At 36.5% G+C, this 72089-nt stretch overlaps 4 protein-coding genes across 7 annotated transcripts in view; 2 read left to right on the top strand and 2 right to left on the bottom strand.

Moving 5' to 3' along the window:
• Positions 1-167, top strand: part of LOC129258998 (c-Myc-binding protein-like) — a gene marked incomplete at its 5' end in the record, with an annotated part of 3725 nt that extends 3558 nt beyond the window's left edge. The window contains one exon of the mRNA XM_064098407.1: positions 1-167. This exon is cut by the window's left edge and continues 1584 nt beyond it.
• A 2359-nt stretch (positions 168-2526) lies between these two features.
• Positions 2527-14225, bottom strand: LOC129259004 (UDP-glucuronosyltransferase 2B13-like). Of its 2 annotated transcripts, XM_064098406.1 has the most exons (5): positions 13631-14225; positions 7080-7896; positions 6371-6602; positions 4429-4648; positions 2527-3614 (listed from the first exon to the last, which is right to left on the bottom strand). In XM_064098406.1, the coding sequence occupies exons 2-5, from the start codon at positions 7875-7877 to the stop codon at positions 3341-3343; spliced, it is 1524 nt and encodes a 507-aa protein (XP_063954476.1). In that variant the 5' UTR covers positions 7878-7896; positions 13631-14225; the 3' UTR covers positions 2527-3340. The 2 variants fall into 2 exon arrangements, with proteins under 2 accessions (XP_063954476.1, XP_054753245.2); XM_054897270.2 differs by lacking the exon at positions 13631-14225 and having other exon boundaries at positions 7080-8208.
• A 22060-nt stretch (positions 14226-36285) lies between these two features.
• Positions 36286-63314, top strand: LOC129259005 (sialin-like). Of its 3 annotated transcripts, none has more exons than XM_064098403.1 (11): positions 36286-37073; positions 43823-43908; positions 44386-44630; positions 46686-46934; positions 48310-48397; positions 49184-49270; positions 50524-50645; positions 55369-55524; positions 57018-57150; positions 57599-57843; positions 59451-63314. In XM_064098403.1, the coding sequence occupies exons 2-11, from the start codon at positions 43902-43904 to the stop codon at positions 59667-59669; spliced, it is 1551 nt and encodes a 516-aa protein (XP_063954473.1). In that variant the 5' UTR covers positions 36286-37073; positions 43823-43901; the 3' UTR covers positions 59670-63314. The 3 variants fall into 3 exon arrangements, with proteins under 3 accessions (XP_063954473.1, XP_063954475.1, XP_063954474.1); XM_064098405.1 differs by having other exon boundaries at positions 36408-36526; XM_064098404.1 differs by lacking the exon at positions 36286-37073 and adding an exon at positions 42960-43553.
• A 658-nt stretch (positions 63315-63972) lies between these two features.
• LOC129258428 (uncharacterized) lies at positions 63973-70867 on the bottom strand. The gene is made up of 3 exons (XM_054896702.2): positions 70641-70867; positions 68424-68782; positions 63973-65837 (listed from the first exon to the last, which is right to left on the bottom strand). The coding sequence occupies exons 1-3, from the start codon at positions 70649-70651 to the stop codon at positions 64741-64743; spliced, it is 1467 nt and encodes a 488-aa protein (XP_054752677.2). The 5' UTR covers positions 70652-70867; the 3' UTR covers positions 63973-64740.
• Between the last annotated feature and the right edge of the window lie 1222 nt (positions 70868-72089).

Raw genomic sequence — 72089 nt, 5'->3', positions numbered from 1 at the left:
TTGCGGGTTGAATATTTCATGTAAATGTGTACTATTTATTGTATCAAGATATAGCAAAGTAGAGTTGCTTAAATGTACATTTGGACATATCAACAAAGATTTGCACTATTGATTTTTGTAATTGCCCTGTTTTTAGGAAAATACAAACCTTGTATTTAAGCGTAAAACTGATTTGATTGTCATTAGTTTTGTGTTGTATTATTGGCGAAAATGAGTAAATGTAGATAAGATATTAATTTACAGGAAATCTCAAAAGGCATAGGCTACCATTACAAAGGTCTTGCAGACCTGCTAACCTGTACGTTTTTAATAGCCGTATTTAGTACGTTTTTGCAACCAAAATACGGCAGTACGTTTTTTCTTTAAAAAATACGTTTTTTGTTTAAAAAAAAAAAAAAATCGTAATTTATTGAGAAAAGTCATCTCTATATATCTATATTTCATAAAACGTACACAAATATGGTTATTAGATCAATGTAATTTCAGGTAACTTGTTTTTTTTTTCAATCATTTTGTAAAAACCAGTTTCAATGGTTTTTTTTTTCATCTGCAAGAGCAGTGCGCATTTTAGCTTTCATGCAGCTTGAGCGTCGTGATGGGCGAGTGCGCCAAGCATTTTATTATGAAATACACTTTTTGGGGGTAAAATACAAAATATTTATCTCACACGGTAAAAATACTGATTTTTTTGTCAAAATACTGATTTTGGGGGATAAGAATACTGAAAATGCCCACCCCCCGGACAATTACCCCCGGACAACTACCCCCCCCCCCGGACAATTACCCCCCGGACAACAAAGTTGTCAGGGGGGTAATTGTCCTCGGGGGGTAGTTGTCCTCAGGGGGTAATTGTCCGGGGGGGGGGGGTAATTGTCCGGGGGGTGATTGTCCAGGGGGTAGTTGTCCTGATACCTCTATAAGGTACTATATCCGTGATTGTTCCCTTCTGAGAAAAAGACATCTCTGCATGATTTTGTGTAATAGCTTATGGAAGATCAATATTGATAAATTTTCCATATTTTCCAGGTTGACATTTCCCAAAGACAGGTAGAGGAGTCAACTAATGTCAAACAGTCAATTTCCAACAAAAGTGGAATTAGCACCTTATATGACAGAATCCACTGCACCCACCTTCTCATGTTAAAGAGATGTTCCGCAGGCTGAAGATATTTATATCTAAATAAATAGAGTAAAATTCACAAAGCAAAATGCTGAAAATTTCATCAAAATTGGATAACAAATAAATTTATTGAAATTTAAAGTTTAGCAATATTGTGTAAAAACAGCTAATACATATGCACATCGTCATGAATATTCATTATGATATGATGATATTGCATCCCCACTCTCCTTTTTCTTATTGGTATTGGTGGTATTGGTGGTGATTTTTTACCTGATTGCTAAGAAAGCATGAATGCTTGTGAGCAAGCAACCAGAGGACCAACGGCTTAAGGTCCTCTCGAAGGACCTGGTACATAGGATTAATGCCTTACCAAAGGGCACTAGCGCACCAAGTGGGAATCGAACCTGGGTCACCGGAATACGAGTCCCCCGGTATTGTATGCTGATGATATATCATTGTTTGTAAAAATACACAGTCACTCTTTAGAACGTCTTCAATACCTTTTTGAAGAATTCGAGAAAATTGGTGGTCTAAAGATAAACAAAGGAAAAACTAATATTTTGTGGGTGGGTCGGGATAATTACAGACCTCAGACACAGTTGTTTGGGAATTTGTTCAGCATATTAAAATTTTAGGTGTTTACTTTTCTCTTAATGTTATAATAAAAGAGGACATGAATTTCAAAGAAATACTTAGTAAAATAAAAATACTCTTTGGATGGATGGAAACAAAGAGATCTCACACTTATGGGGAAAATTCATTTGTTAAAAGCATATGCATTGTCAAGGTTAAACTTTGTTTCGTCACTTAGTGGTTCCTCAGTGGTTGTATGCCGAGGCTGAAAGATCACATTTGATTTTTTATGGTCAGGAAAAGATCGGATAAAGAGAATTATGTACCAGGATTACTCACAAGGAGGTTTAAAAATGATGAATTTAAGTTGCTTATAAAGTCTCAACGTTTGATGTGGCTTAACGATTACTTTACGGAGAACGGGATGCAGGATGGAAGCTGTATTTTGATGTTTGTTTTTGATCAGTGGGGGGGGGGGGATTTCTGTTTCTATGTAACTTTGACACTTCATTAAATTTAAAAATGCCGCCATTTTATTCAGAAATGATGAAGGCTTGGCAAGATTTAAAGAAATATCGTTATTAAGAAGAGGAGGTTAACCCTATCATATTCAATAATACAAATATTTGTATAAGAGGTATAACGATTTTTGACAATGATTTTCCAACAAATAGGCAATATACAACATGATATAGACAAGGGCAGGGGGGGGGGGGGGGTGACTTCGCCACCCCCACCCCCATGAGAGGGTTAGGCCTTGATGTGCCAACATCTCTTTATGTAGCAGATAGAGAAAATCCATAGAGATATATACTAATTAACTCTCCAAGTGGTTAAGAAGCGGAGGTAATTGCATTTAATTTTTAACTATACATTACACATATTATACGTATTAGTCTATGAAAATGCATACAAAAAGCGACATTTCTGAAATTTGAGTATTCAAGTTTGATACCTTATATATGTGCTAAAAAGAATGATACAGAGTTGGAATTTCATCCACATGATAATAGTATATCAATAAAGTTTTCTGGAACATTTCAAGGTAATTGATTCATTTTTCATTGAATTATATAAAATCATGTATTTGGAAAATTTTCAATTTTGGGGAAAAAATGACAAAAAAATGCAGTTTTCTACTTAAAATCTCAGCCAAATGACTTACTTATCCCTTATAAATAGCACCAAATTGTAGGAAATTTATTTGTCTTTCGTATGACACTAATTTTGTGGCAATGACATGATAAAATCTATGTACGAAAAATAAAATGTTCTGAAAAATTTGGCGGCCATTTTGAAAAAGCTCCCTCACAGGTTAATTTTCAGGATACAGCCTGGTTACCTCATATATTCATATTCAGAGTAAAAAACTGGTCTAGAAGCACTATATGAAAATGTCTCCTTTTCTGTGTGGCAACATATGGTGGCACTATAATATAACTATCTCTGGTGCACCAAAATCTATAGCGCCATCTACGTTTAATGCATTATATCCAAAACCGTTGCGGACTGGTTCGCTACAGTATTATAATGAGTTTATGTAAAAAAACATTGAATGAAATCCTTAATAAAAACATGTTGAAAAAAAGTGGTGCTGCCCCCGTAACAACACTGTGTATGCATTGTAATACTATAGTTATTATGTCAGTCTAATTTTGTTTTCCTTGTCCCGCAGACCACCCTCCAATATAATCTAACTCCAAATACAACCACAAACACAATCACTGCCACTATCAGCAGAAGAAACGCCATCACATCCAGCATAAAATACTCTATTACAGAGAGTTCCATTGCAGATGATTTGAGATACTGCCCGCCATATTTGATCACGTGCTCTATCCAGAATGCAGCTCGTTCTCTTGCCTGCATTGGCCTCTCTTTAATGATGGCAGAAACCGTTTTAGCCACTTCCGTGTACCTTTATGATAAAAAAGGGAGGAAAATATTTTGCAGATTATTTCTTGTTTCGTAATATATAAAAACAAAGAACCATAAGCCACACACCTGCTTTCCTGACTTTAACCAAGATTTTTCACCGGGATTTTTTAACTCTTCTTAGATGGATCACTGAAAACGTATTTTCTCTTTTGCCATCCATGAAATCCTGCCTCGCAAGTGAAAGCTTCATCAAAACAGTTAAAATTCAGTCTTTGTGAAAACAAAACGGAACATTTTCTCTTATTTGGGGGGTGGATTTTATTCAGAACACTATCCAGGGTCTAGTTTCTTATGAATGTCAAAATATACGTAATGTCATTTGATTCGGCAAGACAGATATGTAAAAAAATGATAGCATTTGCTGCTGATGACAAGCTTGAGGAAATCGGGGAAAAACAAGCTTGAGGAAACTGATCCAGTCCTCCAGCTAGAGAAGAGTGGTCATTTTGTATTTATCCACCATCCAGTGAGGGGTACTCCGACCTGAAAATAATCATATCTAAATGAATAGAGTAAAAATCATCAGAAGCTAAATTCTGAAAAGTAATTGTATTTTAAAGTTTAGCAATATTTTGTGAAAACAGTTATACATGTTATATGCACGTTGTCATGAATATTCACTGGATGTGCTGCTGATGTCACACCCCCACTTTCCCCTTTACATGATTTTTATTTATGTGTTCAAATCATATTATTTCAGCCTGCATGGAGTACCCCTTTAAAATAGTAGTGTATTCCTGATCTTTGCTAAATTAAAAAAATATCATTATTTTATAATTTGAATATGAACTTACTTTGGATTGCTGATGACGTCATGTAAGGCATTGTAGATTACGTCCGCACTGGCAGCCATTTTGTCTATCTTCCTGCCCATCCCCCGCGCCTCGACTCTGGCTGCGACGTCGAACTGATCCCCATGAAGCGGGACAACGACCACGGGGACGCCATGGTAACAGGCTTCTTGGAAGCCGTTGTTGCCTCCTTGATAGAGAAACACTCGTGTCTTAGGATGGCCTGTGACGACAAGAAGAGATATAATAAGATGATAAGAGATGATACTCATTATCTGCTTAAATTGATTGTACTAGTGCTTGAAGGTTAAGTCCACCCCAGAAAAATATGTTGATTCTTATAAATAGAGAAAAATCAAACTAGCATAACGCTGAAAATTTCATCAAAATCGGATGTAAAATAAGAAATTTTTGACATTTTTAAATTTCGCTTATTTTTCACAAAACACTCAGTGACATGCAAATAAGACAATTGATGATGTCCCCCACTCACTATTTCTTTTGTTTTTATTGTTTGAATTATACAATAATTCATTTTTTTTTTTACAGATTTGACAATGAGGATCAACCTGAATGAACCAACAATACTAATTCCACATGTTCAGGGAGGAATTAAATCGTTGTTTCACTTGACAATGAGGAGAAAATTAGAATATTTCATATACAAAATAAATAGTGAGTGGATGACGTCATCTGTCTCCTCATTTGCATACCGACCAGAATGTGCGTGGTTTGTGAATTTAAACTAAACTTTAAATACAATTTTGATTAAATTTTCAGTGTTATGCTTGTTGGATTTTTCTTTTTTTTTATTCAAATGAACTTTTTGTTGGGGTGGACTTTAAACATGACTAAAGAGTGCTTAAAGGAGAATGAAACTCTTGGAGCAAGTTAGCTTTTGTGAAAGCAGAAAAATCAAAGAATAAGATAAAAAAAAGTTTGAGTAAAATAGGACTAGCAATAGAAGAGTTATGAGCATTTGAATGTTGAGATCACTAATGCTATGGTGATCCTCTCATTGGCAATGCGACCAAGATCTATGTTGTCACAGATGAACAACTCTCCCCATTTGGACACTGAAAATATACCCCAAAACATATCTTTTTGCTCATTCTAATCATATGACAAACGATTCATCAATGATATAATGTTGTGAAACCTCTGTACTCGTCCTCTCATAAAATGAACACCTCACCTTGTGATAGACTCTATAAAAGTGAGAATATAAGTGAAATAAGTACTAAAGTAATGAGGGAGTTGTACGTGTGTGACATCACAGATCTTGGTCGCATTGCTAATGGGAGGATCTACATGGCATTAGTGATCTCAATATTCAAATGCTCATAACTTTCTTATTATTCATTCAATCTTCCTCAAACTTTCAACAATATGTTTCTTTGATTGTTCTCTTTGATATGGATTCAGCTGGTTTCAAGGGTTTCATTCTCCTTTAAGTCTTAAGTACTTCAGTCCCATTAGTTCATGAAAGGTTCAGGCCTATGGAATAAAATTTGATTTTCGTCCTATTTTCTAGAGTGGAACGTGATTCATTGATTCTGTTCTCAACGTGAACAGAAAGTTTGGTCAATATTTAGGGCTCGTTTTGTTTCGTTGGTTTGTTTTGTTGGTGTTTTTTTTTCAAATGAGAGTTGCCAGGGACAGCATTTAGAGTTCAATTAATCCAAAAACAAAAGGTTAAAAGCAAAAAAAAACAAAAAAAAAAAAACGAAGCGATTCACCTGGTGACTTACTTCGTCGGGGGAAAAAAAAATCAAAATCTGCATAATTGGCAATAATATAGCGTTTATTCTTGTCCAAACATTTACGTCAATGATTCCAAATATTGGTATTAATAAATCATTATATTGAGCACATGTGTAATATGCGCCAACATCAAGCAACAGCCGTCAACATTAAACACGACAGACTACCCTTACACACCCACCAAGAAGATCATTCTGAGGAACCCATGGCATGACCTTCACATTGGAAGGAACTTTGAGTTCACCGATCGGATCCTTCATTTGCCATATCACCTTCTGCGGCAATCTTCGGAAAGCTTCGGCAAACTCTTCGGCAAATCCCGGTTGAACGATCGTGATCTCTCCGAAGTACGTGCCGAGAGTGAACAAAATAACACCATGGTCGCCTGAGCTCTCCATGAAATCTTCCAGCTCCTGAAGATGAAAAATCGGTAATGATAAAGGGATAAGAATTATCAGAAGAAGCTTTCAAGAAATATATCAATCATTGAAACCGCGTATACAGGTCGATTTTGAGAGATGAAAACCATATAGATATGCAAACTTAACTCAATGGATTTGGTTGCATCATAATTTATTGCTGGGGTGAATTTAAGTCTCCACGCGATACCTTTTTAAGTAGGCCTACTGTCGCATAATAAATGCAACCAATGTGAGCCGAAATGAATTTGATTATCTCCTACTACCAGAATTATGTATATAATTTTCCATTCTTAATACATCACTTGCTCTATACTGCTTCAGCAAGATTTACTGTAGAAAAAGATCATATTCGTTTGTAAATATTAAAATTTACACGATAAAAAACAATTACGCTAGAGGCATGCCTGGATGAACAAAACCCTACTACCAGGAGGTCCAAATCCCTGGCATACCCAATACTATACACACCTCGTCAAGTTCTGCGGGTGGCCATGCTGTCAGCCCACCGCCGACAGGAATCACGTTTGGCACAATCGGGAAAGGGAACTCCATGACGAAGTCAAAGTTCTGGAGATGCAAATCAGCAAGTTCATGATAAAGAGACATCTTGTAGTTAATGACATTCTCAAGCCCCGTATTTTTCCCCACGCGTATATAGGCTGGTATGGCCACTCCCCCACCAAGCAAAGCGTAGACAACGGATTGTAGAAGATTGGCCATCCGCTGGAAGAAACTCATCCTGTTGGTGAAGCCTGTGTTGAGTTCTGGCTGATATGCCGGGTTGTACGGCGAACCGTAAGAGAACAGCGCCATGGCCTGAGGGGTGATTGGTGTCAGGGTCACAAGGGCTATCTTCTTGGTGTAGTTCAGGTTGCGTTCCAGCGCCGCCCGGATCATCACACCACACAACCAAGTCATATCAACGACGACGGCGTCTACGACTTCCAGACGCTTCATGAGCTCGACGTCGAGGAGGATATCTTCACAGTCGTCTGCCATCGACTCAATCAAGAAGAAGACGGACTTGATGAGACCGTCATTGCTTTGCCCCAACGAAAGGGCTCCGAAGTCCTTCCAGAAATCTCGTATCTCTTGGACGGACCGTTTTTGATGATCAAAGACTTCGAAAGACAGATTAGAGTACTTGGGGTTCCTTGTATGGTGTTCGAATGCCCTGCTGATGAGGAGTGTTGCGTTGTGACCTCGCTGGACGAGACCTTCACCGACGGCTGCCCCGAGGAAGAAGTGACTCCCTTCTCCGTACATGGAAGATATCAAGACATTGCTACCATAAGTGCAGCGTGATGATAGAAATAAGACAAGATAGATTCCAGATAGGGTTGTATCAATAACGCGAGATATATTCACATCCATCTTAATAAGAGACTCGGCCAATATCCCAATTTTTTTTATTTTGTTCTTGTGATGACTTATATGAAAACTGCTGAAATCTTGAATGACGAGCCTATCGATCGAACCTCACACAATTACAACGCCTCCTTATTACATGTATTATACAAATGAATACATAGAAACTGATTTACGCTCACAGAACGTACAGTATATAATTCGGCAGCAGTGTTCTAAGATTGCATGTGGTTCTATTATTTACATAGTACACTGTTTGATTAATGAGCTTACGTAATTCCAATCGCTAAACGTATAATGTTGGCTAACGATTTAACAAAAATCGAAGGGGGGGGGGGAGAATAATGAGGATTTGATAACATCTTGATACATGCACATAATTGGGAAAATATCAGACTGAATTGCCCAAATAAAATTAAATCGTTTTCAAAGATTCTAAGGTTCTAGGGTCTGTTTCGTAATTAAAAAAAAGAGAGAAAAAAATGATGAAAATAAAAATCCATATCGAACGCATGGTAATACCAATTGGTAGCTGTAAACAGATTTGAACCAAAGACATTTAACACTCTTATATTAATTGAATAACCCTTTTCTAAAATCGTGAACATACATACTAAAAAACGCCTCTTTAGTCTTAACGAGAAATCTGAACATTATAGGCCTATTACGTCGATATCGGGACTTGATCGATCTCATAGATTATGTTAAAAGAATAGCACCATATTTTTTAAATTATGAGGCGATATATCCCTTTTTTAATTGTTTGCCGTGACAAAAGCTCTTATGATTTAGAAAATGTGGTTGCAAATTGCCTTTTCTTTATATTTCGTTGAAAAATAAGCATTGTTATTTTATTATCCACAATAACTATTATTATGTATACATTAGAACAAGAGAGACATAAAACGAGAGAGAGGGAGCGCGCTTGTGTCACCGATGCAATAATTGGAGAGGGATAGAAACAGGGGGGAGGGGGGTGGAGGGTGATGAAGAAAGGGGAGGAGAATGTCGCCTTACTCAGGCACCTTTTTTATTTCTTAAAGTTGAAGAAACGTTTAACAAAGAAGAGAAAAATTCAAAGTCCACCGTCAACTCGCATCTCGGTGAGAGGAAAATTAGCAATGTGTGGCGCTATTAGACCAGTTCGTAGTTACTCATGGACAATTTTCGGTCAAATGACCTTTCGTTTCTTTCATTATGATAGGCAGATTTCAAAGCAAAATATTACGTAAGCTTGCCTTACATAACAGGATGAAGAAATTGAATAGACCAGGTGACTAGAATAGCACACCAATGAACACTTCATGAAGGTATTTGTTGCATTCCAACTTTGAATGCATATCATCGCATCTATCACAATGTACTTGGCAAACTGTGAAAACCAGTCGTTCGTGGACGCGTTTTTTTGTGTGGATGTAAATGAAACCACAATTCAAAAGAATATATGAATAATCAAGACATCAAAGTTGGTGCTTATCTCATTAGATTTTAAACCACCATGTCACTTTAGTACAAATGACCTTCCTCTGATCATGCGTAGAATCTTTTGATCATGCGCAGAAAGGAACTACGAACTGGCATTTTTGTGACGGCCGCTGTTAACGCCTCTGCACACCTTGGTCTGCGACCCGATTTGGAACAAAACGAATAATATTTGATGCGAATAATGAGACATGGAATATCTCACTGTGTATGTTTTTTTGTCCAACATTTGGAAAGAAAAACATGAACGTACAGGCAGAGGCGTCGATCCTGGGGGGGCAGGGGGGGGGGGGGATATTGGGGGGGCAAACATATCATTTTGCCCCCCCAATAATTCCGGATATGCATTAAAAAAAAACAAGATTGTAATGTTCAGCAAGCGAGATTGAGATACACAACTCGTTCTTTATTTAAAATCGTGCTCAAAATGTCCGCTTTTCAGATTGGAATATAAAAATTTTCAGCTCGCGCTTCGCGCTCGCATCATTTCTGTAGCAAAAACCCATACTTTTCATGATTAAATTGGTGAATGTAAATGTCCCATTTTCAGTTCTAAGCCTCAAAAGAACTGCTTCAATTTGCAATCATCTTTTCTTGGATATATAGCTTGTTCTTTATCAAAAACGTCCAGTAAACTGTCATTTTTTCAGATCGAAATATCAAAATTTTCAGCTCGCGCTTCGCGCTCGCATCTATTCTCTTTTAGATACAAATCTTAATCATTGGTTCCAAAAATGCTTAGAATATCAAGTTTTCAGCTCAGAATATAAAGAAATTTGAGCTCACTCTCGGCACTCGTACTATCTGTGTAGTGAGATACGTGTCTGTGTCTCATGAGTCATACATATATATAGATATATACATACATATATATATATATATATTATATATGTATGTGTGTGTGTGTGTGTGTGGGTGGGTGTTTTGTACGATCGAGCGCCTTTGGAACGTTAATGATTTCGCCCCCCCAATCTGAAAAATGGATCGACGCCCCTGCGTACAGGACATCCAAAACATGCAAAATGCATCGTATACCAAACACCAGTGAATTCCGAAAAAAATATAGAATATGGAATTATAAAAACGATTTCGAAGGCGACTCAGGACGGCAAACACCGGGAAACAACATTAAACTTGAAACACAGAAAAAATTTCAGACGACTCTTTTATGAGCTTTGTCTGTATTGCCAATCCTGGAATACGGGGTCCCGTCATGGTATGTTTTATACATAGCCCTGCATGGAACGAGTTCAGCGAAGGGCAACGCGAGTAGTCTTGAAACAAACAGACAAAGGCAACTGGAAATGCCTTACCCACAATGCTTACAAACCCTTTGGTGTTTACTCTTGAATCCAGAAGGGAGTATCTAATGATGTCATTTGTAATAAAAAACCTGTATAACATTGTATCATGTGAGGCAGTCAAGGTCCAGTCAAGCATGGGCGGAAATCCCAGGGGGGGCGTGTCCCCCCTACTCAAAATAGTAGGGGGGGGGGGACACAATATCAAATGTCCCCCCTACTATTTTTTGTCTTTTATGATGGTAAGAAATACATCATTCTAAATCGAAATAAAACATGTATTTTGGGACGAGTTGGGACGAGATGACCGTACTTTTGGGATGATAATATTTTTTTTGCTTGTCAAATTTTCCCGCCCCTTGTCCCCATAGGCGGATCCAGGGGGCCGAGCCCCCCCCCCCTATTGGCGGAGCAAAAAAAGAAAAAAAGGGAAAGAAAGAAGGAAGAAGGAAAAAAGGAGGGAAAAAGAGAGGAGAAAAAGAAGAGAAGGACGACCAGTGCATAAAATAAGATGAGGGGAAAACTTGGAAAATAAAAAGAATCTTCCGTGCCACTATATGAAATTTTCGCTCGCGCTTCGCGCTCGCATTGCCTGTTAGGTGATTTACATATCTTGTTCAATATGGAGCTCAAATATCAAGTGTAGAAGTCAATATACAAAACATATTTCACCTCGGAGATCGAACTTTCATTATTTTGTGTGATTTACAAATTGATTTTTTAAAAGTGCTCTGTAAAATTATTTTCGGGTATTCCATAAAGTTTTCGAAATATCCCTTTTCAGGTCTGATTGTCAAGACGTATCAGCTAGCGCTGCACGCTGGCATTTTGATTGGCGAGTTATGTATGTTTTAATATTGATTATACAACAAACTACTTAAAATCCCCTTTTCATGACGGTTTATCAAACATTTTAGCTCGCGCAAAATTAATTTTTAAAAATATATTAATTGATGCATCCTATTCATAATTACAAAAGTGAAATGTCCAGTTTTTATGCCATAATATTATCAGATTTCGCACCCTCATTAGGCGTTAATAAATATGATATTAATCTAATAATTAAATTGTCCCATTTGTTTCATCTCGCGCTTAGCAAGAGGAATAGGAAGATAGTCCTCATTTTCATGACATGTCGTAAGGATGTCCCGCTCCTATGTCAAAACTCGAAGTAATAATAATGACAATTTTAGCTCTTTTTTTTAAGTGCAATCCATATCCACCTTACAATTTTCCTACAAAGTGCTTGAAATATAAAGCTGTAATTGACTCTTTTTTCAGATCGGAATATCAAAGTTTCATGATTTTCATGATTAAAGATGTATTTAGAATGCCTAGATTCTAGGTCTAAATATGAAACACGCGCGCGCATGTTTATTAAAATACTCAACTTGTTCTCTATTTAAATAATTATCCAGTTTCAGATCACAATATCAAAATTTTTCTGCTCGCGCTTTGTGCTCGCATTTTTAATGTAGGAAGACTCCCTATTACTCATCCTTTTCATGATTTACAAAACATTGATTTTGAGTGATTTATTTTATTTAAACACGGTAAAAAGCCCTCGATCAGCCTATGGCTGTTTACAAAAAATGAACAGGGTGGCCCATTTTTAGGTCTAAATCTTGATTTTTTTCTGCTCGCGCTTCGCGCTCGCATCAATTGTTGAATTATATAGCTATCCTGTTCACGATTACAAAAAATGATTAAAATTTTCCATTCTTTAGAAATTTTCAAAAGTTTCAGCTCGCGCTTCGCGCTCGCATTTTTTGATTGCTGAAATATGTAACGCCTTCATGGCTAAGTGCAAGTAGTCCTTAACAGGTACCTTTTCAACAGGTACGTATATACAAATTTTCTGCTCGCGCTTTGCGCTCGCATGACTAATACTCATCCTTTTCATGATTTACAAAACATGAATAGAGTGTCTCGTTCAGTAAATATTAAAGGACTAAATCTCGAAATTTTCCGCTCGCGCTTCGCGCTCGCATCAATTGTCTTCTTATATACCTATTGTGCTTGAGTTACAAAAAGTGCTTAGAATTTCCATTCTTTAGGTGAAAATGTCAAAAAAAATCAGCTCGCGCTCGCATTATTTGATTGTTAAATGCTAACTGCACGCAGTCTTTAACAGGTATCTTTTCCATCAGTTCATTTCTGCTCGCGCTTTGCGTTCGTAGTAATTATTAAGTTGCATACAGATTTTTTTCAGAATAACAAACATTGCCAAGAATGTTCAAATTTTAAGAAAAAATACATGAAAATTTCCAAAATATTAGCTCGCGCTTCGCGCTCGCATTCTATAATTAAGGATTATGATATTATATATGAATTTATAAGAATAAAGCTTAGAAGTGACTGATGAGGACTACCCCTTCAAAGAAACAAACACAAATCATCTTCGAGCTGCCGATCGGGGAAAATATGGCTGAAACAAATTTCCGCCCCCCCCCTATTGGCGAAGGCTGGATCCGCCCCTGTGTCCCCCCTACCTTTTGGGAGAGATTTCCGCCCCTGGAGTCAAGGACAATGTAATGGTACGATCACGCCAGAGTGAACACACACTCTTATTCCAACATAGTCATGAAAGTCAGAACCGAACGTTTGCACCAAACTGCAATACATAGATTTCCGATTATCATGGGAAAGTATGCCCTCACATAATAGATGAAATTGTATCTGGAAACATCTCAAAAGTTCTGAACCTCCTTCGTCGTGAAATTCTTTTCTGTATTTTGAATGATTAGATGTGTTACGATACTGCAACAAATAACAATGAAAATTTAGTTTTAAATTTAAATTTCCTTTTCTTTTATTACAGGAAATAGATCAATCATACACTAAACAAAACAAAACCGAACATCTTACATGTCTTGAAGAGTTAGATGTGCAATCCAAAGTTATGCTAGTCCTATATTAAATCCAGATAAAATCCAAGTTGGTTGGCGAAGATTCTGTATATTAAAGTTTACAATGATTGCGATGATGAAATTGATGTTGAAACACGATGAATAATAAGAGCCACTGTAACGAGTAGAAATGTCTGTGAAGACGATGTTGATGATGATTAATAGTCAATTTCAGTAGTCCATGGGTTGAAAAGCGTTCATTAAAGCAGGTTGATGATCTCGATGAGAACTGAGATTTCCTCTCTCAAAGTAACTGCAAACAGTTCATTGATGGCGTGCAAATAATTCCACAGAAGATAAATGTTATATTCCAGTTGGAAATAAACTATGCTCTGACATAAAGTCTGGTGTGAAACTCTGAGTTCAGATCTGATATAATGAAGAAACTGCCAGCTTATATTTATAAATTTACATTATTCTGGAAGCTTCTAGTATTGTCTTTAAAAAGAAGATTATCCTTCTTTTTAGAATAGTCCACTTCTAGAAGACTCTCGAATGACCTCAGTGAAATTAACAATGTAAACAACATAGCTAATCCTATCGTCCTTTTCACTGCCACTATAGGAGTCTCTATTGTGTAGCAGTCTCTATTGTGTATCTTTGTACATTCCAGAAATAACAAAAATTACTTTCTCATTAAATAGGCATGCCTAACAAAGCTTTACTGAGACATTCTGGAATATTCTTAATCATTATATGCTATGAATATCCTTAAAGAGGAAATAACTAAATAAATGAATGTAATTGCTCTTACAATTCTACTTATATATTCAATTCAATTCAATTCAATTTCATTAAATAACACCTTTTCATTATATAACACCTCCCACACCGGGGAAAAAAAGCTTTACCGTATAGTAAAGGTTTCTTTAAGATTACTTGTTTCTTTAATTTTCAAAGTTATCTTGATAAATCATTTACATTTATCGTGTACAAAGGTATAGTACTAAAAAAAAACATCCTCAAACAAATGAACATCAAAGACATCCCCCTCAAATGACACAATTGGTCAAAAAACATGAATAATTTCACTTTTTATACTCTTGAAAGCGCATTAGCAATTGCATTTCTTTCCTTTTATGTGTACAATTTTGAGTGGGAATGGTTGGAGCATAAGGCTCCATCTATACAGTCGTTGATTCTTTGTTTTGGTTTTGAATGTCTCCAAAAACACAAGAGGATTGTGGTCTGTAGAGACTGTAATCTCTCCATTGGTTAGATACACCTCAAACTGCTGAAGGGCTGGTACGAGACTCATGCTCAGTGCCTCTTTTTCAACAGTCGAGTACTTCTTCTGAAACCGATTAAGTTTCTCAATACACTGGTTTTTCGATGCCTTCTTCATCTTCTTGGAGCAATACTGCTCCTACTCCAACATCACATGCATTACTTTGAATGGCTTTGTGAAGTTGGAGCTGCCAAAACAGGCTCACTCACCAAAATGGCCTTTAATTTCTCAAATGATCGGACATTCGTCAGACAAAACATACTTCACTTTTGCCTTGCCAGAGCAGGTTTGTCAGAGGGCTAACCACTTTACTGTAATTTGGAACAAATTTCCTGTAGAACCCACTCGTTTAGGCCTATACCTAAGAATCTAAGCAATTTTTTCTTAGTTGTGGGAATTGGGAAGTCTAAGATAGCTTGTATCTTAGCTTATAGCACGTGCCCCTGACCAACCACATGACCAAGATATGTGACCTTTGCCTTGGCTAATTCACTCGTCATCAGATGCACTACTAGGTTCATATCCAACCTGTTGTAGTGACTTGACTATATCTCTTTATATATATATACATCTATATATTCTTTCCTTGTATATATTTTCATGTATATATCAATATTCTGTACATGTATATATAATTCTTTCTTTTATTTCCAATTTCATGTCTATATTCTAACTTGTTTCTGCCATTTGCAATGTACTACAGTAACTATACTTGACTTGCACAGAACAAGGCCACTCATTTCCTGCCCAAATCTACTTGGCAAACACATTCTTATATTGAGAAACACCTTTCTTTTGTTCCTAGACTTGGAGCAAACATCCTTTCATTGTCCCTTATATTTTTTTGCAGGAGTTTCTGCATTTATTGTAAAGTCAAAATAAATTTACTATACATAAACATAATCGTAGTATGACATGAAAGTACATTGTAATGTGACAAATTTATAGTAGTGTCATAACAAAATTTAGACATGAATAAAATTTAAGGATAAGACAAAGTAGTGAAAAACAAATGCATTGGCAAACTATATAAGCAAAATAAATGCTTGAGTTATAGCAGCCAAAGGGGAAAGGGGCTACATGGAAACCAATTATTCTATAGGTCTAGGTCTGGAAGAAAATCTTACGTCACAAATCATCAGAAAAGGAGAAAGAAGAAAAATGAAGAAATGAAGTGTGCGTGTGTGTGCAAGTGGGTGAACGTGCAGGTGTGATTTGTTTAGCTATAGATGTTTTCGGCCCCGAGTACCCCCTTTAATTTTTGTACGAATCTATTCGTTTGCTTTTCAAAAGCACATATATATATATAAGTGATTTTTTAACACCATTTTTTGATATACAGACAGTATATGTGGCTATTAAGTTACAATTAAAATGGAGTTAAGAATCATGAATTGATTGCATAATAATGCACACCGCCCATGTATTTTAGTTTCGTATATACGCCATTCATTTTATTTTACATCGTATATACAGTCAAGAATGAGAATAGCATTTGTGTCGCTTTCTTGAACAGTGTTTTGGATCCTTATGCAAATTGCGGAGGTCTCTTTATCGAACTGTTGATATGTGGTTTGTTTTCTGTGTAATTAAAAGGGGTGCTCCATGCCGGTTTGGACGAATCTATTTGTTTTCGTTTCAAAAGCACAAATAAGTGGAATTTTGACGCCATTCCTGATATACCACCAGTATATTATGTTATAACTAAAATGGAGCTAAGAATCATGAATTGACTACATAATAATGATACACCCCGTCCATTTTTTTTTTTTTTTTTTTTTTTTTTTACTTTCGTATATACAGTCAAGAATGAAAATAGCATTTTTGTCGCTTTCTTGAACAGTGTTTTGGATACTTAATATGCAAATTTCGGAGGTCTCTTTATCGAACTGTTGATATGTAATTTGTATGTGCAATTAGAGGGGTCCTCCGGGCTGGAAATAATGATTTGAACAGATAGAGTGGGGAATGTTTGATCTATTTTGTTTAGCTTCAGATGTTTTCGGCCCCGAGTACCCCTTTAACTTCTGTACGAATCTATTCTTTGTTTCAAAGCACAAATAAGTTGAATTTTGACGCCACCCCTGATATACAGACAGTATATAGGACTATTATGTCATGATTAAAATGGAGTTAAGAATCATGAATTGACTGCATCATAATGATACACGCCGTCCATGAATTTTAGTTTCGTATATACAGTCAAGAATGAGAATAGCATTTTCGTCGTTTTTCTTAATCGTTTTTATTATATACTTATGCAAATTGCTGAGGTCTCTTTATCGAACTGTTGAATTGGATCAGGTGTCATCCAGGTTAATTGTTCAATGTACGGTCTGGAATCCTTTTTAACGTTTTATAAACTCAGCAGAGGTGTTGTATATCTAAAGGGAGTTTAAAGTTTGGGGGTGCTCCGGGCTGGAAATAATATGGTTTGAACGGGTTGATCTTTTTGTTTAGCTATTGATGTTTTCAGCCCCGAGTACCCCTTTAAACTTTGTATGAATATCTTGTTTTACTTTTCAAATGCACAAATAAGTGGAATTTTAATTTGGCGCCATTCCTAATATACAGGCGGCATGTGGGGCTATTATGTTGTGGTTAAATGGAGTTACGAATCATGAACTGACTGCATAATACGTGCCGTCTATGTATTTTAGTTCGTACAATCACAGTCAAGAGTGAGAATAGCTATATTGTCGCTTTTCTTGAACCATTTTTGTTATATATATACTTATGCAAATTGCTGAGGTCTCTTTATCGAATTCGTTCAGCGAATATTTTAGTTCGTATATACAGTCAAGAATGAGAATAGCATTTTTGTCGCTTTCTTGAACAGTGTTTTGGATACTTATGCAAATTGCTGAGGTCTCTTTATCAAACTGTTGAATTGGATATGGTGTCATCCAGGTTAATTGTTCAATGTACGGTCTGGAATCCTTTTTAACGTTTTATAAACTGAACAGAGGTGTTGTATCTATAGGGAGTTTAAGGTTTGAGGGGGTGCTCCTGGCTGGAAATAGTATGGTTTGAACAGATTGATCTATATGTTTTGGCTATAGATGTTTTCAGCCCCGAGCACCCCTTTAACCTTTATCGAATTCGTTCAGCGAATGTACGCCATTCATTTATTATTATTTCATTTTTTTTTCGTATATACAGTCAAGAATGAGAATAGCATTTTTTGTCGTTTTCTTGAACAGTGTTTTGGATCCTTAAAATTGCTGAGGTCTCTTTATCGAACTTTTGATATGTGGGTTGTTTTCTGTGTAATTAAAAGGGGTGCTCCAGGCTGGTTTGTACGAATTTGTTTGCGTTTCAAAAGCACAATTGAGTGGAATTTTGACGCCATTCCTGATATACCACCAGTATATGGGGCTATTATGTTATAATTAAAATGGAGCTAAGAATCATGAATTGACTGCATAATAATGATACACGCGGTCCATGTCTTTTTTAGTTTCGTATATACAGTCCAGAATGAGAATAGGATTTTTTGTCGCTTTCTTGAACAGTGTTTTGGATACTTAATATGCAAATTGCTGAGGGCTTTTTATCGAACTGTTGAATTGGATCAGGTGTCATCCAGGCTAATTGTTCAATGTACGGTCTGGAATCCTTTTTAACGTTTTATAAACTCAACAGAGGTGTTGTATCTATAGGGAGTTTAAAGTTTGGGGGTGCTCCGGGCTGAAAATAATATGGTTTGAACAGATTGATCTTTTTGTTTAGCTATTTATGTTTTCAGCCCCGAGTACCCCTTTAACCTTTGTATGAATATGTTGTTTTACTTTTCAAATGCACAAATAAGTGGAATTTCAATTTGGCGCCATTCCTAATATACAGGTGGTATGTGGGGCTATATGTTGTGGTTAAATGGAGTTAGGAATCATGAATTGACTCCATGTATTTTAGTTTCGTACATTCACAGTCAAGAGTGAGAATAGCTATATTGTCGATCTTCTTGAATAGTTTTTTTGATACTTATGCAAATTGCTGAGGTGTCTTTATCGAATTCGTTCAGCGAATATACGCTATTCATTTATTTTAGTTCGTATATACAGTCAAGAATGAGAAAAGCTTTTTTGTCGCTTTCTTGAATAGTGTTTTTGGATACTTATGCAAATTGCTGAGGTCTCTTTATCGAACTGTTGAATAGGATCTGGTGTCATCCAGGTTAATTGTTCAATGTACGGTCTGGAATCCTTTTAACGTTTTATAAATTGAACAGAGGTGTTGTATCAATAGGGAGGTGCTGACTTTGTTTAAGTGGTTCGCTGAACGAATTTTGATATTACTCCTGGTATAAAGGCAGTGTATGGGGCTATTCTGTTATAATTCAAACGGAGTTAACAGGTTATTAAGAGTCATGAATTAACTGCGTGATGTGACACACGTGATCCATGCATTGTGTTTCTTATACAGCCAAGGGGAAAATAGCATTGTGTTATTCTATCATCATGGGTGCTTAACTAGATAATACAGAATTTATATGCATGAGTAGCTTATGATCAGTCAAGGTTGAGATTTCACAATTTTTTCCATTATGGGTTTGTTTGTTGGTTTTTTTTTTTTTTTTTTTTTAAATTGTTATTAATATTGTCATTCGTCATGACTTAATTACGATAAGGACTTTTTGCTATGCAGAATGAAATACCGGTATGCATGTTTATACGAGATTAGTTATATCGTATTGGTTCGGTGCACTATATTCAAACTCTTTTGAAGTTGCACAGTTTTCGTGTAGGTGGTATACGAGACTGACTAGACTTGGCGAATCTGTTTAAATCGGTCTGTTATCTAACTGAAAATGTTTATATAGGTTATACAAACGTCAACCTTTTACCTTGACACATCTATAAATCCTTTTCCTTTCCTCTAAAAAAAGGAAGAAAAGGAAAAAGAAAAAACCTGTTTTTGAAAAAGATCGAAAACAACTCTGTTACTTAGAAAAAAAAAATTTATTGGTTACGGGAGGGCCTTTCACGCGTGGTCCTGTTGTACATAAAGATGGTTTACGGTACTTATGTGTGCGATTGTATCCCTCACACTCTTTTTCTTTTATTTGAAAAGGGGTATACAATGTTATTTGGATGTAGTGTGGGGTGTTTTGGGTTTGGGGTCTGCTCGCAGTCTGGAAGAGGTATTTATTTCAGTTTTTGTTTGGTGATAAAATGGATATATGGTATACGAGCTCACGGGAGACACGAATGTATTACTTGGTTTCATTTGTTTAGTACAATAAGACGTTTGGTTACTTACAGGGGTTTGTAATGCCAAATTCTTCCTGGATTACTTTAAATGTTAGAGGGTTAAGGGATAAGGTTAAAAGAACACGCATTTGGGAGTGGTGTAAAAGAAAAGGGAGTGATGTGACGTTTTTACAGGAAACATATAGTACTATAGAAGTAGAAGAACAGTGGAAAAAAGAATGGGGTGGGCCAATGTTCTTTTGTCATGGGTCAAACCACAGTAGGGGTGTTCTTATATTGCTCTCCCCCAACTTAGATTTTAAAAGGGATGTTGTTGTTACAGGTAAAGAAGGAAGATACATTATACTTAAAGCAGAAATCCAAGGGGTTAAATTTTTGTTGGGAAATGTGTATTTTCCTACAAGAGACAAAGTAGCACTGCAATGTGACCTTTTAAATGAGCTAGATAAAAGTATTCATAAAGTTTTTGATTCGGATTATTCGATAATATTAGGAGGAGATTTTAACACTGTAATGGACGGGAGTATGGATTATGAAGGGCCAAACATATCAAAATCTAGGTTTAGTGCAGTTTTGAAAGAATTTTTGAATAAGTATGATTTAGAAGATATATGGAGAAAAAGGAATCCTAATGCTCGACAATTTACTTTTAGACAAAGGTCGCCTTTAGTCCAAAGTCGTTTAGATTATTGGTTTATATCATGCAGTTTAGAGAAATTAGTGAATAAGTGTGAAATCTTAGTATCAGTAACACCGGATCATTCGGGCATTATTCTACAATTTCAGAATTTGAAAGAAAATTATGTTTACGGAAATTCATACTGGAAATTTAATAATAGTCTTTGTATGGATAAAGATTTTATTAAAGAGATGTATGATATTATATCTGAATTGAAAAATGAATGGGCACCTAGGTTTTCGAATAAATTAGTCTTTTGGGATTTTTTAAAAATGAAAATGAGGGAATTTGCTATGAAATATTCTCGGGAAAAAGCAAAATTACGAAAACGCGAAATAGAAACAGTAGAGGCTGAAATCAAGACTTTAGAAAAGCAGATACTCGAAGATTCATCGAGATCTGTGATTGATAGAATTAAATTGAAAAAAGATAAGTTAAATGAATTATATAATTTTTCTCGGCAAGGAATTAAAGTTCGCTCTAGAGCAGATTGGTTTGAGGAGGGGGAAAATAATATGAAGTACTTCGAACAACTGTTAAAAATAAATAAGAGGAAAAGTGTTATTAAAGAATTAGTCAATGAAAATGGAGAAATTATTAGGGACAAAAATAATATTTTAAAAGAAATAAAGATTTTCTATGAAAAATTATATTCTTTGAAAAATGAAAGTTGTTATAATAACAGTTTATTTTTTAACGACGTCTTAAAGTTAAGTGAACAGAACAGAAAACTATGTGAAGGTAAAATAACAAAAGAAGAATGCTTTAAGGTGTTAAAAGAAATGAAATGGAATAAGTCACCTGGAAATGACGGTTTTACCGTAGAATTTTATGATACACTTTGGCCAGTGTTAGGGGATTTGTTGGTAGAAGTATTAAACGAAACATATATAAGAGGGGAATTAACAATTTCTCAAAAACAAGGGACTATCACATTGATAGAGAAGGAAGGAAAAGATGCTTTATATATTAAAAATTACAGACCTATTACGTTATTAAATGTTGATTACAAAATATTATCTAAGGTTTTGGCAGCAAGGATCAAACAGGTTTTAAACGAAATAATTCATTATGATCAGGTGGGATACATAAAAGATAGAAATATTGGGGAAGCAGTTCGACTAATAGAAGATATATTATTTTACTCTAGACATTACTTGGAGCAAGGACAAGGATTTTTGATTGCGGTAGATTTTGAAAAAGCTTTTGACTCTATATCTCATCAATACTTATTGAAAGCACTCAATTTTTTTGGTTTTGGGGAGTCATTTTGTTCTTGGGTGAAAATACTATATAAAAATATAAGTAGTTGTGTTATGAATGGAGGGTATTCCACCGGTTACTTTAATGTAGAAAGGGGGGTCAGACAAGGTGACCCACTGTCGCCCTATTTGTTTTTGATTGCAATAGAATTACTGGCGCATGAAATAAGAAGAGACAAAATTATTAAAGGGATAAGTTTGGGGGAGCATGAAATAAGACAGGTATTGTATGCCGATGATATGACAATCTTTTTGAAAGACATGGATTCAATAAAAAGGTTGCATTATATTTTTGAAGAATTTGAAAAAGTCAGTGGCTTAAAGGTAAATATGGACAAGACACATTTTATGTACATGGGTAAGGAAAATGGAAAAACAAATGACCCTGTATATGTATTTGGAAAATATGTTAGGGAAGTTAAAATTTTAGGAGTAATATTTTCAGTTGATTTTAGATTAAAAGATGATCTGAACTATAAAGAAATATTAAGTAAAATAAAAAAGCTTTTAGGTTGGTGGAAACAACGAGACTTGACTATTATGGGAAAAATACATTTATTGAAAACATATGCATTGACAAAGATAAATTATGTTTCATCCATCCTTGTTGTCCCCTCATGGGTGTATATAGAAATCGAGAAATTATCATTTGATTTTATATGGGGAGGGAAAGATCGTATTAAAAGAAAAATTATGTATCAGAACTATAATTGTGGTGGGGTTAAAATGATAAATTTTAAAATATTTGTTAGAACGCAGCGTATAATGTGGGTAAAAAGACTTTTGTATGGAGAAAAAAATCTGGGGTGGAAGTTATTTTTTGATTATTCCCTAAGTTCAGTTGGAGGAAGGTTAATTTTTCTATGTGATTATGAAATGAAAAAGATAAAAAGTAAGTTGAATATTCCATCTTATTATTTGGAAATGCTAGATGCTTGGCAAGAGATTGATAATTTAAGGCATTTCAATGGTTCTAAAAATCCAATCATTTTCAATAATAAGAATATTTGTATAAAAAATAAGATGATATTTGATAAAGATTTATTAGAACGAGGGTTAATTAAGGTTGAACATATCATTGACAATGGACATGTTAAACCGGTCGCATACTTTTTGAATCTTGGTATGGGAAGTGATCTTTTGTTTACCATAGGTGAAATATATCATGCAATTCCAAGTGATTGGAGAAATGATTTAGGTTCGATACAGTTTTGTGAGATAGACTTAATTAATTTTAATATAAACTTGCTTCTGTTCGGGAGGGAAATTAGCTTTAAGGAGGTACCATCAAGAAAAATATATGAATATTTTATTAAAGAACTGCAAAAGTCATATGATTTACAGATAAGAGATGGAGAAAATAATTATAATTATACAGAGAAAGAAATTGGTGAATGTTTTTTTAGACCAAGAATAACATTATTAATTGGAAGACATAGGGAATTTCAATTTAAGCTTCTGCATGGGGCAATTTACACTAGAGTTAATTTGTTTAGATTTGGATTTGTTGAAGATAATCTCTGTTCGTACTGTAAACGGGAAACAGAAACATATTCACATATATTTTTGTCTTGCTTAAAGGTCAAACTGATATGGGAAACTTTGATACAGCGATTTGAATTAGATGAAATAAAGGACTTGAAATGGCGGGATATATTTGTTGGTTTGTCAGGCAATACAAATAGAATAAAAAGTTGTAATACTATTATCTTTATGGTAAAATATATATTATTTATATTTAGAAAGGAGGGGGTATTACCAACCATTGACGATATACATAAACTTATTTTAGAATATAAGGATCAAGAAAAGAAAATAGCTATTAAAATGGGGAAATTAGGGCGGCACGTGCAAAAATGGGAAACAGTAAAATTGTGTTAAGGTTAAGTTGTAAGTCTTTATTTACTTTCAATATATGTAATGCTTCTCCCGTGAGCTTGTTATATTTAAAATTGTTTATCGAATTGTTTTGTACTTTTAAACATGATTTATTTATGATGAGTGTGGGCAGATCTTCTGGACAGTGGTGTGTTGTGTGTGTGTGTGGTGTGTATGTGTGTGTGTTTGTGTGTGTGTTGAGGCGGGGGGAGGGAGGGGGAGGGGGAAGTTTTGGTCTTTAAGATTTTTTTATAATAACTGATTTCATTGTTTTCTTTAAGATATATATGATTCATGATTTTATTAAGTTATGTCAAGTATTATATGTGATTTGAAATGTTAATTTGAAATGTTATGTATTTTTTTTTTTGTTCATGAAATCAGAATAAAAACATTATTCAAAAAAAAAAAAAAAAAAGTGATGTAATTAAGAATACTTCGATAAAATAATTTTTTTCAATGAAGCTTTAAAAGAAAAGATAGATGCAGTGAATTTAATATCATTGGGCAAATCATTCCAGATGTCTGGGCCATGATGTCTGATCGTTTTATGGGCTAATATTGTTATCGGATTTGTGAGGTGGATGTTGGATGAGTGGCGTGTAGGATATGAATGAATGTTGCTGTTGTAAACAAAAATATCTTGAAAGGGTGTAGGTATAGATTTAGTTGAGAACTTGTACATGAAAATGGCAGTTTGGAAAGTATGAATGTCATGAATTTTTAATGTTTTCAGATTCCGAAAAATAGGATCAGTATGGTCTAAGTTCAGATATATTGGTATATTTGGAGTAAAAAACATTGAAAATGAAATCATTTGGAATAACAGCAATATTACTTTTAATAAACGTATGTTGGTATTTGAGAAATGGAAGCATGCAGGTATAATTAGGGTAAAAGATGTTATAAGAAATCGTCAGTGGTTAGCACCAAATATTTTAAATAAATCTGTCTATTCTTCTCAGCTTTTATTTGATTTAGAATATGCTAAATTAAAAAAGTCTTTTCCTGTTTATTGGTTGAATAAGTTGTTTAAGGAAAATTATCCACTCAAATTAAAAAAAAGTGAACGAATCGTAATTTCATTAAAAAGTGGAGAGCAAATAACTCTAGATTATTTACCAACAAGAAAGATTTATTCTTTATTATGTTCGGAGGTATCGGAAAAACCAGGCATTGTTTCTTTTTGGTCTAATCTTTTTTCATTACCAGTTTCCTTTAGTTGGAACCATGTATTTTATTTTAAGTTGCATTTAATTGTGGATAATAGAATTAGACAATTTAGTTTTAAATTTTTGAACAAGATTTTACCCTCAAGAGACAATTTATTTAAGTGGCATGTAGTAGAAAACAACTCATGTAACATTTGCGGAGAAGTTGATACCACTTTTCATTTCATACTGTATTGTAAATATGTTCGATTTTTTTGGAAAATTATAGAAAGGTTGGTATTTTATATTTTCAAGATTACTATTTCTATAGATGAAAAAACATTAATCATAGGTTATGATCTGCAAAGTTCCAGCAATTTTATGTGTAATTTATTTTGTGTTATTGCTCAATTTGTTATTTATCGAAATTACATAAAAAGCATATTTAAAGGAAAAAGATATGATGCGAATTCTTTATGGATTGAATTCAAGCTTACTATGATTATTTATTTAGAAAGTTTATGTAAACAAAAAAGCAAGTTCGGAATTTTGAAAAAATGTGATATCAAAAAAATTATTGCATTATTGAAGTGAATTAACTTTTTTTAATGTTTGTATATATATATGTACATGTTATTGTGAATAAATACCTCGATTAAGAGGATAAAAGAAAAAAAAATACTTCGATAAAATAATTTTTTTCAATGAAGCTTTAAAAGAAAAGATAGATGCAGTGAATTTAATATCATTGGGCAAATCATTCCAGATGTCTGGGCCATGATGTCTGATCGTTTTATGGGCTAATATTGTTATCGGATTTGTGAGGTGGATGTTGGATGAGTGGCGTGTAGGATATGAATGAATGTTGCTGTTGTAAACAAAAATATCTTGAAAGGGTGTAGGTATAGATTTAGTTGAGAACTTGTACATGAAAATGGCAGTTTGGAAAGTATGAATGTCATGAATTTTTAATGTTTTCAGATTCCGAAAAATAGGATCAGTATGTGCTAAAAATTGCGAGTGGGAGCAAATGCGTAGTGCTTTCTTTTGGAGGCGTAGAATTGAGTCTATTTTTGTTTTGTTGCAATTACCCCACAATATGTTGCAATATGATATATGTGACAAAATAAAAGAATTGTAAAGCATAAATAGTGATCTTTGGGAAAGACAATATTTCAGTTTGAATAGTATGCCAATACCTCTGGCAACAAGTGTGCTAATATAACGAATGTGGCTATTCCAAGTTAAATTAGAGTCAATTAATACGCCTAAGAATTTCGTTTCTTGTTTTTCAGCAAGATGGATGTTATCAATGTTAATGGAGCCACGAAATATATGCTTAGAATTGATGTGTTTAAAGTACATGAAAATAGTTGTGTTAATGTTTAAGGAGAGTTTATTTGATTTAAACCACATGGACAATTTATTTAATTCATTATTGAGTTCTGCTACAAGCGTGTCTAAGTTACTGTGTGAAAAAAATACAGTGGTATCATCTGCGATAAGAACATAAGTAAGTAAGGGTGAAGCATTGATTATATCATTCATATAAATTAAAAATAACAAAGGGCCTAAGATATTGCAATGAAGATATTGCAATGAACTTGCAGGTATACAACATCACTACAGATATGCTTGCATGTTTGCTTTTCTCACAGTCTGCTTCTCTCTTCTTTGTTCTTATCAACTGTGTTTTGCCACCCTTTTTGGCGCTTATTATTTCTTTATCTCACCTTTTCTGATGTTGGTAAAAACAACTTGTTTTCTCCACCACATCATCACTCTACTCTCTGCCTCCGTCCTGACCACTCATGCTGACCATCTCATCCAGCTGCTATATAGTGAGGATCGACTCAAATCTTGTGGAGGATCAACTTAACCTATTTCTGTACATTTTCCATTTTTACTTCTTACCGTCACTTCCACTCCTTCGAAGCCTATATTCTCTGCAGTATTTAGTGAGCTCATTACTTCGCGAGACATTTTGTGACACCTATCCCTTTTTCTACTATATTTGAAATTTTCAAGAGTAAATATTTCTTATCACGGGATTTGTGCAATTAATCTGAGCTCGCTGGATCCCATTCCACTCTGTTAAGGTAGGACACAACTTTTTCTATAAATATTAGGAGATAAGTAATACCGATTTCCTAAACTGTCAAACAGTGCTCTCAAATGATCCAGATGATCATTCCAATTATCACTATACGCTAGGATGTCGTCTATATATGTATACGACACAATTGTCAAGCCCAGCAATCACTTGATTTGTTAAAGGTCAAGTCCACCCCAGGAAAATGCTGACTTGAATAAATATAGAAAATCAAACTAGCATAGTGCTGAAAATTTCATCAAAATCGGATGTAAAATAAGAAAGTTATGAAATTTTAAAGTTTCGCTTATTTTTCACAAAACAGTGATATGCACAACTAGGTGAGTCAGTCGATGATGACCATCACTCACTATTTCTTTTGTTTTTTATTGTTTGAATTATACAATATTTCATTTTTTATAGATTTGACAATAAGGATCAACTTGACTGAGCCATATATAGTATTAAACAATGCTAATTCCACATGTTCAGGGAGGAATTAATCATTGTATCACTTGACAATGAGGAGAAAATTAGAATATTTCATATAATAAAATACAAAAGAAATAGTGAGTGGATGACGTCATTTGCATACCAGCCAGGATGTGCATATAACTGTTTTGTGAAATTAAGCAAAACTTTAAAATGCCATAACATTCTTATTTTACATCCGATTTTGATGAAATTTTCAGTGTTATGCTTGTTGGATTTTTCTCTTTTTATTCAAATCAACTTTTTGTTGGGGTGAACTTGTCCTTTAACCTTTGGAAGGTTGCTGGTGCACTTTTCATTCCAAAGGGCATGACTTTGCATTGAAATAAGCCTTGCAGGTGTGACAAATGCTGATATCTCTTTGGCTCGGTCAGTCAGTGGCACTTGCCAATATCCTTTAAGCAAGTCTATCTTTGTGATATAGGCAGAATTTCCAACTCTATCAATACAATCTTCTAACCTAGGAATTTGATACGAGTCAGTGTTACTTACTGCATTTACCTTTCGGTAATCATTGCAAAATCTATGAGAGCCTATTACAATAGGGGAACTCCAACTACTCTGACTTGGTTCGATTCTGTCATTATCGAACATAAACTGTATCCTTATTCACCATTTCCAACTTGCTTGGATTGAGCCTATAACTTTTGTTTGATAGGTCTTACATCACCTACGTCTACATTATGCAGGCGCGGATCCAGGAGGGGGCCGAGCCGGCCCCGGCAACCCCTATTTTTTTACAACTTGCAGAAAAAGCGTACTCTTTAACTTGATAGAAACTACGAAAAACAGACAGAAAAGTAGGAAAGAGGTATTATACCCATGATGTGTAATTTACAGTCTCTTAACGGCCGGCCCGACCCCGAAAGGAAACAAGAAAAAGGTGAGGGGAAGAATTAAAAAATAGACTTTATATCAAAATTTTCGCTCGCACTTCGCGTTTGCATTGCCTGTGTAATGAATCCCATTCAAGAGGATTAAATGACACTTAATATATCCAGTTCTGAAATCGATTTGCACACAATATTTTAGCTCGTACATCAAGCTTTCATTATTTTGTTTGATTTTCACAAATTGTTATATCAAAGTTTTCAGCTCGCGCTGCGCGTTCGCATTGTTGAATTTGTGAGATACCTAACCTCTTTGGAAATTCTTTCCAAAATTTGTCAAAATGCTCCTTTATCATGTGAGTATATCAAAAAATTAAGCTCGTGCTTCGCGCTCGCATTTAATTGTTGAGACACACAGCTTGTTCTTTAAATAAAAACCCGCTTAGACTGTCCAGTTTTCAGGTCGGAATATCAAAAATTTTGAACTCGCGCTTCGCACTCTCATTATTTAATTGGTGATACTTATATCCTCTTCATTAATCACTAAAAACAGTACTAATTGAGTCCCTTTTCACGTTACTATAATAAAATTTCGGCTCGCGCTTCGCGCTCGCATTGTTTAGTTGGATACTTATCTTTGTTCATGATTATAAAAAATGCTCAGAATCTTCAGTTCTAAGGACATAAAATATCAAAGAATTTTAGCTAACACATCGCGCTCGCATTATATATTAAGACCACATGAGATACCTTATCTTGTTTATAACAATAAAAACTAACATAAACTTAAAACTTCAGACTATTGTTAGGACTACCCCCTGAAAAACCAACAAAAAAATCAGATTATAGCGGCCAATCGGGAAAAATGTTGATGAAAATATTTTCCGGCCCCCCCTATTGGCGAAAGCTGGATCCGCCCCTATTATGTACAGTTAAAGGCGTACGACCTGGTTTGTCTTTACACATATTCTCATAGTCTTTTAAATGGTCAGATATGTAATTTCTATGATCTTCAGGCAGGTGTTTTAACGCCTCATCCATATTTTCTAACATCTCTGAGTTAGACAACGTTACACCACATGCTAGGCATGTCTTCATGAATATTTCATTAGGTGGGCTATTGATGTCACATCCCCACTTTTATTTTCTTATGGTATTACATGAAGTCATAATTGCTTCTTTTTTCATAAATGTGTCAATGATGTGTCTCCATTATGATGAAGTAATTTGCAGCAAGAAATAACTAATGCACTTAATCAGTTGTCAATTTAGTTGATTTGGTTCTTGGTAGTAGTCAGGTCCAGATTTGAGAAAAGTAGATTGCCTTAGGCAAATCGTGTTAATGCTGAGTTGAGAAGTGTTTTAGCATAATTTGAGGGCGCTGAGTCCAAATTTGCTGTTTGCCAACCTTGATTTTGAGGTTGAAATCCTCAAATTGGCAAAAACAATATGGCCGCCATTCTACACCTAGTTTTGCTCTATTTTGAACCCCAAAACTTGTAACAAAAATGTTTGTCAACGGTTTTTGGTACTATTTGATCTCAGGAATAACATACTAAAAATCTACCAAAATCAGGATCGGTAAAAGTTGTTATTTTCAAGATAGCGTCTAAGATGGTCGCCGTTAAATGAAAATTAAAATAACCGACACTTTATCTACCCTTGACATCTTTTTCGGTGCACACATGTATTCAATGGTGTAGGGGGTAAAAGGAAAGAGTGAGCATTAGCACTCCAGGGTGCCTGAAAATCCAAGATTGCGTAAAAATGGCTGCCATGGCCTAAAAAGTCACAATTCATTTATTACCTATTTTAGAGTCTTTTATTTGGGTTTTATTCATTGGTGATTTCAAGGGTCAAGAAGTAATATAGGACAAGTTACAAGGACAGTCAACGGTCCACTATGACCAAAAATCCAAGATGGCTTTCAAAATTGGAGTCTAAAATAGCTATTGTTATCTAAAAAACCCTAAAACCCGACATAGTTTGTTTTAATATCTGCCTTGGGGATATGATGTTGGTGTCTAACCCATGGTTTAATGGGTCAAGAAATGCATTGGGACAAGTAACAAAGACAGTCTATGGACCTCAATGTCCAAAAATCCAAGATGGCTTGCAAAAATGGAGTGTAAAATATCTGTCGTCAATTACAAACCGATACGGTTTGTTTAATAACCGCCTGGAGAATATTATTTTTTTGTATAACCCTTGGTGTATATGCATGTATTTATGTTTTAAAGGACCCCATGGAAGAACAGCGGTATTTTATTAATACCGCTGAAATGGGCCTCCATGAAATCCTCCATATGATCTGTATGTTATGTTAAATTGAGCAAGTATATATTTTATCTTTTTATGGAAATAAATACAAACAAACAAACAACAAAGTGTAACATTGGGACAAGTCACAAGTACATTTAGTGGTTCCAGTATGTCCAAAAATCCATAATGGCTTCCAAGAATGGAGTCTATATATTGGCCGTTCTTACCGAAAAACTGACATAGTTTGTTTAATATCAGCCTGGGGTATATGATTTTGGTGTTTAACCCAATTAAGGGTCAAGTAATACATTAGGACAAGTTACAAGGACAGTCAGAGGTCCAGCATGTCTAAGAATCCAAAAAGGCTTCCAAAATTGGAGTCTAAAATGGCTATTGTTACCTAAAAACTGACATGGTTTGTTTAATATCCGCCAGGGGTATATGATTATGTTGTCTAACCCTTGGTTTAAATGGTCAAGTAATACATTAAGATAAGTTACGAGGGCAATCAATGGTCCTGTATGTCTAAACTTTGAAATCCAAGATGGAATACAATAAAGGAGTCTAAAATGGCTGCTGATACTTAAAAATTTATCTTAATTCATTTAGAATCCATCTGGGAGATATGATTTTGGTGTCTACACTATGGTTTTAAGGGTTAAATAATACTTTTGGATTAGTTACAATGGTATCAAGCTGTCAATTTTGCCTATTATTCAAAGATGGCTTTCAAAATAAGTTTAAAAAGACTTACATAACCTTAACATAGTCATAATTAGGTGAACAAAATCTACACTATTGTGGTTTGAAGGCTAAAATAATAAATCGGGACAAATAACAAGGATGGTCAGTTTTCCTTTTCGTCGTAAAAAGTCCAAAGCGACTTCTAAAATTGCGTAAAATTGACTGCTGTCCCCTAATTATGAAACCATAGGGCAGTCCTAAGCACTTAAATGACGTGTCTTGAAATACTTATCAGTGAATTATGGAACTTTTTTGGTGAAAGTGTACCGTATTTTTTAAAGTCAGAATTTCGGATGTTTACTTATTGTTGCACCACCATCTAATTATGTCACTAACTCTTGCAAAACATATTTTTATGAGTCTTAAAAACAGAGACACCAAAATAGTGGCGCTAGATGGTATATGAAGTATTGTCATTTTTGTATCAATGGTGGCCAATTCGAATGTAATTTTTGGAGCGTTTTTCTATTTTTTACAAAATGGACAACAGCGTATCCCTGTAATTCGTCTTCACCTATATTATTTGACCCTTGAAATCATGAGAAAGACACAAAAATGTCTCTAGGTAGATAGTATCTGCACTTTGCAGCCACATTTTTAAGAAATAGCAATTATTTTTAAGCCATCATATTTTTTTTGCAAAACAGCCCCACTAATAAACCTTGAAATTTTCCAATGTAATTTTCCCCTTTGGAATCATGAATTTTTATGCTTGTTTTTTTTCTCGGTAGACCCCAAAGTTATTTCTACCAGGTGGATATTATATGAAATTGGACCATTTCAAAGTTACAACGTCCATTACATAGTAAAAACGCTGTTTAAGATTTTATACAACGCTGTTTACTATAAGAACCATACAGTATTTGTTTAACCGTTTAAACAATCATGTTTAATTTATTGAAGATTAGATATTGAAAATTAAACTATGTTGCTTAAGATTTAAACACTTGTTTAAACTGTTTAAACGATTACTGTAAGGTTCATATAGTAAACAGCGTTGTATAATTTTTTTTAATGTGTATAGACGCCATTTTGGAAGGTCATCTTGGATTCTCTGACACACTCACTATCCTGTAAACGTGCCCTGATTTATTATTTGTCTTGAAAGGTTTTTGATGATTTTGATGATTTACTTTAATTTTTGGAGTTGATGGTACAACGACTGCCGTTTTGGAAGCTATGTTGGATTTCCAGGTACCCTTGACAATCTTTTGTAACTATAACTGTCTTAATAGACTTTGTTTAATCCTGAGTTTCATGAAATAGACATCTAAACCCTAAAAGTTATGACATTTCAACAACTTAACCTCGGTTAAGATTTGATGTTGACTTCGCCGCCACCATGGTCATCGCCGACGTCGGAAAAGGCGACGTCCATGTCTTGCTTCTGCTATGCAGGCGAGGAAAAATGGCTGACACGTTAAAGATATCACAATTTGATTATGCCAGCATCGCCCCAAAATTATCAAATATTTGGCCGTATTATTTATCAATCAGCAGCTGTGAATCATGGCAGCCATCTTGGAATTAAAGATGGCTGACATATCAATCGGACACATTATGTTTTCCACCCTGGGTATCAAAAATAATGCATAGACCCCAATTTCTGAAATATAATTACCCATAAAAATCGTTTGATATGGGAAACTGCATTCAAATTGCCGCCATTTAGTTTTTTGCCAATTTGAGGATGAATACGTCGGAATCAAGCTTGGCAAATAGAATTTTTGGATTCAGCACCCCTGAATTACCTTAAAACAATTGATAAATCAGCATTAACACAAAATGCCCAAAGCACTTTTTCTGAGCACATTTTTTGAAATCTGGACCTGACTATAGAACAATTTTGAATAAACGCAATTTCATATAATAAAATACAAAAGAACAAGTGGGGATATGACATTATCAGCCCATCTAATGAATATCCATGAAGACAGGCCTAGAACTGTTTCACAGGAATAATGCAAATCTTAAAAATTCAATAACTTTGTTATTTGTTATCAGATTTGGGTCAAATTTTCAGCATTTTGCTTTGTGAATTTTACTCTATTTATTGATATATAATATTTTCAGCCTGGAGCATCCCTTTAACAAACATCGGAAACAAAACTGAAGTACCCCGTGACAAGTATTCCCTTATATTAATGTGACCCCCTATAAACAAGTACAGCGATCATCATGATCATGGACGGGGTAACGGACGTCAGCTTTTACCGCCCCACCTCCGTCACCTCGCTGAAATAGGACACTAAACACGTATAGTGTTGGGGGCAATATACTAGTCTTTTCTATACTTCCGCAAATTTAACCATGAACACGTAGTTTTTCTGGGGAAATATATACCCCTTTTCAGTATTTTAGTGATTTTGACACCCTTAATTATTACGTTTATACGTACATAACGTGCCTAATCTTGAAAAAGAGATCCCTTTACGTGTTTCTTTAGACACGCTATCCACTCATCAATGGAATTGCCCCCCCCCCGGGGGGGGGGGGGAGGGGGTGGGGGCGATGTCACATATAATTATCCTTTCTGCTCGAATGATTAGAGAGGGTCAGTCTTTTTGAAGTTCGAATACTGCAAGGGAATAGACCAGTTCGTAGTTACTAATGGACAATTTTCGGTCAAATGACCTTTCACTTCTTTCATTATGATAGGCAGATTTCAAAGCAAGATATTACATAAGCTTGCCTTATATAGCAGGATGAAGAAATTGAATAGACTAGATGACTAAAATAGCACACCAATGAACACTTTATGAAGGTATTTGTTGCATTCCTACTTTGAATGCATATCATAGCATGTTGCACAATGTACTTGGCAAACTGTGAAAACCAGTCGTTCGTGGACGCGTTGTTGTTTTTTGTGGATGTAAATGAAAACCACAATTCAAAAGAATATATGAATAATCAAGACAATCATGCGTAGAATCTTTTGATCATGCGCAGAAAGGAACTACGAACTGGCTTGATATATCATCTGTTCACGAAGAAAGACATCTGACGGGTCAGGTCATCTACAGTGCGTCCCAAAAAAAACTATACACATTTGAAATGGCTGCCAAATAGAAAATATATCACTTTGGGGGAAAACACTTACATATATGGAAGCCAATAAAGTCAACTTTCAAATGACACCAACAAGTTGGAAAATTATTCATGCTTGAGCGATCACTGCCCACTGAAACAAAGGGTATGAAAATTAGGGTGGGCAGGAATTAGCCTTCCAATTTCTTTCAGTTTTTGAGATGCGAGTCCCTTGGAACTTGCAAAGTTGAGGGCGTTTTGATAAATCAATGATCAAGCATTATCAATTTAGGTTCTTAGAGCAAATTTCAATAATTATTAAATTAAAATTTAATGCATGAGTGAACATGAAATACAATTTTTCACTTTTTCAAGTGGATCTCAGCAATGTGTTCATGGAAGTCAGAATAGGGATAGGACTTAGGTGGGGGAAGTAGGTTGACGGATATGGGCCAACAGAACACTGCCAAATAAAAAATATATCTTCCCCTTTCACCCCTCCTGAGAGACTAGCCTTTGCTAGGGTGAGCAGGAATTGCTAAAATACTGATGAATTGAGATCAGTTTTGGTTTCTTAAGCAAATTTCATGAGTTACTGAATTGAAATGTAATGCCTGAGTAAACAGGAATTGGAATTTTAGTGTAGCATTTTTAGCTTATTATGTGGGTCTTAGCAATTGTGCTTGTGAGAGTCAGAGTAATGTGATGGTACCTGTTACATGCAAGGGGGTGAGATAGGGTAAGACTGGGTTAAAGGGGCATTCTTCTTTGTGTTCTCTTACAAATTACATGTCATGTACTCATCCCCACCCTCCACCCCCTTTCTTTCTCCTGGATGGTATTTAAAACTTAAATGCCAAGTGACTCATAACCATCAACCATAAGTTACGGTTGATGGGTCTCTCTTTTCCATCGAATGATTATTTAGAACTTGACTAATTATGATGATTTATGAAATAATTTATTGAAAAAGCTGAATGTTTGATTGATAATTTATTGAAAAATGTGAATATCTGATTGATCACATTGATTGAGTTGATTTACTAACAGATTGTTGATTGAATGATTAATAGGTAAAAGTTAAAGACCTAATTTTCAGAATTTATTATCAACTTGACAGTCCGCTCTGCACTTAATGAGTACAAGTAATAGCAATCAGTCTCAATCTCAACAGGAGGCTGGGGGAGGGACGGACCTGTAGGAGGGAGGCTAAACGTTCTGTTGGCCCTTTTCCCATCAGCTATACTTCACCCACTGAAGTCGTTTCTTATCCCTATTCTCCTGACTCCAATGAACACACTGCTGAGACCCACATTGTAAAGTTAAAATGCTGCACTAAAGATTGCAATTCACGCTCACTCATGCATGGAATTTCAATTTGATAATTCATGAAATTAGCCTTAACAATTTAAATTGATAATGAATGACCATTAATTCATCACAATTAACACCCTCAAGTTTGCAAGTTCCAAGGGACTCGCCTCTCAAAAACTGAAAGAAACAGAAAGGCTAATTCCTGCCCACTCTAATTAGTGCTCACTCAAGCATGAATAGTTTTCCAACATTTTGGTGTCATTTGAAAGTTGACTTTATTGGCTTTCCATATATATATAAGTCTTTCCCCCCAAAGTGATATACTTTTTTATTTGGCAGCCATTTCAAAAGTGTATAGTTTTTTGGGACGCACTGTTTAGGCATGAGAGGTCACTATTGGAACAGATTTAATTGGCGGTATACGTAGGCCCTCTATATTTTTGGATTTGATTATTATAAAAATAAGAGAGAAAATATCCATCGATTGGTTTCAAAGATAGTGAAGTCAATTCATCCTACAAAAGCTGCGGTTGTATATAAATTGATGTGCCACTGAAACTGGAAAAACAGAAGCAGGTATTCGCGGGGACCGGCGGGTAAAAAGAGTGTTAGAGCTAGAGCTCCCTTTAAACAGAGGTTCGTGCACTGCGTTCATCGTCATTATACACATTCACTGAACACCGGTAAGGAACATAAGCAATGCAGTGCAGTTGAACTTGATTTTGTAAAATATTCATCGGACATTATATCACGGTTTATCACACTTCGCTGTGGCAACTCAGCTTTTATTTCTTAAATTCGAAATGCATTATGATAATACATGAAGACGGGAGCAATGTGTGCTGTATAAGACCTACTTTATGCTTTATGAGCTTCTTGAATTCGATCTCGAGGATAGACTGAGATGCATGCATATTCGCACGCAAGAGTGTTTATATCGATTCTCGAAACATACATAGACCAAAACAAACGTAAATCGCATTTGTAAAAGCTATTTATGCACACAAGTCAAGATATATCTATTATATAGGCTATAGGCCTGCATAGTAAATTGAAATTGAATGCAAGAAGCTGCATATAACAGTTGCTGCGAGATCATTGCATCTATATATTCCATCTTGGGAGTCGCACGTCGTTGAATGGAGGAAAATAGGCATGCACGCAAGACAACAACGCCATCACCCACAAAATCCTATAGGATTTGGAATTTTTTGTGGACTGAAATTTAAGGTAAGCTTTTGCTATGATATGAAAGGATATTCCTTTTCAATTTTCGTTCGGAATGTATGCAGACCTTTTGTTTAAAGCTAGGCCAATATTTTCTAGCAGGCACGTTCCTTACTCGGGGGGGGGGGGGGGAGGGCACTCACTTACATACGGGGATGTGCGACCCTTTCTCGCCGATGTCAGTTGTAGTTCCCAAGCATATAATTTCACCCTTTTTTCATTGACCAACCCGTCCTTCCTAAGCCCCTCATATCTGGTATCAGTTCAATTTGTATTCCAGTTCCCATGCAAGCACCCCCATTTGTAGAGGGTCGATAATCTACTTCTTAAGCCCGTCATGTCATGGTTCCACGTGTGATATTTGCTCCGGCGACTGTTGCTCCGATGGAAAATTTGCACGTTAAAACCAAGTATAAACCCAGCCTCCAAAACTAAATAAACCCCAATCCTATTTTAACAAAAAACTCTATTACTATACATTCCTGACTCTAACCCAATGCATGCCCTCTGAGCTATTAAGACCAGAGCAAATGTCGCTGGAGCATATGTCGTGACACCCACGTCATAGCAAATGATCTCTTTATGGTTTCAGAATATGGGGCCGCCCCCGGCACACCCCTACCCTTTGCAGCTAGGGCGAGTGTCCCCCTGTTCATTCTCGGCTCATTCCTACACGAAAACAGATTTAAAAAGGCACATATCCTAGGGCAATGCCAACGTGAGGGGGGGGGGGCATGGGGGTATAGGGCGCACCCCAAATCGGCTGACAAATAAAAAACGACTCTGAACGATGGAGAACATTTCTTTGTACCTGTGTAAATACGTTCTACTAAACAATTGAATAAAACTCGACTACTACATTATAATAGGCCCCACATATCAGTATTATTCCCGTTGAAACTGATTCGCTGGTGTATTGTGTCTGACAACTGATCCATTAATCCTATAGGCCTAGCTCTTGTTGGGTATGGATGTTGGTTTGGAGTTCAAAGGGTTCATGTCGTTCGAGTTGTCGTTCATGAACTTAATACATACTCTAGACTTTCGTCCGGCTTAAAGTTCAATTCTACCACATGCATCATAATTATTATTGTTGGTTGAATGAAACGAGAATTATAAAAAACCTTTATGCCCTATAGAGCAAGGTATTTTATCATTCTGCATGGTTATTTTTATGCATTACTGTTCAAAATGTCTTTATTAAAAATATCATCCATAAACTATAATGTGAAATAAGCGAAAATTTAAAATGTCATTTTAATATCATTTTACATCCGATTTTGATGAAATATTCAGCACCATGCTTAATTTAGTTTTTTCTTTAGATTTTGATCATATTTTTTGCCAGCATGGACTTGACATTTAAAGGTCAAGTCCATCCGAGAAAAATGTTGATTTGAATATATAGAGAAAAATCAAACCAGCATAATGCTGAAAATTTCATTAAAATCGGATGTAAAATAAGAAAGTTATGGCATTTTAAAGTTTCGCTTATTTTTCACAAAACAGTGATATGCACAACTCAGTGTCATGCGAATGAGTCAGTCGATGATGTCCATCACTCACTATTTCTTTTGTTTTTTTTTTGTTTGAATTATACAATATTTCATTTTATTGCAGATTTGACAATAAGGACCAAGTTGACCGAACCATATAGTATTAAACAATGCTAATTCCACATGTTCAGGGAGGAATTAACCGTTGTTTCACTTGACAATGAGGAGAAAAATAGAATATTTCATATTTCATATGATAAAATACAAAAGAAATAATGAGTGGATGACGTCATCAGTCTCCTCTATTGCATACCGACCAGGATGTGCATATAACTGTTTTGTGAAATTAAGCGAAACTTTACAATGTCGTAACTTTCTTATTTTACATCCGATTTTGATGAAATTTTCAGTGTTATGCTTGTTGGATTTTTCTCTTTTTATTCAAATCAACTTTTTGTTGGGGGTGTACTTGTCCTTTAAGTACTACTAAATATACTCTATGTGCCACGCGCAGTATGATGTGAATGTAGATACATGTATGATTTGACAAACATGCCAAGCAAGGGGAATAAGGGGAATTTCATTGGAGTCTTAAGTGCTCGTTTGTTTACTTGTCCCTTGGATGAACGTTCCAAAGGTCTTTCAAGGTGACGACGAACTAGCACATACTTAAAGGGATGGTCCGGGTTGAAAATATTTAATGCATAGAGTAGAATTCACTGAGCAAAATGCCGAAAATTTAATCAAAATCGGATAACAAATAAGAAAGTTATTGAAGTTTTAAGTTTAGCAATATTTTGCTATAAACAGTCGTCATGAATATTCATTAGGTGGGCTGATGATGTCACATCTCCACTTTCCGTTTTCTTATGTTATTACATAAAATCATAATTTTTTCATTATTTCATACTTGTGTGAATAATATGTCTCCCCTATAATGAAATAAGTTGCAACAATAAATATCTAATGCACTAAATCAGTTGTCAATCCAATTTTTCTAGTTCTTGGAGGAAAAAAATTGAATTAACCTAATTTCATATAATAAAATACAAAAGAACAAGTGCGGATGTGACATCATCAGCCCACCTAATGAATATTCATAACGACTGTTTTCACAAAATATTGCTAAGCTTTAAAATTCAGTAACTTTGTTATTTGCTATCCGATTTTGATGAAATTTTCGGCATTTTGCTCAGTGATTTCTACTCTATTTATTAAGCTATAATACTTTCAGCCCAGACCATCCCTTTAATGAAAACATGTTCAAGTTTAATTGTATCTTGAATGGTATCTTGACGCGATATTATATATTTCAACTATAGCTAAGGTGTTTTCCGCCAAATTTCTGAAAATGTCCTGAGCGAGCCCAGATTTTTGAGCTTTTTAAAATGAAAACTAACTGTGTGGTATAAATTGACATCAGTAGCATCAGGCGCGTAGCCAGGGGGGGGGGGGGCGGTGGGGGCGGTCGCCCCCAAAAAAAAACGTCCCCAAAAAAGAAAAAAAAAGAAGGGAAAAAAGAGAGGAGAAAAGGAAAAGGGAAGGGAGGAAAGGGAAGAAAGGTAGCTTTGTGTTTTTTTTTCTTTTTATTCTTTATTTTTTTTTCTCAAAGAGAAACTCCTCCACTCTTGCTCTAAATTTATATATGAATTTTGCTTCCGCGCTGCGCGCGGTTAAATGAAAATACTGAAGTTCTCCATTGTTTCCCAACACTGTTTTTCCACCTCAGCTATATGTGTTTCTTGCCAGTTAAAGTTCAAATGTATACATTAGGGCATGGAATTAGGGTAAGGTTAGGCCGAAGTATATGAAGTTATCTTTTTTTTAATTGATCGCCCAACTTCTGTTCGGGTCGGCTCCGGGTGTGTAAAATCTTTATATCAATTTCTGCCGTCACCTCCATAAAGTCAACTTCTCCCGCTTTTCAGCTCATTACTAAACAACCATAATTTCGGGGCAAACAGGTTCCTAATTCTAAAAGAGGAAGGTATAAAATTCGTGTCGTATTGAATAAAAAAGTACAATATTTTTTATCAAATTCTATTAAACTTCATGTCATTTCCCTGCACATTCATCTCCTGTCCTGTTTTGCGCCCTCAGTTTGAAATTTGGAATGACACTTAAGTTTCTTTATAATTCAAAATGAAGCGCTTCAGGATAAGTCAAAGAAATTAGGCATCCTTTTTTTATGTAATTTCAATATAAATCACAGAAGTTTCAACTTTTGGCGCACTATTTTCCTTGTAATGAAGTTCAATCATCTTAGAAAATCAATTGAATTAGAGGCGATGGGGTATTAGAGATATCTGCATTTGATGAAACGTCCGCTCTTTGAAATTCCAGAGTTTCATTGCTCTGCGCGGGGAGGAATATCTTCCTCCCGGCATATACACAAGTTTCTTCTCCTCTGTTTTGCGAGTTAAATATGTGCACTGTCGCTAAATTGTTTGTAATCAAATCTGATCTTTCTAAGGGAAGTATTCAATATATCATTGAGAATACCCTTTTCTCTGGACCCTTTTCATGGCAAAAAAATTGATAAAACGCTTCAGCTTCCGCGCTTCGCGCGGGATTATTATTATATTAATTTCCTCCATTGTATTCCTTTTGTGTGCGTTCACAATCACTTTTAAAAACAAGGTTCATGAAAACAAGGTTCAAAATCACAATATAGTCAACTTAATTGGAGCTAATATAGCTACTAGAGACAAGGCTCCTTTTCATTTTAATTTATGAAACACAAAAAGCTTCGCGCTTCGCGCGGGAGGGGGAAACTCCCCCTCCCTAGGGAGCGCGCTTCGCGCGCTCTGTAAGTGTTGGCACGCTTCGCGTGCATTTACCGCCCCCTCCAAAATGAAATCCTGGCTACGCGGTTGAGTAGCATACCTTACTATTCTTTATTTCCCTTTTTTCCCTCTCATTATTCCCTTTTCTTGGTTGTGGAACTTGTTTTTTTTTTTTTTTTTTTTTTTGGGGGGGGGGCCATTTTACCATGCAAACACTCAAATTTCCGTACCTCAGTGTTTTGTGTATACGTATATATCAAGGGCAATCAAACGTGGACTATTTAAGCCCCTTTCACAATTGGTGGTGCGACTGCTTACAACCGTTGCGATTGTGTGCAACATATATTGTGACCAAATTATCGCAAACAATCGCAAGAGCAATTGTGAAAGCCCCTTTAGGTGGTGGTTAACTGTTGCCTCCGAAATGGCAACTTTCAAGAAGATCTTTTATAGCTTGGTAAAGTTTAATGAATCCGCTTTCAGTGTGTTAGCAATGTCTGTTGAATAAGCCAGTTCACGGTTAGCTCATGATCAACTTTTTTCAAATGACCTTTGTGATTTTTCATTAGGATAAGCACTATCATTTTCAAATGTAGATGTTGCGTATAAGCTTTACCGGTAGAGTATTAAAATTCTAAGAACAAAAGGCATTGTATAGACCAGGTGACTATATAGAATAGTACATCAGGGATACAGTTTGGAAATCTGGTTTCTTGTCTGCCTTTGGCACATTTGACTATTGTTTAGGCTACTGTTAAATACCAGTGATTATGAAGGCTCTATTTATTACTCTTCAGCTTAGATGTGATAAAATGAATATTTTGAAAGGAAACATGAATAATCATCAAATCACAAATGCCTATGTCCGTGAATTTGAAAGCCACCTTCATGGTTTATCTCAAATGACCTTTTTCTGCTCGTGCGCAGTTTACAACCGTGAATTTAGTGGTACGAATTAGCATAGTTTTTGCACACCAATATTAACAATACTACAATCAGAATCAAATCAGCTTACTCAGTGGATCGGGCACTAGAAAATATCATGAGGTCAAGGGAAACAGAATTTTTAAATTATACGACCTAATTAATTTGATTATCGTTTGCAAAATTACAACTGCATTTCGATTTACCATGATGGATTTTAATTTCTGTGCGCAAAGATAAAATCATTATTTCGACTCCGGTCCCGGATAATGGAGGCATGCAGACTCCATAAATAAGATCAAACTAAATATAAAACGAAACCTTTTCATGATAAGTATGGACATAGGGGGGGGGGGGGCAAGCCTCTTCAGCCCCTCCAATCCAGCTGGATCCGGCCCTGCATAGGGTAGGTGCAGTCATGCACATCTAGTTTGTTATTAGGCCTATATCTCGACAGTTTCGCCTTTCAATTTTAATATGTGTGTGTTTTTTATTTTTTGTTTCGGGAGACCGGGTATCCAAGAAGAAACTACAGTAGATAAATGAATAATATAGGCCTATATATTTAGATAATAATCCGTATACAATAAATGTCCCTTCCTCCAAATCTCTTGTAAACAAGATGCAATGTGTATCTTGTTTACGAGAGATTATACATTTTGTAGAAAGCTTTCCCTCAGACCACTCGCGGATGATAAAGGATTCAGTGAGGTATATAAGGTATATATTCTTCAAAAGAATGTTGGAATAACAAGGGCGCAGGCTGGTTTGAGCACGGGGGCCGGAGGTGGAACTAAAACGTGGTATGGGGCATGGGCGGAAATCCCAGGGGGGCAGGGGAGACGCGTCCCCCTACCCAAGATAGTATGGGGGGACACAAATGTCCCCCGGCTATTTTTGTTCTTTATGTATTTTTGACGAGATAACCATTTTTTTTGTTGCTTGTCAATTGTATTTAGGTCGAACTGACCTGACATTTCGGGTGATAACCTTTTTTTGCTTGTCAAATTTTCCAGTCCCTGGTCCCCCTACCTTTGGGGAGAGATTTCCGCCCTTGGTATGGGGGGGACATATCTTGGGAAGGTGAACCTATAGTTTGGAAAGTCAGCTGTTGAAAGCAGAAGAAAGGATGCAGAAGTTTTGCTTGCCAGTATCGGAACTCCTCTGCTTCAGCGGAAGGGTGCACGTGCACCCCCATGCAGCCTACGTGCTATACTCAGCATTTCAGTGGTGCCAGGATCGAGGTTTGATTGTGCACTGTTTTGGTACATCTACGAGTGAGTCGAATATTAGATAATTCGTAAATTGATAATCAATTCGGGGAAAAAAAATTGACATCTGTAGAAGGTCGTATTGTCTTGATTTGTTGAAGGTTAAGGAAAATTTATGATGCCGAAAAATACAATGCAATACCAAGTCATGTTTTTTTCCTTTCGACGGCAGTATACAGCCCGCCACCAGCATGATTAGTTAGCGCATTTCTATCACATATAGGCCAACAGAGGTATATAATGAAGGGAAATATTGGTTTATGCATTTCTTACAGATATCCATCGCAGGCACAACAGACGTAGCATTATATTCTACAACAGTGAGCATTTGTTTAAGTTGATCTACCAAGCAAAATGAAAGGTAAGCGAATGTCAGTTAAAAACGTAATACTCTTATCCGCCCTCCCCCTCTGCCTGGCGGCTTACCCCTTTCATAAACCCAATAAAACCTATCCTCCAATTAGCCGCCTAAGAGTAATGCGGATAATTCAATAAAAATTGCGTTCACAAACTCCGAAAATTATCCGCATTATTTTTACGAGCGCCCGTCCTGAAAAAGGCGGATAATCGTCATGACAACTGGACACGCCCCCTCCGATGCGGTTGTGTTGGAAAAGGGTGACCTTGTGACCACACCATGGCAATTATCCGCATTATTTGGAAATACGTTCATAAACTCAAAATCTTGTATGCGGATAATAGCAGCATCAGAATAATGCGGATAACTCTTGTCCTCCTCTGATTTTACGACCAAATTATGCTGCTATTAGCCGCATAATTGGGTTTTATTGGGTTTATGAAAGGGCAATCTATAATATTTTTCCCCCGTTTTTCCAAGGTATACCCTCAATTCGATGGTTGTTTGCCTGTATGGCGTTCCTGGGGATCTCTGTCGTTCTAATGATGCGACTCAACATCAGCGTTGCCATGGCAATAATGGCGGGGAGTGGTAGTCATCACAACTCATCGAGCCCGCCATTTCAGATGACGATGAACGGAACCTATACTAATACTGTGGGCTTTTACCCTGCGCCCCCAAGTGACATATCGAATGTCAACATCAGTGGAAGCAGTGCTTCAAAGGTAACGATCAAACGATACCTCCCTTATCTCTGCCTAACAGAAAGATTTAAAACGCATACACCCCCTCCCAACAGAATTAAAAAATGAAATTAATTACTTATTAACTAATCGTTCATGAATCTTGAACCTCTATTGTATTCATATAAAATAGACCGGAGGGGACTGCTAAAAGATTAGGCTTATCGGTTGAATGTTTTGCAAAAATTGGTTATAATCTTTATTCAAATACGATATCTTTTGTTTGCTTATCTCAGTGTAATTCCATTTTCTACAGTCATATTTGCATAAGTCTTACTAGCTTTGTCTTCATAAATTAGTTTATACTATTTCCATATTTTGGGGTATTTTTTTTGTGTATAGTCACAGAAAATTTTCTTCAACTCTTGAAATGTTTTATAGTATTAGATAAGTTAACATATTTAGAATAAAAAAACAATCTTTGTATTTTCAAGAGCTCAGAGTGCTAACGGATGAAATACCCAATTTGTAATATTGTAATGATGTATGTGAATTTCCCTTTATGGGCGATTATTCAAACTTGATATCATTTTCTTGCGACCCACTTGAATATGGAGTAAACATGTATGTGTAGGTGTAAATATATCAATCTAACGCTTTCAAGGGTTCATCCGTATCAGTGGCGTACAGATTGGGGGAGGGGGGCTTGGGGCGCTTGCACCCCAATTTTTTTTCACGACTCCGAAAAAAAAAGAAAAATAAAGGAAAGGTAAGAGAGGAGGTGAAATATATCATTTTCTGAATATTATGTAAAAACCTTTCACTTTTGGAGTTTTACAATAAAAATGTCGAAAAATTTGCTTGCTCGCACCTTTCTATATATTTATTTGCCCGATACGCCATACCTGGCCCCCTTAATTTTTTTTGGCTCATTACGTCATTGATCCATATGTTGAGAAACGGAGACAACAGTTGAAAACGATCGGTGCTCGCGTTCATTTTAAATTTTCCTCTTGAGTTTGATAAAATACAATTTGAAAACGAACTTAACGTTTTTTAAAAGTGTCATTAAAATATTTGTTTGTTTAAGAATTAATTGATAATAACATAACATGATAAGCTCTACGTAGATACGTTAATTACGTAAAAGACTTAAATATTCAATTGGGATGCCCTTTAAGAAATATGCTCTTATCGTTACGGCCCCGATTCATAGAACAAAACGAGTATATACGCAAAACAAAATATATAATCTAAAACAATGTAAGTTTGAAATACATCTTTAATTGTTACAAAGTATAGACACAATATATTAATGTCAAAGTGGTATAATACAGCTATAATGACCACAATGACCCCCGCAAAGAGTATGTAATTGCTTAAAACAATTTGTTCATTTTAGAATTATACCGCTATTGAGCGATAAGATTGGGAAAGAATCCGATTTCTCCAAAAACAGAATTATTATTTTCCTGTTTAAAGGACAAGTCCACCCCAACAAAATGTAGATTTGAATAAAAAGAGAAAAATCTAATGAGCACAACACTGAAAATTTCATCAAAATCGGATATAAAATAAGAAACTTATGACATTTTTAAGTTTTGCTTAATTTCGCATAATCCCGGTCGGTATGCAAATGAGGGAACTGATGACATCACTCACTCACTTTTTCTTTTGTATTTTATTATATGAAATGTGATATATTCTAATTATCTCATTGTCCTATGAAACAAAGTTTTATTTCTCCCTGAACATATGGAATTACCATTGTTTAACATTATTTGGTTCAGTCAAGTTGTTCCTTATTTTCAAATCTGTAAAAATTGAAATATTGTATAATTCAAACAATAAAAAACAGAAGAAATAGTGAGGGACATCATCGACTCTCTCATTTGCATATCACTGAGTTGTGCATATAACTATTTTGAGAAAAATAAGCAAAACTTTAAATTAATGTCATAACTTTCTTATTTAACATCCGATTTTGATGAAATTTTCAGCATTATGCTTGTCTGATTTTTCTCTGTTGATTCAAATCAAAATTTTTATGAGGTGGACTTGACCTTTAATAATATTACCGATGCTTCCCTCCTATAGGAGATCGCACAAGCCGAGGGCGAGTTCAACTGGAGTAGTCATATCCAGGAGCTTCTATTAGCTGCATTCTATATCGGGTATACCTTAGGCAACATACCAGCGGGATGGCTAGCAGACAGATTCGGAGGAAAATGGATCGTCTTTGGAGGGGCCTTTGGCAGCGCTGTTTTTAATATTTTGGGGCCGTTAGCGGCTCGATCCAGCATCGAATTCTTTTTTGCAACGCGATGTCTGGCCGGATTTGTCGAGGTAATTTGTATGTCTCCGTGTGTGAAAACCAATTTACACATAAAAGGCAAAGATAAAACACTAAACTACACACAAACATAAATAAATAAAGAAAGATAGATAGAAAGAACGAAAGAACGAATGAAAGTAAGAAAGAAAGAAACTAAAAAAGAATAAAAGTAAGAAATAAAGTAAGAAAGAAAGAGAGAAAGTAAGAAATAAAGTAAGAAAGAAAGACAGAAAGAAAGAAAGAGAGAAAGAAAGAAAAAGAAAAAGGAAAGAAAGAAAGAAAGAGAAGAAAGAAAGAAAGAAAAAGAAAGAAATAAGGAGAGAGAGTGACAGAGCGGGTGATGAGACAGAAACAGTATCAGTTTAATTTTATTCAGTTATTTCAACAACAAAAATTATTTAATCAGAATAACAAAATCTATCACGCTCGAAGTTTTATCTTGAGCGAAAGGAATCAAGAATATGGCAATCAAACTGAAGACAAGGCCTTTACTGAAATTGAGGGGTTTTTGGTGAAACATTGTAACAAAAGAGCAGCGGCGTACCCAGGATTTTCAACCGAAAAAAATTGAGAAGCAAAAAAAAAAAGGTCTTCAACCAAAAATAAAGAAAAATAAAGGATTTTGTACCAGAAAAAAAAAGGCCTTCAACCGCAAATAAAGGACATTTCGTACCAGGAAAAAAATTGACAAGCAAAAAAAAAAAGAAAAAGAAAGAAAAAGGTCTTCAAGTTTAAAAGAGGGGGCACACGTCTGTTTTCATTGCATTTTTACATTAAAAACTATTATTTTTGCTTCTCAAAAGGGGGGGGGGGGGCATGTCCCCTTGATCAGTTGGGACTCGTCAGGGGGGGGGGGGCAGGGGTACGTCCCCTGCATGAGTTGTGACTCATCAGGGGGGGGGGGGGCAGACTGCCTTAGGTACGCTAGTGCAAAAGAGGTTTTTATTTCTCGGATGAAACCAACCCCCTGCTGCGTACAATCATCCGAGAATCAGATCATTCAAGGTTTAAAATCTGGATCGTGCAAGGATGACAAATAATACACGAATGCATACCTTTTCTTTTAAAGAGTATAGAGTATGAAACAAGTAAAATATATAATAATGTTAAGGGACCCTTCGATTTCCGTTTGCATTAATCACAAACAGATGTTCAGATTCACCATTACATCTAATTTGTTCACATCATTGACAATTAAAACACAAACTAATCATAATTACTTGCACCTTGTAACAGCATTTACAATTGCAACGAAGGTCAATTCTTAACATATTATTTCCGACTCGGATATCGATGTAAATTTGCCGCCACCGCTTCACGCATCTCTTCACCCATTCGAAAGGTTAATCGATGAAGTGAAGCAATAATATTATCATTTCTCGACAGGGTTTCTTCTTACCTGCCCTTTACCCAATGGTGAATAATTGGTCACCAGTCAAGGAAAGAACCCGAATGATGGCACTTATTGTTGCAGGTAAGAAAGAAAGATACGATAACATTCGTATTATTGTATCTTTGCTGTTACAAAATTCGAAAAAAAAAAACGGTTACAAAGTTTATAGAATACCAATACAGCAATATATGGCAAAGATAGAATGGGCTTGTTTGAGGAAGGGGGCCGCCCCCCTCCCCCAAAAAAATTCCACGGCCAAGAAAGAGAAAGGAGAAGAAAAGGAAATTGAAAGGGTCAAATATGATATTTTATGTAAAAATCTTTTGAAATTAGATTTTGGAACTAAAAAATAAAAACATGCTTGCTGGCTTCGTTCACTCACGTATGTTCTTATAACCCTTCCCCTTCTGCCATATCTGGCCCCCTCACAGTGTTTGGCCCATTCAACGCCACTGCAATCATAGTCTCGTCTCATACTTATTAGCCGTTTTATTGAAACGTGGTAACAAAATGATTATAAAGGCCCCCATATAGCATTGAAATTTTTACAATGTGTAAGCCTATGTCAACCGTTTGCAATGTCAATATTCATTTTGCTAATAATTAAAATAACAGTAAAAGTATGTAGTCATATATCTTATTACAATATCAAAACTGGTGGAGACTTTATGTTTTTGTAGAACAAACTACACCTGGGGAGCGTTTCATCAATATATTCATCCGACAAGTTGTCAGATCTGACATCTTTCCATGATTTTGATTGGCAGAGAGGCACGGTTCCTATGGTAAATGTCGGATAAAATGGGACTTGTCGGATAAAACGTCCGACAAGTCCTTTTATGAAACGCACCCCGGATCTTTTTACAGGATTTGCATTTGGACCGGCTCTAGGGCAGTCTATTTCTGGAGTAATTTGCGCTAATCTTGGGTGGCCTTCAAGCTTCTATTTTGTTGGTAAGTGGCTGGTAATGACCATGAATCTTCCTTTAAATCACGTAAAATACCAGTCTCTTTACTTGTTTTGTACAAAAGTGTTATAATTATACAAATTCCGATTGCGTAGTCGTCGATGTGCACAATACATTGTAATTATATCAAAACCCATGGAATAGTCGACCATAATTGCGTTATGTTTATGGTTGATTATCAGTAGAGAAAAGAAATTATATATCCAGCTATATTTATGAGCCACATTAGGTATGTTTGTATGTGTATATATATATATATTTGATCCAGCTGAGGCGCATGGCGGCTTGTCATTGTTCAAAACCCACCTTCACCCGACAAAGGAAATTATAATTGGTATGGTGTCGAAAATCTGTCTATCTGACGGTCAATGGATCGAGGTCGCCCTAGCCACTAACCCGTCTCTGTGGTCTAGTGGTTAAGGCACCGGCGTTCAAAGCTGGGGGCCCGGGTTCGATTCCCGGCAGAGACATTTTTTCGGCATCACCAATTTTTCCAAAAAGGGTAGATAGCTCTGGGGAACCTTGATTTAAGCTACGCCTACCATTGTTCTCTTCATCCATTTCTTTCACAATATATATATATATATATATATATATATATATATATATATAGGCGTAAATAAATTCAAGCATTGACGCTAGACGTAGCTTCCAAGTATATCTCTTTTATTGCTAGCTTTCGGCCAGTAGGGCCTTCATCAGGCCGGCATTGAAATTAACTTGGGTTTCTGTGCATCTGAAGGAGTAGTAAGTCTTGTGTAGTTAATACTAATATTCCAGTGCCGGGGAGAGTGTGTCGACTAGGTGTGCATGTATGAGGTAAACTGATGAAGGCCCTACTGGCCGAAAGCTAGCAATAAAAGAGATACTTGGAAGCTACGTCTAGCGTCAATGCTTGAATTATTTACGCCTATTCATAGAACATGACGCGCTGCAATACACGTTGTGCAAAGGGCCCTCTCTTTCTTTATATATATATATATATATACACACACACACACACACACACATATATATATATATATATATATATATATACCTAATGTGGCTCATAAATATAAATATTGGTTGATTGTCGTTAATTCGTCCTCGGAAAACTCAAATTTGAGTAACAATGGTAATCTCTGTTTTAGGTTTTATATTTACGATGTAATTTTTGAATTTTTGTGGTAATTATACAATTTTTGTTACAATTAACAAGATTTTTTTTCTTATTTCAATGATTTTCTTAATTCAAAGGTGGCCTTACTATCTTTTGGGCGATTCTATGGACAGTGATATCTTATGATCATCCATATAAACATCCTTGCATTAGACATACAGAACTTGAGTACATCGAAAGAACAAGATCAAAAAGATCGGTATGATACAAGAAAAAGTTAAATTATGGATATGTTTTATGACCCTGACTCTCGCCTTGTAAACGGAGGGTCGTTTGTTCGAATCCCACCGCGGTCTGGCGTCCTTTGGCAAGGCGTTAATCCACACTTTGTCACTCTCGACCCAGGTACTAAATGGGCACCCGGTAGGATGTGAAAGTCATTGTAGCTTGTCCAGTACTGTGTGCGCCTCATCGGCGACTGACTGGAACACTCCCCAGGGAGTGGAGGATGTGCACACGTGTGCGAGAATGACTGATTGAATCCGATGACCGGGGTGTAATGATATATCTGTAAAGCGCTTAGACACCATGGACACTTCGTTTCGATGTATTAAGCGCTATATAAAAAAGCGGATTAGTATTATTATTACCCTGCATTCGCCAATAAATCATGGTAACCTAAACAATGCAGAAAACGTTAGTTACTTGTCACCCTGTTATACTCGAGACAGTTGGCTTATTAAAAAGGTGGCTTAAATATATAATGGGCTGTTCAGAACTTCATGAATATCGTAGTTATTCAGAACTTGTGGATATTGAAAAAAGCTTTAAAAATTGGTTAACTCTTGAAATTCAGAAATTTGATAGTGTCAATGGTTTATCGGACATAGCAACAAGTGATGAGTTGAATAGCTCGTTCCTATATACTGATATAAAAAATAGCAAAATAATATGAATCATAGAATTCATTTATTGTATTGATTGCCTTTGTTAAACACCGCTAAATGTAACGATAAAATAATGATGCCACCCGCTATGGAAATCACAATATTTGATGAAAAATATTGATCTTTTTAATTTCGCATATAAAGAAATATTAATGGTAAAGGAGTAGAAGCATCGGGAGAGTTTCATGAAGAGCCTTATCAGTGAAATTTTAATATTTAATACCAAATTGACCTTCAGCCAATCAGATGCACGAATTTCAGTACCATTAACAGTTCTTCTTGATCGAGTCCCCCTCCCCACCCCTTTATAAAAAAAACCCAACCAAACAAACATGGCGCCGCACTTGGGGAAACATTCATGCAGACTTGTGTCAATGACTAATTTCTCGCAGCCAATCAGATGGAAGGATTTTCAGTAGCTTATAACATTATATCGGTGAAAATCAATTACAAACCTGAAAACATACCCGTTTAAGAGTGTTTTTTTGATAGACAATGACTTATTGTTCAGACATGTATTATATGAAAATAGTTTTTGTTGTTCAGCTCTGAAGCGCTTCAAGCATCTTATCAAGATGGAAAGTGCGCTATACAAATCTCATGTATTATTATTATTATTTTTTATTATTATTATGAAACGTTACCCCCATCCCACTGCCTTCCGAAGTATCTGCGTACGTTTGATGTAGCAGGTTAAAGTGAATGTCGTCTCTCATTTCGTCATGTAAATGAACGACATTCGGAAATCTAACTTTACTTTGAAAATGACACTCACGTGTTTAGATTTTTTACCTGATGGACAAGCTAGACATCCCGCATTAATTAACCCAGCTGTTTCATGCGAATACCCTATGCCTGTCATTTCCATTGTCGGCCCTGAGAACAATTTTCACTTGAATTCTATAGCATTTGTCTTTGGTACGATATTCAATTCTTCAATGACAACATTCACGACCTGTTAATTATATTGGCCGGAGAATGTCTCCAAAATGGCCTTCGATCATGTCAAACTCTTAATTGATTGATTAAAAAAGAGCAATCGCACGCGTGCATTCAATTACACACCCTTAAAGGAGAATGAAACCCTTGAGACCAGCTGAATCCATATCAAAGAGAAAAATCAAAGAAACATATTGTTGAAAGTTTGAGGAAGATTGAATGAATAATAAGAAAGTTATGAGCATTTGAATATTGAGATCACTAGTGCCATGTAGATCCTCCCATCGGCAATGCGACCAAGATCTGTGATATCACACCCCGGGGGGGGGGGGGGCACTCGACCAAAAAAGTGGTAGGGGTGTGCCGCGGGCGAGGCAAAAAACGGGGGCCTTGGAGCGGGCTTATTGTAAAAAGGAGGGTCCTCGGAACGGGCTTCGGAACTACAAATGTTTGTGAAACGGGGGTCCTCGGAATGGATCTCCGTATCTCTGTGAGTGCGTATGCATCCCTATGGAACGGGCAATCGTGCATGACGCAGCTATAGCGCGGCCTCCGCCGGGTGCGCTCCCGCTTAGACGATGGTCGAAAAGCGCTCTACGGCCGCTTTTCACCAAAATTCCCGACCTTTCGTTTGAGGACGCGCACGTTTATTTACGACGTTAGTTGATTTTGGAAGGGACTTTTTGGGCCCGTCATCATGGTCGTAAAACTCTGTCCTGCAATGCAAATTGTGTGACATGAGATTTTTTTTTCGTTTCGCATCTGCGACGGAAACATTCAATATGTGTTTCGTGTGCAAAATTTTGGTTTCTACTACGGTAACAGCGATATATCCAATTGAGGACGACTTTCCAAAGCCACATTTGACTCCTCCTATAGCTCGAGAGGCCGCCCGGGGGGCCCACTTCCATTGATTAGTGGATACCAGGAGCGACCACGCGTAAAAGGGGACAGAGTGGGCAGGTACGTTACGTATAGGCCTATGTAACGTTATAAGGGTGTCAAAACGATGTTTAAAATGCTGACAAAAAAGGGATATATATCCAATACTTGTATGGTTTCACAAGCCAAATACTTGTTAAGAGATGCATTTTCATAATCTGGAAAAGAATTACTTCCCTTGTTTAGGGTACTTTTCGAAACCCCATGGTCGTGCCTGGTATCTACTCATCAATGGAAGTGGTCCCCCCGGAATTTGAATCTAATCCCCCATTTCTGGGGAAAGTAAAACATAATGCCCATTACATCGTGTGCGAGAGGCATATCGTTTGTGTAGAAGGAGTAAACAATAGAAACAAAAGAAACAAAAAGAAACGAGTTTATTAAACGTATTGCATATGGTGTGCACATATCAACTCACGCGAAATGTTCGGCTGGAGAGGTTGATCTGACCCATGAAATCAATTGCCAGTGATACACCAATAATCCACATTAAATGTAATATCGATTCGATGGACTGTAATGATCTATATCTAAACCTTCATTCAGTAAGTTTTTCCTCACTCAATATGTACTCGATTTGTTTGAAAAACCACTTTCTTATCCATGTCATAATCTATTTTAGGTCTGCATTTCGAATATCTCCAGCCATCAGTCGTAATATACATGCATATATGGTGCGGGTGTCGCGGAAAATGATTTTGCACACGAAAAGCAGATCTGTGGGGCCTGTAACCCCCCTGTAACACAAAGCTTAGCATTGATTGTAGAGCAGTTTTCTACGTTTGATTCTATTGACTATAATGCACAATCAATCTTAAAAATCAAGTGTATGATTAAGCGTTAACTTTTGTGTTAGGGGACCCTAATATTAGCGTCCGTGAGGATTGCGAAAGGTCCCAATTGTAGCAAATCAACGCGACCGGAACGGCGTAACGAAAAATATGCGAAGCTTTGGAGCGGATTTCTTTCTTCTTTTTTTCTCGATAAGAAGGAAATGCTATGCCTTGGAGCGGCTTTCTTTGTTCTTTTTCTCAATAAGACAAAAATGCTATGCCTTGGAACGGAAATTTGAGTGTAAAAATGGGGGTCCCCTCCGCGGCACATACCCACTATGCATTATATACTGAGTGCCCCCCCCCCCGGGTATCACACACGTACAACTCCCTCATAAATTTAGTACTTATTTAACTTATACTCTCACTTTTATAGAGTCTATCACAAGGTGAGGTGTTCTCTTTATGAGATGACAAGTACAGAGGTTTCACAACATTATATCATTGATGAATCGTTTGTCATATGATTAGAATGAGCAAAAAGAGATGTTTTGGGGTATATTTTCAGTGTCCAAATGGGAGAGTTGTACGTGTGTGACATCACAGATCTTGGTCGCATTGCCAATGGGAGGATCTCCATAGCATTAGTGATCTCGACATTCAAATGCTCATAACTCTTTTATTGCTAGTCCTATTTTACTCAAAGTTTTGTTGATCTTATTCTTTGATTTTTCTGCTTTCACAAAAGCTAACTTGTTCCAAGAGTTTCATTCTACACAAACTCGCATTTATCTGCACGCACAAGGGGAGGGGATATGGTCATTTTATAGGCACACTTCCCATTTAGAGCTTGACCTGCCCCAGCAGTAATTACTGCTTTCTTGTAATGTCTTGATAAGTCTTGCAAACATAGAGGTATATAGACCTGTACAAAAATCCATGCATGCTACAGCCATAATCTAAGAGAGGAAAGATCTTGCAATACTTGCATTTTTGTCATCGTATTAAAAAAACCATGGGAATATAACCAAAATATTATTTTGAAACCGAAACTGTTCACTGGCATCATCGCTCCTTTCATCCATTAGTGGAGGGAGATACCGTGGTGTAAGGCGACTGACTAGACATTTGAAAGTCCTGGGTTCGATCCCCGGCCATGACACCCGTGCCCGTGAGTAAGGAATTTAATCCACAGTAATCTGTCTTCCTGCATTCAAAATAATAAAAAATGTTATGTGCAATCTTGGTAACTGAGTATTGTTCTTGCTTTTTTTTCAAGAAAAAATATAATACTATTTCATTGTGTTTTTGTGCATGGCCAATATTTGATTGTGAATATAATAATAGAAGCAATACATATCTGTCCTCATTATTATTCCAGAATACGTCTAAGGTACCTATTCGGTCGATCTTGCTATCCTTGCCTGTCATCGCTTACACTATTACAATGTTCTGTATTCCTGGATTCGTGTACTTCAATTTGGCGTGCAATCTACCCATCTACTTCAAACACGTATTGCAGTTTGACATCATGTCTGTAAGTGCTTAACATATTTTTCATTAAATTGTATTTTTATTACATTTATTTATCAGTCGTGCGAAATAGTACTCAGACAGTAAAACTTAGCAATTCCGAATTCCATTTTTAGGGGGAAAGCAATTACGTCAAATAAGGGAATCCATTGACCGACAAAACGGTGAGTGTTTGAGTTTTTACAGACTTGTATCAATCATGTATGATTAGTAACGTCCCTGACCGGCCTTTAAAGTCCAGGGCTGGAACCTCGAATCTCTGCATCAATTTGTATTTTTCAGCACTTCCCCACGTAGTAGTAGTAGTAGTTTTAGTAGTATAGTAATAGTAGTATGATGATACTACTACTAGTAGTATAGTAATAATAGTAATAATGATACTACTACTACTACTACTACTACTACTACTACTACTACTACTACTACTACTACTACTACTACTACTAGTAGTATAGTAATAATAGTAATAATGATACTACTACTACTACTACTACTACTACTACTACTACTATGCAAAACTGCCTTCTATCATCTCTACAACTTACGTCATATCCGATAATATTTAAGCAGCACATGTATTAATACACTGGTCCATGCATTTGTAACAAGCAAATTGGATTATTGTAATGGACTACTTTTTGGCTTACCAGATTCTCAGATAAACAAATTACAGCGTGTTCAAAATGCATGTGCCAGACTCATTTGTAATTCCCCCAAATTTCCCCATGTAAGGCCCCTACTCTACGATCTACATTGGCTTCCAGTACGTCAGCGAATCAAATTCAAAATAATGCTCCTAACATATAAGATACTACATGACATGGCCCCCACCTATCTCAGTGAACTCCTTAAATTAAAATCACCCACCCAGTCTTACGGGCTTCGTAGTTCCCATGCTCCTCAGTCTCCCACCATGTAAAACAGAGATTACACTAGGTGACCGTGCCTTTGTCAGTGCTGCACCCAAACTCTGGAATAGTCTCCCTTCCTCAATAAGAAATGCATCCTCTGTCAACTTATTTAAAACTAAACTGAAATCCCACCTCTTTCAAGAGAGTTTTTAATAAATAAGTCACTTTTTTGTAGAAATAATCCATCTTTACTTATTTTTCTTCGATTAATTTAGCAAACGTAAATTTACTTCTAAAATTTTTGCGTATCCTGTTAATAATTGTTTTTCTGCTTATCTGTTATGTATTGTAATGCGCAGTTGAGTATATCCAAATAGAAATTGCGCAATATAAATTTACAATTATTATTATTATTATTACTACTACTTCTACTACTACTACTACTACTACTACTACTACTACTACTACAACTACTACTACTACTGCTGCTGCTGCTGCTACTACTACTACTACAACTACTACTACCACCACAACTACTAATATTACTACTAATGAAAATAATAAGTATAATAATAATAAACACTAATTCTTTCCATTTTTATCATTACTATCACGATTCCTACCGCTATTTTCATTTTTTTTTCAGGTGGGCTTTCTTACATCAATCCCATATGTGTGTCAATGGACTGCTTCACTGCTTGCGTCATTTATATCGGACGCACTGATAAATCGAAATATCTTAAGTAGAACCTCGGTTCGAAAACTTATCATATGTTCAGGTAAAACAAATATTCTTGTAAACCTCAATCTGTACATGTAGCCCTATTTCTCTGGCATGTCTGACCTGTATTCGTCACGAAATCACTTCAGTAACTGTAAACAGGCCCTGGGGGTGTTTCCTGAAAGTATTCAGCACTGAATGTCAGTGCTGAAGATGTCAGTTAAATCCATGGTTTTGATTGGATGAGGGGCACTGGCGTCTTACTTTTACTATTGTGAGGAGAAAGTCTCCAGGCTTGTCAGTGCTGACAACTTTAATGAAATGTTCCCCTGTTGATCTGTAAATACCTTTTTTTTCTCTCTTTCCTTTATTCTCTTTAAAAAATCTCTCTCTCTCTCTCTCTCTCTCACTAATTTAATAACCACAGGCCCACCCCCTGAAGAGCCGCCCCTATATCCAGCCATTTTTAAAAAAACATCTTCCCCTCTTCTTATTTTATTCATCAGGAGCAACAGTAATGGCTGCGTGTTTTTTGGCGATCTCCTTCATCGTGAAAAGCGACACGTCCGTCATTGTTATACTCGTGATCGTGATGTATGTAGCTATGGGCGTCGTCTTCTCAGCCGTCTTCGTTAACGCTATAGATCTCGCCCCCAGCTACTCGGGGACGGTATCCGGCATCAGCAACGCGATCGCTGTCTCCTCGGGGTTCATTGGTCCTATTGTGACGTCACTCTTCACCGAGGATCAGGTTCGAAATTATATCCCAAACATGATATATTCATAACGTAAACTAAAATGTGGGTAATCATAATTCGGAGATATGACTGGGTGAATAAACATTGGGCGTAGCTCATGAGGTCAGAGTACGAAATTTCACAAGAGTGCCAAGATAGGCGCTACCAGTAGCGCCTGTCAGATTCTAAAAGAACATTCCCGAAACTACAATTTTCAGCAGGAAATGCATAAAACATTCAACTTTAAACAAATTAAAATCATGACATGCTCAGCATTTTGTATTATGTTACTTACAGAATCGACAAGTCCACCCTAACAAAAAGTTGAAGTGAATAAAAGGAGAAAATCCAACAAGCATAACACTGAAAATTACATTGGATGTCAAATCAGATAGTTATGACATTTTAAAATTTCGCTTAGTTTTACAAAACAGCTATATGGCCAATCCTGGTCGGTATGCAAATGAGCAGACTGATGACGTCACCCACTCACTATTTATTTTGTATTTTATTGTATGAAATATGAAAAATCTAATTTTCTCCTCATTGTCATGTGAAACTAATTTTTTTTAAAGTTTATGATTAAGTTAAGTTGGTCCTTATTGTCAATCTTTAATATTCTAATAATGTATAATTCGAACAATAAATAAAGGAAATAGTGAGTGAGGGACATCATCAACTCACTCATTTGCATATCACTAAGTTATGCATATAACTGTTTTGTGCAAAAAAAGCAAAACTTAAAAATGTCACAACTTTCTTCTTTTTTTCATCCGATTTGAAATTTTCAGCGTTATGCTTGTTTGATTTTTCTCTATGTATTCAAATCAACAATTTTCTGGGGTGGACTTGACCTTTAAGCGGGTTTGAAGTTTTACGACCTCTGTTTTACATGCCTTGATTCACATATTCATAATTATATCGGAAGGAGAAACCTGTGGGTCAATAGTGATTCAATTTGCTTTTCACCTCCCAGGCACAGGTGACGCCAAACAAAATAATGATAATGATAAAAATAGTTTGATAATAATATTAATGATAATAATAAAAAACTAATAGTAATAATTTATTTCTTCTTTCTTTCTTTCTTTCTTTTTCTTTCTTTCTGTTTCTTTCTTTCTTTCTTTCTTTCTTTTTCTTTCTTTCTTTCTTTCTTTCTTTCTTTCTTTCTTTCTTTCTTTCTTTCTTTCTTTCTTTCTTTCTTTCTTTCTTTCTTTCTTTCTTTCTTTCTTTCTTTCTTTCTTTCTTTCTTTCTTTCTTTCTTTCTTTCTTTCTTTCTTTCTTTCTTTCTTTCTTTCTTTCTTTCTTTCTTTCTTTCTTTCTTTCTTTCTTTCTTTCTTTCTTTCTTTCTTTCTTTCTTTCTTTCTTTCTTTCTTTCTTTCTTTCTTTCTTTCTCCCTCCCTTCCTCTTTCTTTCTTTCTCCCTCCCTTCCTCTTTCATTCTTTCTTTCTCCCTCCCTTCCTCTTTCATTCTTTCTTTCTCCCTCCCTTCCTCTTTCATTCTTTCTTTCTCCCTCCCTTCCTCTTTCATTCTTTCTTTCTCCCTCCCTTCCTCTTTCATTCTTTCTTTCTCCCTCCCTTCCTCTTTCATTCATCTCTTCCATTCTCTCTTTAATTTCCAGACCGACCCCGCTGGTTGGAGGATTGTATTCCTAATCACCACCGCTGTCACCCTGTTCGGTCCCCTCGTGTTCCTCATCATCGGGTCGGGTGATGTTCAACCCTGGGCTATTATGACTGATGAAGACGTGAATGAAATGGACAAGACGCGACCGGACCAAATACCAAATGAAAATGTAGCCATGATAAAAAGTGTAAACTCCAATGAAGCGTTAACGTGACAAAGTTTGAACTAGAGAGGGAGTTTGACAGGGACGGGCCGAGTGGAGGTGCCGTGGCGCCTGGCTATACATGAACATTTCCGGGGTTCGATGGTTCGATCCCCGGCCGCGGAGTGATCTAAGGCACCTCAGGCGCGTAGCCAGGAGGGGCGGTGGGGGCGGTCGCCTCCCAAGAAAAACGCTCCCAAAAAGAAAAAAAGGAGAAAACTAGAAAAAGAGAAAGCGAAAGGAGGAAGGGGAAGGAAGGTATAACTTTGTTGTCTTTTCCCTTCTTTTTGGGTTAAAAGAATAAAAACCTAAACGAGACGTTCTTCTCTCTTTATACAAAATTTTGCTTCAGCGCTCCGCGCAATAAAAATATCTAAATTGCCATTCCTTTTTGTTTCCCACACCTTTTTTCTACTCCGTTTTTCCCCTTCCTGCCTGTGGGAATCGTATATTCTAGCCAAAAATTATAAAGTATGTGTGTAAAGAGTATGACAAGTATTTTTTCGAATATTGCATTTACACAAAAGTTTGGCTCTTCTGTTCAGAGCGGGTAAACATTACCGTCACTCCCCGAGTCCCCAAATGCTATTTCTTTCGCTTTTCAGCAAGTAATTTTTGGCAAAGTATCTGCTCAAAGGGGTGGCATTAAATTCGTGCCGTGCTATATGCAAACATATGTACGATATTATACTTTATTCTATATCAACGCACATCCATTTTTTCTTGTTTTGCGCCATTGATTTGAAATTTTGAATATCTCTGAAGTTTCTTAATCTATAGGGAGCGCTTAATATGAGCGAAATTACACATTTTTTCCCAAAATAAATCACCGAGGTTTCCGCGCTTCGCGATCGAGCATGGGAAAGGAAAAGTCCCTCTACTAGCTTGCATCATCCCTTTCACATTTTGAGCTCGTTTTTCTTCTTAATCGAGTTATATATAATATAAGAAATGTCAAATTTAGAACAGGTTAAAGTTTTAGAGATTTTTTTTTTTATATTAACGGGAAGGAATATAGCGCCTATTTCCTTTCTGTATATACCCGTCTTCTACTGTTTTGCGACTTGAGTTAAAGAAATTTAATGTGGATACACTTTTTACAATAAAATATGATATGACCAAGATAGACATAATAATTTCTGTTCTCTCTTTTTACAAAACTATTTAGGCTTCCACGCTTCGCGCGGTAAGAGGAATTATTTCACATTCTTCAATCTTTTGCCCATTCTTGGGGCGGTCATAATTTATTTCGAAAACAATTTTGTTTTTAAAGCAAGTCAATATTCGAGTTGATAAGGGTACTAGAGACGCAAGAGACGCCTTCTTTTGATTTGAATTTGATGAGATATCGAAAACTTCGCGCTTCGCGCGGGAGGGGGAAACTCCCCCCCTCCCTGCACCCTCCCCCTAGGGAGCGCGCTCTGTAAGTGTTGGCACGCTTCGCGTGCACTCACCGCCCCCTCCAAAATTAAAACCTGGCTACGCGGTTGAGGCACCTGGCTATACATGAAAAAGTCCGGGGTTCGATCCCCGGCCGCGGAGTGATCTATAAGGCACCTGGCTATACATGAAAAAGTCCGGGGTTCGATCCCCGGCCGCGGAGTGATCTATAAGGCACCTGGCTATACATGAAAAAGTCCGGGGTTCGATCCGCGGCAGCTATGCCTGTGAGCAAGGCATTAAATCTACAATGCTCTTTTATCCTGTTTTCAAATAAATGGAAATTTTATATGCGTTTATTGGTAACTGGGTGTGAACCTGTTTAAAAAAAATATATATATATTAATTACCACTCTGAGGACGGGCACAGCTTGTGGACGACGAGACGACCAATTTTTATGAAATGGAATTTAGTCGAAACAGTAAAATGTAGTCGGAGATGCTGAATTTGTCGCATAAAGTGAAATTAGTCGGAGAAAGGCTCCGACTCATTTTTTTTTCATGAAACGCCCCCCTTCGAATGTAGCCAAATCAAGCATGTCAGGTGGTATGATTTTCGAACATTAGAATCTTGAAAGATCACACTTCCACGTGAAACGGCAATGAGCTAACATCTTCCATTTTTTTATGGTTGTGCAATATTGTGAAATGTACTCAAACTAGCGATATTCCCAATTGTTGCTGCTGTATTAGCCAATTAATCTATGATTTAATATATATATTCATCAGTTTATATAGTTTATTCATTTTTCTTTTACGTATCTGTTAAGCGTTATTTCTTCCAATTCATATTTGAAGGTTTAAATACCAAGGTTTTCAAGATGATAATCGTGGATTGTCGACTAGACCGCCATTTCAGATGCTCATTGCATCTGGGTATCGTCGGAAAAAGACCTAATACCTAGCCATATTATTTTGCGTGACTAAAAGTTTTATACATTGTACTATAATCAGTGGCGTACCGTGAGTCACGGCATGGGGGGGGGGCACCAGCAAAAATTTGAGTTACTTTTGCGCGCTCAATTGCGAGGTATACTGACCTTATAGAGACATTTTAAGGACAGTGCCATTATTAACGGATATGTATGTCACTGATCAAATAATAAGAGCGCAAATCGCGAGCTGAAAATTTTAGATATTCAGACCTAAAAAAAGACATTACAAGCAAATTTTTGTAATCATGATACGTACCTGTCTCACTAAACAAGCAATGCGAGCGCGAAGCGCGAGCTGAAATTTTCGTATATATTGACCCCAAACGGACATTTTATGGACAATTTTTTTAAGGAATCCATTAAGAGTATACATATATCATCATAGTCATCTAATGCGAGTGCCAAGCGCTTGCTAATTTTGTTATAATATCCATCTAAACACACGAAACACTTTTTGTAGTCATTGTTATTATGATTATCATACCCATCTAACTAATCAAATAGTTCGAGCGCGAAGCGCGAGCTGAAAATTTAGAAAATTCAGACCTTAAGAGGGGCATTCTAAGGCTTGTTTGTAGGAATTCACGAAGACCATACGTATTTCACTAACCGAATGATGCGAGCGCGAAGCGCGAGCTGAAAATTTTTGATATTCAGATTAGAAAAAGGGACATTTTAAGGACTGATTTTAGGAATTCATGAAGAGCAGACATATATCATCAATCCACTCATGCAAACGTAAGCACGGACAGGAAATTATTTATATTAAGACCTTAAAATGGGGCAATAACTTTAAGTAGTCATGAAAAAGAAGCATATGTCACTTCATAAAGCAATAATAAATCGAAGTGCGAGGAAGTATATTTGGTGTATATTGACTTGAAAATGGGAGGTTTTAGTACAACAAGATTATATATCTCGTTAAACAGACAATGCGAACACCAGGAATAATGAAGACATAGGCCTTGAGCAAATGTTTCAAAAAATTATGAAAAAATGTTTCTTATGTAATATAACATAACATAATTATATGTATTATTATAATGAACAATTATTTCTTCTTTCCCGCTACGTTTCTCTTCCTTTCTCCCTCTTTTTCTCCTTTTGCCCGTTTTTTTTTTGGCCAGCCGATTGGGGGGGGGGGGGGGGGCACGTGCCCCCCGTAGTTACGCCACTGACTATTATCATTATAGTGTATCGTGGTGCTGGTGACTCATTCTTGGCTTTCTTTCAGGGAAGTATTAGCCTTGATATGAATAATGAATATATCTTTTACAATATATTTGTTGCGTTGACTGCTTTTTTCTTTCTTTCATTCTTCTGCAAGCAGTGAGAGAGATTGAAAAATAAGAGAGAGAGAGACAGAAGGAAAGAAAGAAGCCGCAGACATACAAGGGAGAGAGAGAGAGAGAGAGAGAGGGGGGGGGGGAGAGAGCGGGGGGGGGGGAAGGGGGGGCAGGGAAATGAGGTGGAACATAGGCATATCCATCAAGTTCACGTGTCGGTCGTTGACTGTACTTAATAAAATGTCTACTGTTGTAACTTGTAGCCTTGTTGAAAGGATTTGTTGTGGAGCTGACAGACTGTGTGGTACTTTGTGGATGTTGTAGGTGCATCGGTTGGTGTGGGCTGGGAAATGAGGTGGTGACGAACGACCATCCAGTTCATCCCCAAAGAAATCTCAGTCCCTTTTTTATGCATTCAATAAAGTCGCAACATAAACACTGCTGTCGAAGATCCTAGTGCTATCTTATTTTACTTCAAAGTCTATTTTTTGTCATGGTTAACATTAAATTATTTGGAATAATTTAATAAATCTTTTCAAAATATCGCGTGTCTAACCTCACGTCTAAGCATTTCTCATTCCAGCAAACGTGCGAACATTTTCAACTCGATTGACGGAATGTAATAAAATAGTCCGAGACTTAAGATCAAGATAATTGACGTCAAACATAATTTATTTTAAAATCTGTTTTAAAGCTATAGAGAGTATAGTTTGATAAAAAAAAGTTTCTTTTTTCCCCTAAAATACAGGAATGTCGAAACAAATATATACAAATATTTTGATAATGCACTCACCACTATTTACAATAGCTTCTACAAAATATTCACAGCAAATAAACACGCGTTCAAAGTATGGAGTAGATTTCAAGTACACTCTAAATTCCTATACGATTAAAAATTCGGTCTATACGATTGGGGTCCGATCAAATATTAGAAAGACAAAATATTCATAAAATTTGTGAAAATATCTTATAAAAGGTGTTATTTTTAAATTTCTGGATGAGGCAAGAGCATTTGTAATGCGCCGTCTGGTTTGGGGCTGTTTACCGGAATGTATTCAGTAAAGATGGTGGAATAGCTCTTATCTTAGGTCAACAAAGAACATACTACAATACCCATAGGGGGCAGGGAGTCAGTCGTCCCCACCAGAAATTTTCAAAGCTCTATTTTCCCTGAAAATTTTCACACAATTTACCAAAAAGTGAGCACAAAATCCTTCGATTTCACTTTAGAAAATGCAATAGTGCCCCCAAGACAAGCGCGGTCGCTTCGCTCCTTCGTTTTTGAGTGTTTCTTTCAAAATGGGGGGAGGGCCGGGGGTGAACTACCACTGAGCTACCATGCCCAACTTGAGATCTAACAAAGGACGGATCTGTGTATGCAAATACTCTCAGTTAATTCTTAGTTAGGCATATATTATTTCTTCAAGTGTCGGCGGTTGTTGCATCTGTGGGAGTTGCGGTCAACTCTTCAGTTGTAACCTCTGTATTTTCGGTGTAAGCACCTGCGGTAGGTCCGGTCTGGTCCGACGAGTCTTCGGTTGTCAAGATCGAGGAGTCAACAGTTGTCATGGAATACGTCAACTCATCCTCTTCCTGTGTTGTGACATCTTCCTCTGTTGTGACCTCTTTGTTTGTTGTAGCAACATGGGACTTGGTTGTTGTCGTGGCTGTGTCGGCCGTTGACTGTACTTCTTGTGTTGTACCAATGTCCACTGTTGTAGCCTTGTTGGATGGATTGGTTGAGGAGCTGACAGACTGTGCGGTACTGGAAGATGTGGTTGCTTTGGGTGAATCGGTTGGTGTTGAGACCGGGGTGGCAGTTGTTGCAGATGTGGAAGATTGTACTGTAGACTCCGGGATTGTTGTCGGTGTATTTGAGGTTGTAAGGCTTGAACTGCTAGGAACCGTACTACTTGGTGTTGTATCAGTGTTTAAAGTTTGTGTGCTCGATACACCACTCGCGGTCGCGGTTGTAGACGTAGTGGTGAAAGTTGCTGATGTTGCTGTAGAGCTGTCTGGCTGCGTTGCGGAAACTGCTGCTGTAATAGGTGAATTAGTTGAAGTTAACGTTGATGCTGTGCTACCAGATGCTACAGTAGCAACTCCTGCTGTGACAGGTGAATCAGTTGACCCTAACGTTGCTACAGTGTTGTCTGGTTGTGTGGTAGCAACTCCTGCTGTGGTAGGTGGATATGTTGACGTCAAAGTTGAGGCTGTGCTGTCTGATTGAGAAGTAGCAACTGCAGCCGTGATGTGTGCATCACTTGATGTCGAGCTTGCTGCAGAGCTGTCTGGGTTTGTCGTGGCAACTCCTGCCGTCATGGCCTTGGTAGGTGCATTTGACGACCCTTGAGTCGTGGAAGCCTGTGTAGTCGTGGATTCTGGTGAGCTTGCAGGTTGGCCGGTAATGGCTGCAGCAATAGTTGTAGGAGCATTGGTTAATACAGCTTCTGATGCAGGTGATGTTGTTATCGTTGCCGCGGTTGTGGTCTCCGATGACGAACTGCCAAATTGAATGTCTGTTGACATAAGATTTTAAAAAAATGTACAAACATATGAAATTTTATTCACATTAGAATTGGGCGCACTGATATCCTCCATTATTGCGGATAAGTCAAGCCCATACACCTGTATGCACGAATTATATTTAGGGTCAGCCAATTTAATCTTCAGCTATGGCTTGTTTGGTCACTCGATAATATGATATTGATCTTAAAGGCATGCTTCGGGCTGAAAATATTTGTATCTCAATAAATAGAGTAAAATTCATGGAGCAAAATGCTGAAACTTTCATCAAAATCTGATAACAATTAGCGAAGTTATGAAAGTTCATCTGTGTTGGTAAAAGATAACGATTTTGTTGAACTTCTTGACACTTTGACGGTTATTCAACCAGACGGCAACTTGGATATCAAAGTTTACCGTAAACCTACGCACACCGACCAATACCTGAACTTTTCCTCTAATCACCCACTTGAACATAAGCTTGGTGTGATCAAGACTCTTTTCCATCGAGCGGAAGCGGTTATCACAGATCCAGTCACCGTTTCTGAGGAAAAAGCACACGTTAAACGGGCTCTCTCCAAGTGCGGCTATCCTAGTTGGGTCTTCAACAAGATCGATAACTCAGCTAAAGGAAAGTCTCCGCCTAGAAAGGACAACCCCAAGCCACCCAAAGGACAGATTGTACTTCCGTACGTTAAAGGATTATCGGAAGCCCTTCGTAGGAATTTCAGTCAATTTGGCATTAGGGTGTGTTACAAACCAACAAGGACCCTTAGACAGTACTTGGTTGCGCCGAAAGATAAGACAGAGAAGAAGGATATCACCGGTCCTATTTATTTGATTCCTTGTCAAGGACAGACGACTAAGGGTCTATGTCAGGAATCTTATATAGGAGAAACAGAACGTTCCCTTAGGACAAGATTCCTTGAACACCGACGCCCTAGCTCCACTTCCTCCGAGGTATCTCAGCACATCCACATCGAATCCCCTGGCCATTGTGTTGACATCAACAAGGTACAAGTGCTGGACAGGGAGCCGCGGTACTTCGAGAGAGGTGTGAAAGAGGCCATCTACATCCGGGCGTTCAGACCTTCTCTCAACAGAGACGGGGGGCGATACAAGCTTCCGAATGTCTACGACCCGATCATCGATCATTACGTCACTAAGGTCAAATCGGGTCACATCGCTGACGAAGGTTGCAGTTAGCAGCCGAAAATTTCGAGGTAACTCTTCGTTATTTTCTGTTTTTTTTGTGTTGTGAACCAAAGTTCAACAAAATCGTTAATTAGCGAAGTTATTGAAGTTTAAAGTTAAGCAATATTTTGTGAAAACAGTGATATGCACATCGTCATGAATATTTCATTAGGTCGACTGATGATGTCACATCCCCACCTTCCCTTTTTTAATGTCATTACATGTAATCATGATTGTTTCATTATTTCGTACAAGTGTGAATGATATGTCTCCCTCATAATGAAATAAGTTGCAGCAATGATAATGCTCTTAATCATGTTAATTACTTTTCAATCCAATGTTTTAAGTTTTTGAAGGAAGAAATTTGAATAAACCTAATTTCATATAATAAAATACAAAAGTGGGGATATGACATCATCAATTCGCCATTGAATATTCATGAAAACAAGCCTAGAACTATTTCACCGGAATAATGCAAAATATTAAAATGTCATAACTTTGTTATTTCTTGTCCGATTTTGATCAAATTTTCAGTGTTTTGATTGTCCGATTTTTCTTCATCTATTTAAATCATATTATCCTCAGACTGGAGTATCCTTTTAAGAAATAAATTTTGATGTCGAAAAAAAAAAACACTTTTCTAAACAATTTTGGCACCTGTAAATTATTGTTTAATGTCCCAAACTATTCACTGTCTTAGAATTTACGAGCAAGAACAAATTCAAATCAGAGTAGAATTTTATTCGTCATCCACATGTGTTAGTAGACCAAGATCTTCAGTAGTCTGAAGCCAGATCCGGGACAGGGTGAGGGGGTGCCTCCCTTTTGGACCCCAAATTCATACACGTAGAATACCATGATCAGCCCCCTCTACCATTTACTAGTGATGATGAGACTAATTTCCCCTTTAATGTGTGGTTCACCAATTACGCCTTTTCTACAGTAACGAAGACTGATGTTGCACTTTTTGACCAGGGGAGACTTTGATCACCATTTTCTCCGACAAATTGTTAGATCTGACAACTTTCCTTGATTCTGATTGGCTGAGAGGCACTGTTACCATAGTAACTGTCGGCTAAAACAGTACTTGTCGGATACAAAATCTAACAAGTCCTTTCATGAAACGCTCCACAGGGGAGCCTTTGATCAACATTTTTGTCCGACAAATTGTCAGATCCGACAACTTTCCTTGATTCTGATTGGCTAAGAGGCACTGTTACCATGGTAACTGTCGGCTTAACAGTATTTGTCGGATTAAACGTCTGACAAGTCCTTTCACGAAACACTCCCCAGATTTGCTCATATATATGCTTACATAATTTCATTTGTGAAATGTGTATGATGTTTTCACTCTAACAAGTTAAATTTTCAATCAAGTCAACCAAAGCGATAGAAACAAAACAAACCTGTTGTAAAATAAACAACGACCAGTGTTGCTCCGACTATGATCAGGGTCGAAAGAACAGCTATGGAAGCAACCATACACACGGTACTCCCTCCTCCCCCAGCTGCTGCTCCACCTCCTGCCCCTGCTCCTGCAGCAGCTCCTCCACCCCCTTGACTAATGGCTCCATATTGGCTCCCGTCATTAATGGGGTGGACCCTCGTGTGATGTCGGGGTGAGTATCGTGGCGCCTCCCGCGGGGAACGTTGTTGGTAGTTGTAGTTGTCATAGTTAGAGGGCTGTTGGTCCTGCGTTGGGCTCCATGCCTCCCGGAGAACCCGTCGTGGATTGGAGGATCGCCGATAGCCCTCGGAGAACTCGCTGTAAGAAATAAGGGGGTGGCATGTTAGAAAAATTGAGATTAATTTATCTGTATGTATTTAATAATCAAATTAATCTTCTAGTTCTGTCCAAGTTTATCATTTTTTCCCCTCTCTTATTATTCATCATATAGTTAGCCATTGGGCAGATCATTACAGTATATTTTTAAAGTAATAAAGTGTTTTGCGTCAGTGGCGTAATGAACCAAACATTTTGAGGGAGCCAGATTTGGCGTATGGGGCAAAATTTATTTAAAAACATTGCGAAAGAGCGAAGCGAGCATGCAAAAATTTCGACTTGTTTTATTACCAAAGCCAATTTTGTGATATATTATGATATGATATTCAGAAAAGAATATAATATTTCAACCTTCTCTCTTTCCTTTTCTCTTTTTTTTTTGGTTGGGGAGGGGGCAAGCCCCCCATCTGTACGCCACTGTTGAACGTTTGAATTTCTAAGAATGACCTTGAACTGGCACCCAAACATGAAACTAAACCATATTATTTTGTGATTATTAGACTTCTAATTTATTCAAATCCTTAATCAAACACGATTGTGAACCTTATCACAGACATGCGTCATGCATGCTCATAATCCCAATTGTCTTTAATATTTTAGCACAAATTCACTTCAGCTCAGGATGCTAATGCTAGAAGTTAGTCTTATGGATTACCTTTTTGAGGTAAATGTTTTGCAATGAAGCATGATTATGAGGAATAGGTGAATTGGCACAGTATGAGATCAAAATTCAAATCTTTCAACTTCTAGTAAATTACAATAATCATTATGTAGTGAATTTCCAAATATACAATCATCCTATGCAGAAATTGTCATATTTAGGTTAGAGGAATGAAGAAGAAACCCACTAAACTGATAAATAAATGTAGAAAAATGACATGTTTCCCTCCTTTTATACACATCGAGTTTTAATGCCTCACTTCTGTTACCACTGTATAACAATTCATAATTCTTCTAAAAAACGACTGACCGTAATCCAGTCAACCAAATTATAATAATGAAAAAAAATAGAGACAAAGCCAATTAAGTCGATTAAATTTGGTTGAAGGTCTGGTTTCTTTTTCATGTCAATGTCCAGCCTGTCGGAAAATTTTAGATTTATGATAGTTTGATATTTGAAATAGCCTACCCCTTAACAAACTAATTAAAAAAAAAAAATGTCATTTTTGATAATAAAAATCAACTGAATGCGATATCTTCAATATGACACTCATTAAGATTTAATGTGAATGAAGATACTATGCAAATGGAATGAATCATTGCAGTATTAATCACATGAAGTATATAAACGCACGATGCCACGAATACCCAAAAAGTTTATAGGTTAAATGATCGAACAAATGAATGAATAATCTAAATTTTTTAAAGTGATATAATGATTGAATATCAGGTTCAGGGCACCATCTGTATGATCTATGAAAAATGTAATGAGAATCAAGCCCAATCGCTCACGATGGCGGTCTCCTGCATTCCTTTAAATTATCATCTTGTTTTGAAAAAAAAGTAGAATACAATCTTGTTGAGACTTAATTGCACTGCTTCGACTATTATTATTTTATTATGTGTTACCTTATTGTATACATGTATTCAAATTCTGATACTGATGTGAATGCAGAAATCAAATCAAATTAAGAATAGGAAAGAGAATCACGGTGTATTTTTTTTAAATCAAATTTTATTTCCATCATAAAAACCTGCTCGGGATTTACCAAGTCGGATATTTACCAAACTCGCTCATGCACAGTCAGGTGAATCTACTCTAACGATACAAATAAAAAAAAGAAGCTAATATGATAAAATACACTGAATTATAGTCAAGGTGTTAAAGAATGCTACTAACCTTGATGACATGTCCGTGGCCTCTACATGGATATAATTATTCTTTTGTTAATATAAAACAGGAGAATATCGGCCCATCCTTCTGTTTAATCCAATTTAAGAGGCATCATGAAAAAAGCAAATCACATTACCCAGAATTCTTTGTACAAACGCATTGACCACTGCCAAAATGATTGCGTCTATTTAGAGCCGTTACTATACAACTAAATATATACGTAAACATCATCTGGAGATAAAAGAAAAGGGGGCTGGTATACGAGAAAAAGGAAGAGTAAATAGGCAAGTTGCCGGAGGGATTATTTGTGGATGGGCTGTGATTTCAATGCGAAGAAAGAGAAGCCAACTAAAGGGGGGAGAAGGGGTGAAAGGGAAGGCTAGACGAGAGGGGAAGGGGGGGATAACAAAATAAGAAAGGGGCAAGGACAACGGGATATAGGCATAGAGATAAGATGAGGGAAGGGAGAGATGGGTGCAGAGAAAGAGAGAGAGAGAGGGAGAGAGAGATACAGACTTGAGAGATGGGGTATAGTGTGTAGTGTGTTTGCATTTTCATGCATGTATTTCACAGAAAAGATTTAAGAGCTTATACTTAGGAAAAGAGCAAGGAAAAGATGAGAGAACAAAAAAGAAAAACCGATAAGAGGGGTCGAGGGAGCTAGTATGAGAGGGGGGGGGGAGGGGAGAGAGAGAGTGAGAGAAATACAGAATGGGGCGATCTAGCAAGGAGGTGCTTTATTATTATCAGATTAATTCTCATGCTATTCTGAACATGTTTTCAAACACCTAACATGAGTGTGCTGATCATAAGATGCTCATGAAAGAAATGCGGTGTTTGATATTTGCTCGTCAATTCGTGATTCAATCAGAGCAGACGACAACGTAATCAAAATATCTTTGACAGAGCGCAATGATCATCGATTTTATCAAGAGTATTTAATGATTTGAGAATATCTAGGCACACGGAATCTGTGACTGATTCAATATAATTATTATGAGAATAAGAAAAATAAAATCGATCAGATACTTTTCTTGAACTGCCAAGCGAAAATAAAATATACTGTCATACTCTTGAAATGAGGGAATTAATCCTTACGATAAGTTCAACAGAAGCTGAAAAATTAAAGAAAATCAAACATCAAACATTGAGAGAATTATATGCTTTCAAACAATTGATAAAGTGACATCATAATTATGCGAGCAGTTGCATAATGTCAAATAATACAAATTCTATAAATACACATTTCTTAACGGTTCATGATGAATACAAATATAAAGAGAAGCTGATAAGAAAGTGTGTGAAACACTGGGTCCACATTCAAAATCAATTTCCGTTTTCTAAGAAAATTTCATTTTATGAAAATTTTAAAATATAAAACGACATATGGGGCGATGCTCGCTTGTGACGTTACAAGATATGAAAGGTTCAAACCAATGCCTTGGTTATATTTTT

This window comes from Lytechinus pictus, chromosome 4 (assembly GCF_037042905.1).
Source record: "Lytechinus pictus isolate F3 Inbred chromosome 4, Lp3.0, whole genome shotgun sequence".
NCBI lineage: Eukaryota > Metazoa > Echinodermata > Echinoidea > Temnopleuroida > Toxopneustidae > Lytechinus > Lytechinus pictus.
Note: the sequence above shows the minus strand (reverse complement) of the source record. Positions and strands in the feature narration are given on the sequence as shown.

Coding starts and splice junctions, on each gene's coding strand:
- LOC129259004 (XM_054897270.2), bottom strand. CDS start 7,985: ATGGATGTGAATATATCTCGCGTTATTGATACAACCCTATCTGGAATC. Junction 6,603..7,079: donor CACCCGCAGAACTTGACGAG/GTGTGTATAGTA, acceptor TTTCATCTTCAG/GAGCTGGAAGATTTCATGGA. Junction 4,649..6,370: donor TCCTCAGAATGATCTTCTTG/GTGGGTGTGTAA, acceptor TTGTCGTCACAG/GCCATCCTAAGACACGAGTG.
- LOC129259005 (XM_064098403.1), top strand. Junction 49,271..50,523: donor TTCAAGCTTCTATTTTGTTG/GTAAGTGGCTGG, acceptor CTTAATTCAAAG/GTGGCCTTACTATCTTTTGG. Junction 50,646..55,368: donor GAACAAGATCAAAAAGATCG/GTATGATACAAG, acceptor TTATTATTCCAG/AATACGTCTAAGGTACCTAT.
- LOC129258428 (XM_054896702.2), bottom strand. Junction 65,838..68,423: donor CGTTGTTTATTTTACAACAG/GTTTGTTTTGTT, acceptor TTATGTCAACAG/ACATTCAATTTGGCAGTTCG.